The following is a 53,021-nucleotide window of genomic DNA, read 5'->3' on the forward strand; positions in this document are numbered from 1 at the left end:
GTGCACAATCTATAGTCTGAAGTGTATATTTAAAGATGTGTGCTGTTTGATTTTGTATGCATGTGCAGTCTGATCTTATTTGCAGTGGTTCCCTTCATGTGCAGGCCGTGCTTCTGGATTTTACTGGCACATACAATATATATGATGTGCGCTCCTATATACATTCAGATTAACCACGGGAGGAAACCCCTTTTATGAGAGCAGTGGAAACATGCTGTACATACTGTGTCCTGTGCTGAGAAGTACTCGTGCAATGAATCTATGAAGAGAAGAGAAGCTAACCTGTACACTTAGGTCCAAACACGTGTCTGGTGGGCAGCTCCTCTTACAGATCAAGGGTGTAGGCAGTCTGAGATGCCACAAATAGCCACATAGAGGGGGATTTTTTTTCTCTCTTATTACCGTCTTACACCTTTCACGTCTTGTACCATGCTCGCCTGCATCCTACGGTGCTTTAATTTTCACAGTTCAGTCTCAGAGCTTCAATGCATTCTGATAGCACATAACAAGGTTGACATGTCAACACAACCCTGGTCAGCAATCATTTTCCATAGAGATAATGAGGGCTTTTAACATTCCTGTTGCACCAACAAGATTGTGCAAATACACACACAAACGCAGGGTTCAGGGGATATGCAGAGGACATAATGACCTGTAGCAGCGCTGAGATGTGTTTGTGGTTGCAGTGGCTTGATAAGCAGGATGCCTACATGAAAATGAACGTGATAAGGCATCCAGCATTGTGTTCCTGCTTCCTAGCCATGATCCGCTTCGATTTGATGCTATCTTGCAACACTTTGGCAGCCGGCTAGCAGTCATGGTAACATGCTTGCCACAGAATTTAAAGATAGCATTTATAGAGCAGTCACCACCCAGATATATTGCAGCTCGTGGAGATGAGAAAAGAGCTGTTGGATTGTGCTGAAGGGAATGGGAATTTTGGAACCAAAACAGTTCACATTGTGGCCAGTCATTTTAAGCAATCATAGAGGATTGTGTGGACACCAAACATCCTTCTGAGACCACAGTGAAAAATGTTTGAGCCAGTTGTTGATCAGAAGTCGTCTCAGTCTGAACTGGGGCCCGCGGACTGATTCGAAAATCTGTAGGAGTGATTATGAGACAGGAAGGTGGGAGGCTTTGAAACTGAAACTAGCCCAAATGGAATCAGATGCATGTTCAGCCAACCGCCATCAGCCTACTGCTGGCTGCTTAAAAGCTTCTGACCTTTGAGAATTAGACGGATATGGAAATTGTTGCTTAACAGGTTTTGTACGCGGCCTGCATGAGTATGCACTTGAATACACACACAGGTTCTTGGCTGTGGTGACTATGCAAACACTCAATAAATTATCAGAAAAATATAGCTACATAAATGTGTTGCAATTCAAAGCACTAATCCAGTCTCAAGTGTAGTGCATGTTGGAAGTTTCACCTTATTATGTGCTTTCTAAAAGGCATGATCCACCAGAGAGAGCAGGTAGTAACTGAGCATTTTGACTCTCCTCCACTTCAGGCAGGCAGACCAGGAGGAATGAAGCGGCTGGCTGCCTCAGATGACTCATCCCCATTGATGAGCTTAACAGCCATCAATTCCACTCTAGGGAGCAGGGCCCAGCACTCTCCCCCACCCTCTGCACTTCTGCCTGGGCTAGGCTTCCTCTACACTCCCCCCCTCTCCCAGCAGAAGGCCTGGAGCTTAAATTAGAGCTCTGGCAGCGGGCCATGTGACAGAAGAGCAGTGAGCAGGCAGCAGCCATTCATTCCTGTGGAAGCCTGAGTCAGAATCATTGTAACACAGAGACAGGTCTGGGGGCCGGTTTAGAGTGGGCCTGTTAGTTTTTCCACAATGGAGTGGAGCTAGTCTTCCTCTGCAGAAATGTTCCATCACAGTTTGAGAAAATACTGTCAAAATGCAACTCAGCACAAAGTACAGATTAGATGATGGCTTTTCATATGAAATATGTTGCTGTTCCACATGATTTTAGGGCTTTGTCTTTGTCATCTATTTACATAGTGCTCCAATAGAGCAAAATGTATGCAATGTACAGTAAAATATGTCCCATATAGACATTCACATATATTTAAACAAACACACCTACATGTACACACATATAAATACTGTGTATATAAAGTACCTGCTGGGGAATACAGTGGTAAGCAGCCAACACGTGGACCTTATACACAGTGAGATCCAAATCTAGCCTGGGAGCTTTTGATCTTTACTGGTTAATCTTCCTACATTACCACCTGCTCCTCTTATATAATACCATTGAACGACCAAAATGTTCAGATAAATCTTTACATGAAGGTAGAAACCTGAGGGACTGAACCTCCGGGGCTGAGAAATGAAGCCAAAAACTGCAGTTCCATGAATGATTGAATTGAGGCTGGCTCCAAAAGGAAGTCAATCCCCATTCACTCATATTTTAAATTGCCTAACTTTTACAGCAGAAATAAACATGTTTACAACCTGATACAAAAACAATTTTGCTCTCTTTGCTTATATATATATATATGTATATGTATTTGTATATATCTCACCTGTTTAAGTTACGTTGGGATGATGGAAATCAAGTTATGCATAACTAAAGATGATACTGCTTTGAGTGACAGGTGGGTGTTTTCACAGGTGGTATGTTTCAGTAACCAGGCTTCATGCGGCCCTCCTCACCCTTCACTTCTTTGCCCATTTTTGGATTAGCTGTGGTTTAGGCAGAGGAAGGCTCTGCCAAGATGGCAATGGCTGCAGCCAGCTACATTGAGCTTCATTTTGGCTCTTCACATGGGTGACCAAAGAGTGATGACACAGAGACTATGTCCATATTTCATACAGTCAGTATGGTACACTAAAAGCTGACTTAAGTTGCACCTACAGTATATTTATAGGCCACAATAATGGAATATAATGGAAGATATAATAGTTACTCATTAGTTATTGGTAACGGGTCTACATATCCAGATGTGTGTGGCTATTGTTTATATTTTATTTGAATTTGCCCACATCTATGTTGTCTGTTTGCTGCATGTTGTGTCTTTGTCTACTCTTTTGGCTGCTATCCTCAATATGTCATCAGCCTCTTAACTTTACACAAATCATGCATCAGAAATATGTTTAAAGAAGCACTGAGAGTGTCAGGGGCCACACAGCGCAACGACACCACGTGCAGTATCTCTGATTGATACAAAGTGAACTGCTCATTACAGCGACATCTGTGGCCCATTGTTGTTTAATATTTGATATTTTCTTTCATTCCAATCCCTTTGTTTTCTGTGCCTCCAAAGTGTGATGTTATCACTGTCTGAGGAGATTGCTTTTCAGCTCGCTCCCTCATTTCTTTGGCAGTTATTACATCTGAAGTCAGAGAGGTCACCTCAACATATTGCACAGGTTGTAGAAAGCCATCTGTTAGATTTCATATAATGTAGCGGCCCGCTGGCACTCATGGCACATTTCAGAGCAATAATACACCATATCCAAACTACATCCCCAAAGTAATTTACACAGCAACATGTCTGACAGGCAGACAATATGTAGCTATAGCTGTGCCACATCTAATACAGAATTGCATCACAGTAGGACTCCTTTCAGAGAATGATATTAGATACCAAAGGTGCTTGTTCATGTCTGCAGGCTTTTGTGACTTTTACAGCGAAATAGATTCAAATGTGTGAATATCTCATTTGCCCTAATCACCATTCTTAGCATCATGATCATTATAATCGTCTTCTGTTGCTGCAGCAGTGTAGTTCACTGTTATCATTATGATCCTTATTAGCATTCTTTGTCATTGTAAATAACCCAAGAAGGGGATTGTTCTCACACTCTTGTGCGATTATATGAAAGCACAATGGTCTAAATTGGCTTAATAATTCTTTAAAATCAAATTTACTTTAGTTATAATTGACAATTTCTGAATGTGGCTCATCACAGCTGAATTAATTTAGAGAAAACAGTGGATCATCGACACAGTAAATGGTGATGTCAGTGGTCAGGGTGGAATGATGCTACAACATCTGTTTAGTCTGATGGAAAGCACTGTGAAGGAAATGTCTTTCTCTTCTTTCCTCGAGTACACACACAGGAACTTTGTCAAAGCAACCACATGACTCAATCCACTTGGGAACAATGGTTGGCCAAACGACACTATTTACTTTGTTTTTTTCTCCTTGTGTAATAAACTTCATTATATTACAACAAATATAAAAATATGCATTTTTACTGATTGTTTTTAATTATGTTACAACAGCCGTTCTCATTTGCAGGTCATTTCTCAGCAGGAAATGGGTAGAATTTTCCAAGGCTGCAATAATTACATCATGCTTGTGTTATTTGCATCCGTGTGTGTGTTTTTGTGTTGCGTGTGAGCTAGTGTGTGTAGGAGCAAAGAGAGGAAGAGTAATTAGATTTGAGAGAAAATGAAATCAAATGAAAATGGAAATGCATCTGTGTGAATCTGTGGGTAAACAACAAGGGAGGGAGGTTTTTGCATCCTGAATGCATTATCTTTCCTGAGTGTGTTTGTAGTGTGACCATGGACTGTATGAAAGAAGTGGATGTAGCCAGCATGATGTTGTCTACTGGTTTATGGACTAGTTTTAAGGACACGTTTGGCATTTTGACCATATTTGGACAAGAGGGTGGAGCTGCAGTTATCAGCTTACGCTAGTGCTAGCTAGCTAGCTTGGTGAGCAGGTGCATTCACAATTCACATTCACTGTTATGTTAATTGGGATGCCAATTTTAGCTTGCAAGAAAAAAGGCTTAAAATAAAATGCATTTACTTTAAAAACGCCTTAGAGTGTCTTTCAATACAACTAAACCCTGAACAAGACACTTTTAGACCAAAATGTTACAGTTAACTTTCATGAACTGAAAACACACTGTGAAAGGGTCAAACCTCTAAAACACAGAAACCCAAAAACAGGTTCACAGCTGTTTAACACTGTGGCATGGATATGCTTTGCTCCACCTTTACCCTGATTCTTTTTGTAACCGGCGTCTAATGCTTGCGATTAGAAATAATTCAGGTTTGAGGACATCCACATTGGTTTTACTTTCGGACCCGGAGGTTGCTCTTGAGCATGACAGCTTTGTTTATTGTTAACATAACATCATACTGATGACCCATGATGGGAACATTAGAGGATGACCTTTGAAAACAAAGGGATCTGGTGCAAAGTACAAGTAGAGAGAAAGAGTTTCTGTTTTGCTTTAATTTGCCTACACACACACACACACACACACACACACACGCACACACACACACACACACAAACACACGCACACACACCTATGAGGTCAGCATTAAAACATAGACTATTTGAGTCAGCACAAAGGGATCGCAAAGGTGCTACACTGAGAAAGTAGCAGCTGAGCTGTTCTCATCCTCCACCTTATCTCCTGATCTGTGCTCCACTTGCAGAGGTGTGTTGCTGAGGGGGCTGTCCTGCTCTGAGGAGGAAAAACATCAGAGATACAATCACTGAGATGATATCTCAAAAGTCTGCTACACATAATGCTCCTGCCTGCCACCTACACTCCCTTTATGATGTACCACATTAGAGACTTATCTCAAATCTGACTTAAAATGAGTTGCAGGGCCTATCTGGCAGAAAGGTTATGGTCATGGTTATCGGAGACATCAGAGAGCCGTTTGAGCACTGAGACATGGTAATCCTTCTCATTATCCATTTCTATGTAAGCCATCATTTTCAAAATATAGTAAAAACAGGAGGGTAAAAAAGTGTATAGATAGTATAGGGTGGATATAGTGCTGGCAGTGTGGTTGCACAGGGGCCAATAAGGCTGGGGAGCCCATAGAGAGCAGGTCCTCTGCTCTGTGTGCTGGGTGGAGAATAGGGATGACCACGAGTACCACCTTGGAATCATGCCTGTGATCAAATAAGAACTCATGTTAATTTTTTTTTTTTTTAAATATAAGATTTGCGGCTCCATTCCAACACTTTTTTGTTGGAATGGAGCCACTCTTTTTTTGGCCAACAATGGCTCTTTTGTTCGTAAAGGTTGCCTACCCCTGTTCCAGACATACCTTACAGACATGGCAAGCTAACATTGTTCTCCCAGTTAAAAGTCCTGGGTTGGTTTGCTTCATTACTGGACGAAAGAGACTGATGCATTTGTGGTTTGCAGAAATGTAAAATCTCAATATTGTTTGCTGTCGACTGGGCTTACTTTATGCCACTGAGCATAAGATGAGGGTGCATAAGTATTCATTTTTTCTGACCTCCACAAATGCTGTGGTGGTAGGCTGCAGTCATTTGAGCTATAATGGTATGCTAAATACACTGACCCATGCCTAGCACTCATTGCCACAGGCATGGGTTGTTTGACATGCCAGCCTCTGTTAGCCAGATATAGTAGAAACAGATCATTACTGTCACAGCTAATGCTGCTAATGTTGCTTACTGTGACAGTAATCACAGGTCCTTCACTCCTCCCTCTCTCTTTCTCCCTCCGTCCACCCTCCGTGTTTGTCTCCGTCAGGCTTGAGGCTATTTCGCCTAAAGAGAAAGCCTTTTGAGACGACAGTCAAATGTTAATAGCTGCCACTCTGTGAATACATGGCATATTCAAAGCAGCGCAGCAAACAGCACCGCACAGGAACCTCTGAAACTACAAGTGAAGGCAGGCATTCCCTTCGAGACTTTCATCATGTAACCATTCATATTTTTTAGACTAAATGATGCATGCTCTTATCTGATATCCGCTGCCCTCAATCTAGCGTGGCCTAGATTCTTATTTCACGACAACGACTTCCCCGTCCAGATTTCACAGCACAATTGGAGGCTGCTGCCTATTCTGATTTTCCTAAAGGCAATGTCAAAAGTAAATAGGGAGACAGCCTTGTTTGTTTGAACTGATTGTCATGCAGCAGTTATCCCCACTGTCTTCAACAAGGGGTTGTTTGACACCCACAGTAAAATGAGTGATTGCATAGAAGTAGGATTTCAAAGCAGCTCTATGTGTGTGTGTGTGTGTGTGTGTGTGTGTGTGTGTGTGTGTGTGCACCTGCCAGTGTCTGTAGGTACAAAACAGCGACTGGGGTTGTCACATGAGACACAGCAGCACTGCAGGCAGGAAGTTGAGCTGAAGTGATGAAGTACAGTAGCAAGTGATGTCCTCGCCAACACTTCATCAACGTCTACTTCCCCTGCCGTATCCCCACCTCTGTGTCTGCTGCTTCCACATGTTGTGTGGGACTCAAACAAGTCTCGATTGTTCTGCATGGTTATAGCATGAAAATCATTATGAAGTGGTTATTATTCCTCTAAAATTGAAAAGAGAAGCTGCAGCTTTGCTCAAATGGATTTCATTTGTATGGCACAAATGCTGTTTCAGAGGCTGTTCCACCCCATCAAGAAAAAAACATGGGAGAAACACTGTTGCATATGAAATGAAAAACAGGATAATGAAACAGTAATTCACTTTAGATGATGGAAATGGCAGTAAGCCGAACATAATCATGCTATGATGGAGTTCTGTGACTACATCATGATGCATGGTATAGAAAAAGGAAAGTGAATCGTGACTTCTTGCCATAATTTTCCTTTCTAAGCAGGCATGAAACGTACCTTTTGGCACAAAATTCGCTCATAAACCGAGCAGAGTGTTCTTTCCCAGGAGATTAGAGCATGGGGTCCCTTATGTGTATTTCAGTGTGTGTGTGTGTGTGTGTGTGTGTGTGTGTGTTTATGTTTGTGGTCCTGTACAATATCCCCTGGGGGATGGAGACAGGTTGCCATGGCAGCAGCTTGAACGTTGCGTGAATTGCAGTGATGTGTGTGTGTGTGTGAGCGTGTGTGAGCTTGTGTGTGCGTTCTCATGCAGAGGCCAGACAAGGACAGCGTGCTCTCGTCATTTTGGAGCTCATCATACAGGCTCTGAATCACTGAAACAAGGACCGGTTTTAAGTGACCTTCCAAAATATGAATATCCCTTCAATGTGATCAAAATGCCTTCACATTAGAGATAAGCTGCCTGTGTAATCACAAAACATTGACAATTGACATTTTGTCTATTTCAAAAGCAACTGAAAATACTGTATGAAAAATAAGCTTAGTTCTGATTGTCCATTCAGAAAAGAATGTCACTAAAGACCTTGCATACCATAGCTTACTTCATTATATTTGAGTCATATACTATGGTGCTCTGCAGGGGGTGGACCTGATTAAAGTGAGCCCTTCAATAAATACCACTTATGTGAAGTCATTTTTGAAACTGAAATGTGTTATTGTTTTGGGCTGTATGATATTTTAAATCATAACAAATGCCCCTTTCATTGCATTGCTCTGGTATTTGTCTACACATGCCTGTATTATTATGTCCACCCAGACATGGACAAAATAACAACATTCCGGACGGTATGATGCAGTCCAGTACAACAACAAGGCGTCTCTTTTTTAGGTCAGAAAATATCTTTTAGTATTCTGTTTTGTCTGTGACACAGGGACGACACATTTTTTCAAGTTCTGCTATCCTCAGTGTCAAAATAAATCTTCATGTTGTTCAGTTCACGTCCTTCTGTTTTTAATAACTATTTCATCATGCATTTACAAATAGAAAACCAGGAAACAGCCATCAGGGACTTGAGCCTGCAATTTTGATCTAACATTGGTAACGGTAGTGGATAGTTGTTGTCTTTAGCTTTTTTCTCCTGAATTTGTTTTTTTAACCACTCAAATCCAGGACCAGAGCTACCTAAAGGACCTAAAGGCCCCAATTGGTTTCTCCCATTCTGTGCATTGTGTATGTATGAATCAAAAACTAATATAATATAAACTAATAGGACTCCTTCAATGTCTCTGATTTCGGGCCTCACTGAATGTTGGTGTTGCCTTTGTTATTTCACCTCATACTGTGTTTAAGTGATGCATACAGTATGCTAAACAAAATTACAATAGCTTCTTTGCATATGACATCCAGATGGAGGGCAGGCAACTGGAGGCAGTTTGCAAGGCAGTGACTACCAACACTGCACAGGTGTCTGTGATTTGCATTGTGTACGGCTTTTCTAATCAATCAAATCAGGGAAAAACAAATTTTTTGAGGCCTGAAAATAGCAGTACATAAAAGAGAGCAGTAAAATGGACGGAGAAATGGTGGCAGATGTGGATCAGAAACCTCCATTTAAATCTGGATTAGTGAAATCAACTTACATTAAGTCGGTTTTGAGTTGGTATTGCCATACAATGACAATGTGCTGTGACATAAAAATCTCCATGTATTTTATTCAGGACCAGGTTTTTAACCTTAGTTAACTAGCATGCATCCATGTACTCTGCATATACGAGTTGAAAAAGCAATATAAAAATGCTACCTGCTGCTTGCAGGATCATCCAACCCTTTCCCATCATCACTTTCCATTTCCAGTTTCCACAGAATATGGATTTATCACTTCCTGCCCTCCATTTCAATGGTCATCGATTGCAAACACGTGGTTCACAAATGACCACAAACTACTCGCCACATTGTGAACCTCAAGCCTTTAGGTCCCAACAACTGCCTACTTGCCCCTTTATAATCCAGCCTTGCTCAACAAGATCCTCAGTATAAGCCTTTGGGCTTCCTGGCTCTCCACTCACATCTGCTCTTACTGTATGATTCTCTTCTTGTGCTTTAACCTGTTTTAAGTTCACACTTCTGCAATTCACATGAACTGCTCGTCTTTGGACTGTGAGGAAAACCACAGAAGAAAAACAACACAGCAGCCACCCTCTGAGGCAACAGTGATAACCACTGAGCCAGGTGTTCATTTGTAGTCTCTCCAGATGTGTTACAAGGTTGAATAATGTATGAAAAGACAGAAAATTGCACATGAACATTAGTGAAATCAATGATTCAGATAATCTAATTTTTCAACCATGAGGCATAATAACCTGCAATATTGTATACTGAATGCTCTCTCCTTACTGTGCTGTGCTCCTGTGGTATGACTCCCCTGCAGATCGTGACTGACTCATCAGTAGCAAATGCAGTATAATGTTGGTGTCTTTGCCTTGCGTCTCCAAAATGTCAAGTGTTCGGGAATTTTAATAAATCTGCCTGGTTTTTCCTGTGACGCCTTTGGCAGTTCCATGCAGGTGTCGCCGTGCCAGGAAATATTTCTACACATGGAAGACAATATCAGCTGTCAGATGGAGCAGAGAGAAAACACAAATCAAGACACCAGTGATGTTGTATTTGCTGGGATTTTCTTCCATTTTCCTGGCAGTTTTGACAAGTCATGCTTGATGCCTTAATGCGTCTGTCACTTTAAAATATACATACTGCATAGTGCAACAATGTCGTAATGTCTCTCAAACCGTCAGCACTTTAGCTTAAAGACATTCACATTCACATTATTGTCATCCGGACCTATAAAGTGGCACATAAATGAGAGATAGACAAGGCGGTGAAATGCATTTTCGCTTTGCAGCTGAGCCATTTGGAAGGCTTAAGCTGCTAAAGCTGTGTGATTTCACTTCTGCGGCTCTAATGTATGACTATTATTAACCTCTCCACTTATGAGTGAGTGAGTCACCCTGTCCAGTGACAGGGCTGCCACAAGTCCTCACTCAGCTGTCTGACTTCATGAAGGAGAGATCCAAGCCAGTGACGCCAATCCTGTCTCCCCCTCGAGCCAAGATCCTTCCTCTCCGCGTAGAGGAGGTCTCGTCTGCGTGACCTGCCACTCACAGCCACTCGCACTTCCTGCTGCCTCAGAGAGGAAAGCGGAGAAATGTCTCACAGAAGAAAAAAAACTCTTCAGGCGTTACATCCTGCATTCATCAGCACAGGACATTTTCATTTTGATTTGGCCTAATGTAGCAGTTCATAAACTGTTGGTCAGAAGCCAGGAGGTTGAGTAAAGGTCAACGGAAGTGTCAGTGTTTGTTTGATCTGCTGAATTGTCCCCTTGGGTTTACCCTCATGCTGACTGGACAACTTTTCAAGCAATGTGTTCATTAATTTGCACTCATGCATTTCCTGTACTGCCTTAAGTAGACAAAATGTGTGTGACGGTAAAGTTGTTAAGTGTCATAAAGGGGTCAAAGCCAAATCATACAGTATGAAACATTGCCTGTCCAAGTGGACTTCATTATATTGGAACAACGTGAGTGACACGCCAGTAGCTAACTGTTATGTCATGAGGACTGTTGTTGCAGGTAAGAGATTTCCAGGATGTCAGCAGGTACAAGCTGCCAAGCCTGTCAGTCACTCTATAGTAGGGAATGTGTAAAATAGTGAACCTGTCATTGGCAGACAGTTGGAGCGGTGGGGGTTGTTGTTTTCTCGCTAGTTTGGGGAGCAGGCGTTAGCCGATAAGTGAGTGTTAAAGCAGATGCCAGGGCAGAGAGCAGCAGAGTAGACAGTAAAGTTGGCTGTTGCTGGCCGAAGTAGCCTGTATTCTGTTTGCAAATAAACAGAGAGCGAAACTAGCTTGAGCTAACATTAGCCGCATGTGTGCAGCAGACCACACGCTGACACTGAAGTAGCACGGACACCCACAGCAGGTGGTTAGTTTATGGCTATTAGTCAGTTAAACCAAAGTCTGGTATCCACGTAGTTATAGCTTCACATTATGGGAAAGAAAATTGTCGATGTTGTGTTGCTAAGGTAACATTACTGCAACTGGCACATTGCCTGTGTTGGTTGGAATTAAAATACCAATGCAACATAATACGACGTCTCTCCACCGTCCTTCAGCATTCACTCTGATTGTTTAAGGCCAAGATACTTAACAGCTATTAGCCAAGCTGAAGGAACCACACTACAGTTGGAAGCCAAGGGCTAGATGGGTAACATTGTCGAGAGGTTACTTAAATGGGTTACTAAATGTGATAACTTTAACTTCCCTTGAGACTTGCATGTGACTTGCACACGTGTGAGTTACTCCCACCTCTGCTTTATAGTACACACCAGAGCTTTAAGTGTCCTCATTGTCTCAGATTCTGAGAAAAGATGATCACACTTCAATGTTGAATGCATGCATCATAATGAAAATGGATACTTCTGAACCTCTTAGAGTATAAAATAACACTATGCATTTTCACAATAACCAATGAGAGCAACATCGTATGAATGGGCAGATATGATTACAAATGAATATTGCATTACGTTTTATCATTGCAATTGTTGTGTGAAGAGCCGCTGAACCAAAGAGAGAATGGGAAGAAATGTGAGCATCATCATAGCATCAGTGAAATATTATCTACCCCACTCCTTCCTCTCTTCCCTCTCAGCAGCTCCATCTCTCACTCCCTTGGTTAAAAACAGGCCTGAGGTCCCAAAGCGCCATGGAGGGCAGAATGTGGCACATGTACCCATCCCCAAAATAACTTGAAATTGAGGGGTATTGCAGCTGTTGCCCTGCACCAACACGTTCACTATGGGTCATAAAAAGAATGTCATGGGAATTTGTATAATTCTCAACAGAAACTACAAAAATAAACCTAAAGAAACCATGAGAACAGGCTCTGCAGTCAAAACAAAACTGAGAAAACCTCTGATATTGATGTCAACGCTCTCATTATGACTGTTTGTCATGTTTGCTTTTATTGGTTTGACTTGCTGCCCTTTGCTCGCACATATTTCTGTACAATTATGTATTAAACATGTTGTTCCTCTGCAGGGCTCTCCAGCTGGCATTTACTGTCTGACACAAAGAATTTCCAAAAAAGATGTTGGGGAGGAACAACACATTTCTGTCACTTTCATCCCTCTTTTTCTCCTCACCACTCGTCACGTTCTCCTGCTGCCTGCTTTTCCAGCCTCCGTCCTCCTGCCTCGCTCTCCCTCACATCATCTCCTCTCACTCTTGCTGAATGATCTCATTCCTCCTATGCCTCTGCATCTATCTTCTCGCATATGATCGAATTTCTCAGTGGAAGTTGCCCGCAGGGTGTGGATGTGACAGTGCCGATTCTTGCTGGTGTCAACATGAGCTGGCTAGCTGCGTTGCTATGTGACAGTGTGAAATTGGCTATTTTCTGAATGTACAATGCAAGGAAAAGAACTCTCGTTTGAGTGGGTTTCATGATGTATTCGAAGAAATATCATTTGATTGCAGCCACTGTGAAAAACACATTCCTCTGGTGGATTTAGACCTTTAGGTCTTCCTGTTACTTCAGAATTACAGGGAAAGCTGACCTTAGATCATTTTCTACAGGGCAACACAGCCCTATTAGGAAGTTGGTGAGTAACATGGCTTCGGGGATTCAGAGATGCTCACCCGTCCTCATTGACCTCTGTAGTCTTCCAGGACACATCTTGCTTCAGTGGTACACACAGAGTCAGAAGCTTTCGCTGGAAGGCACTGCTGGGGCAGCCTGCCGTTACTCCTCGGCATGTAGGCGTGTCTGGAGAGCTGATGAGCCTCAATGGATTTTCTCGAGTGCTGCTCTCCACTGCGAATGAGTCACACAGTATATCAGGGAATGGGGGCAAAAGGAATCTTTGGGGATTATTATTCTGATTCATGCACAGCTGTGGTTTAGGCTTAACAGAATCCCTATTTGGGGGTAGAGTGATGGACAAATGCAGAAATGTAGTGTCATAAAGGAGAATGTACTGTGGTAACATATGCATACATCACTGTGTTTATTCAGGATGTAACCTGCAATATTTCCATCATTCAGCAGCATGTTGATATTGTTCTCAGCTGAATGGGTGAGACAAAAGCAAAGCTGTTGTTTGGTGAAGAATGTTCCAGCATTATAACAAAGAATAAAGTGGGTGGCTCACAGAGATTATATCACAGAAACATACATACACATAAGCTCGAGGACTGCGATATAAAAGCTTGTGGGTGCAGCCACATTCTGAAACTGTGAACCACCGTTTCTGAGATGAGAGGCCTCTGTGTGAAAAATGCATTTCCATGATGCGGGGGTTTATTCAGGCAGGCAGCGAGAAACACAAATTTAGAATAGTGCATGTTTGTGTATGCGTGTGTGTGCTGCTACTGCCTGCGAGCAGGGGAATAAAGGTTAAATTGAACACTTCTGTCAGTGTCTTGAGTCCAGCTGCAAGCATTCCTCTCACCGCCCCGGATTCCTACGTGGAATTGCACAATCCTGCTGTCACGCCCCCTGGTAATCTAGGAAGAACAATGAATAATGAACCTCTTCCATCCTTCGCCTTGTAATGTATTATGGGGACACAATTCTGCACAGGACAGGAATTTGTTGCAGGAGATGTCTCAAAAGCACACAGCCCTGTGCCAGATTTTAATGAAAACCTTTGGTCAGAGTTTTTTTTCCATGCTTGGCAAAAATGGAATACCATCCCATTTCATTGCAAAGGTATACATTGCTTTTACATTTTAAACATGCAAATAAGTACCTTTTTTTTTTTTCAAGGACAAAAATTTCACCTTGACTTTCTTTGCAAGGAGACCCATTTTCCTTGTTATCAATAACTATATCTTATTAATGTTATAATAATAATAATTATTATTATTATTAATGATAACAACAATAATAATAATAATAATATGCAGCTTTGTTGAATTCTCGATTGGTGAATTAAGGCATTCAAGGTTGTGATGTTATTTCTGAATAATGTACTACAAGTGGGTCCTTACTGCAAAAAAAATCCTGCAAATAGGTTTTGCATCACCTATTTTGCACTATTAACCCCTCACTGTACAGTATACCCTAGCCTACTTATAATTCATGTTTTTTGTTTGTGTTCATCATTGTAATGTAATGTGATAAGCTAATGGACAGTGAGTGGGTCATTATTGCAATATGGTCTTTCAAATAAACTCTGCATCACCCTGTCATGAGTTATTTTGAAAAAATTACCCACTTGCTATACATTATGCCTTTGCCTATTGACAGTGCATGTTTTTCTGTTTTTGTGTCCATTGTTGTAATGTAATGTGATGTTACTCGCATATCCTTGCAGATGAGAAAATGTGAGAATGTGAGTCACATTAGTCACATGCGTATTTGTTTTCTGCATTTATTTCATGTTTAAATAAGGTCTAACATGATGGCTGCATGCAGTGTTTTCCATTTAGATGACACTATAATGGTGTGGATGCAAATGCATAGAGCTGAATAACTGAGCTGGATGGTGTGCTATTAACTGAGCTGGATGGTGTGCTATTGTGAGAGCGGGATCCCCCCCTTGCTTTCCCTTGAATGACATTTCAGGAGGAAACACATTTGTAACACAGCACGTACAGTAGCTATACTCTCACTGCCTCTCCCCCCATCCAATTTACCAGCGTGCGATGCATTTAGATTCCTGGGGGTGTAGCCACACTACATGGCTCTCACATGACTGCACTGCATATTATAACTCAGCTCTGAAGCCAATGGGGTTCCGACGTGGTAGTGACGTCAGGGGGCGGGTCGGTGTGCTCGTGTATGTGTGTGTTTGAGTGTGCGCGTGTGCGTGCATGTGCAGCAGCCCCCTCCGCCAGGCAGCAGATCTCTCTCTGTACAGGCGCAGTGTGTGAAGTGTGTGCAGCTCGGCTGGCCTCCCTCCGCACTGAATGGACTAGATTCCCAGCCACGTAAGAAGCACAGCGGCACCACGGGAGAGAGGATGTCCTGCTGAATCAAGGGATAGGCCTGGGAAAGTCGGCCGGCCGTCCCTTCCTTCCTTCCAGCAGCTTACAGCAGCAGACATACAAGACAGACGACACTTTTCTTCCACTGGACTAGACCAAGAGACAGAGAGAGGACGTCGACTCCCGCACACAAAGAGCTACAGCAGTTTTTCCGGATGGGGTTTTCTCCTTCTGTGCTAGATGATGCATGGATATGATCCTGGGGAACAAGGCCGTGCACTGACCTGGTACTAGTTAGCCAAGGAAGCTAACTAGTTAGCTCTGCACCTGCTAGCCATCATTTGTCTGTCGTATTTCGGCTAAATTCAGCAGCTATATTTAGCTTGCAAAACTTGCTTTATATATATTTTGCTTGTGCATTTTTTTTCTGTGCCTCCAAGCTGCATACAACACATTGTTTCCGTTTTATGAAACGTGCCATACCATTAACCGGTAAGATAAGCTAGCAAACAAGCAGCGGGTTAACTTAGCACCCGTCATTCATTGTAAAGCTGACTTTTGGTAGCCTTTGTTGCAGTCTTGTCGTGCCTGATCGCACTGCTAACGTTTATGAAATTGCAGCCGGTTTGTACAAAGGGTTTTCAGTCGACTTGGGACAGCAGTGCTGTCATTTTAGCCTGGCCTTATCTCGTGAATGGAAAACAAAGGGGGGCAAATGAACAGTTGAACTCTGCAGAAGAAACACAGAGACCTTTTTTGTTGTATGAAAACCAAGGAGCCAGCTTTGCCTGTTGATAGTCTGCCAGCAGCAAGGCGCAGCTGATTCAATCCTTCATCTGTTTTTTTTTTACTTCATTCACGATTTACTAAAAGTATCCATTTGTGATATTGCACAAAGTGGTGCCCTAATCGAGGAGGAGAAGAACAAGGAGGAGGAAGGCCCCCCCGGTTTTGTGGAGTTATCACACTTATTCCTCATGAACATACAGAGGTCAAATCCAATTAACATTTCACGTTATGGGAGATCGCGACACAAATCGCACGATTTTGAAGAATTATCTTGCTTAAGGACTACAGAGTCTCACCAGAGTTTCAGTCCCAACCTCGGGTCCCCCAGCCCGCCGGAGACCCCGGACTCCTCGCACTGTATCTCCCGCATCGGGGACTACCTTTTGTTGGAGCCACTGGAGGGAGACCACGTTTTCAGAGCCGCCCACCTGCACAGCGGGGAAGAGCTCGTATGTAAGGTTAGTAAGCATATGCAATATGGTATCTCACCTTTATGCACCCCAGGTAGGTTATCTACCTTTCCAGCTTTACTTAAAAAAGGGGTTAGCAGTGTGAAAAGAACACTTTCAGTGCAAATATAAAGTGTTTCTCACCTTTGCATTCATGAATGATTTCATTTGTACATATTGCCACATATGTAATGCTTAGTTGGTATCTATGCTTTGGCTATTGCAGCAAATCCACACCCCTGAACTTTTTAATAATTGCTTGAATTGTAAATAGAGAGCTGGCAGAGCAGCCTAATGGAAAAAGTGAATGGGGCGAGCTGCGTGGTTTGGATTGCATGATGTAACGTTGACAAAGGAGTGAGTAACCACGCACACACTCTTCTCCGTGCTATTTTCGCTTTACCCGTGGCTTCTCTCTTTCATAGTGCAATGCTATAATCGTATTATTTCACCCTTGGTTTTATATTGCCGTGCATAGTCATATTGCACACATATTAGTGGGATTGTAATCTTTTGAGGACAGTTGTTGCTGAGGGAAAAGCACACAGGGCTGGGGAACTTTACAAGTTCAGCCAGCTGCTGTGACATTGACCTCTCTAACCATAAGAAATAAACCACTATTCCCTAAAGGTTGAGGTCAACCTTGTGGCCTTTCCTCACTACATTAATAGCCTGTATTGACTTTTGGTATATTACTGATTATAAGGGCAGTGGGGTTGTCCCTGAGGTACATTCCACCTTAAGCAGGCTTAAGTGGCTTGATGAATTGAGACATAGTTACATGCACCGTTGGACCCATAAGACACGACATATCCAATAACCCGTATCTTTTGACTCCAGATAATGTTTCGTCATGGCAATAACAAATTAATGGCCTTTGGCTCAGCCTGTGAGCTCACTGCCTTTTGACCTCATCTGCTTTGTGCCGCTTTCAATACAGTACCAATCAATCCCCACTTCCAAGATTGATCACTCCTTCCAAGCTGGAAGCCTGGGTCACAACTTAAGATCTTGAGAGCTGTGGGGTGTATTTGTATTGACTGCGAGCAGAGGAGCCCTCTCACCTGAACTGGTTGTGCTGAAAGTCAATGGGGGGTTACTATGGAAACAAAAGAGACACTGCAACCCCTGGCTGCAGCACAGAATCATTCACTAACATGATGCTTGCCTCTGTGCAACATTACTCCTCCTGCCGAAAGAGTAAACACAAGTTCGGTGTCACAAGAGTGTAGTGTTTATATTTTGCTTAATTAAAGAGCAATTTGAAACTCTCAGTTGGGTTTGTTTGTTTCCTGTGTTGGAAAGGGGAACATTGGACATCCTGACACAAAAACAACCACCTAGTGAGACAGTCATAAGTCACCCTAGATATAAAAAAATCCACTTGGCTAAAATGTAGGCTGTAAATATAAATGCTTTCCTGTCTTATGATTGCAGGTTTTTGACATTGGCCGGTACCAGGAGTCACTGGCGGCCTACTTTGCCCTGGGCCAGCACCAGCACATTAACCAAATCCTGGAGATCTTGCTCGGGGAGACTCGAGCCTACGTGTTCTTTGAGAGAAGCTATGGCGACATGCACTCTTTCGTCCGCACCTGCAAGAAGTTGCGGGAGGACGAAGCTGCTAGACTGTTCTATCAGATAGCCTCGGCTGTGGCACATTGCCACGACAACGGACTGGTCCTCCGTGACCTCAAACTGAGGAAGTTTGTCTTCAAGAATGAGGACAGGTGAGTTCTGCAAAAACAACATTCCCTTTTGTCGATCGACTGTCACTTTGGCATTTTTTTCCCCTCTCTGTTTTATCTGAACATGTTGTATGTGATGTAACTGCATAATGTAACCGTGTCAGTATTATCTGTGTTACGTCTCAGCTTACACTGAGGATAGTGTAAACTGAGACGATCCAAGACTGGCATGCCTCTCCCAGATGTTATGCAGAGTACAGGAAACATAAGCCCTTTGTGTCTCCGAGCTATTTTTGTAGCATTAGTAGTGGATAAAATACTTGAATACAGCTTTTATAGCGTATAGAATCACACTTTGGGTGGATCATTGCAGTGCAGTTATTCCAACAGTGAGCAAGAAGCTACCAGAACTAGCTTTTGCATGACAGACAATCAATTAAGCCAAGCTTTTGCCACTGCTGCACTTCTGTAGTGATCAGCAGGAGAAATCTGTAGAATCATACTTGCACAACAAAGGTCTACTGACCCCTAGTGGCAGAATTTGACAACTACATGCATTAAAATCCAGGCATCTGTTGCCACAGCAACCCAAGATCACCTTTTTATTAATGAAGATATTTTTTTTGAGATTTTAGTAGCTGCCAATTCAGACTGAAAACATTTTCTGACACATTTGTCAATGCAAATGCTTTCTTAGATAAACTTCCTTATAGCCAGTTGTGATCTAACACCCGTGGCAGAGGCACTGCCACTGACTGCACCTCGAAGCCCTCTATCTCAAAGTGTGACGTCATTCTTTGGCACTTACTGTGGAAAAAGGGAAGTTGAGCTGCCTCACATATAAAGTACGGGTCCAATGACCTTGAATACCACACCAGACTACTCATGAGCCGGGATGCCGAACCCCCCATCCCATTAAATGATTGATGTCGGGCGAATTCTAAGAGTGATACTGCAGGTTCAGATTTACTATACGGCCTGTCATGAATCCTCTTACACCTTTTCAGTCCTCCTGGCTCAGTGGACATGACTGCACAGATACAAGAAGACAAAGCTGTTTTATGACATAGACATAGACTCTGGCTTTGACCCAAGTGTGTGATAAAAGGCTAATGTGAATGCATAGAGGAGGAAAAGGAACAAGACCAGACATAAAATGATACCTGAGCTGGCTTCCTCAGTATGTGCCAGCTCCCTGACCCTGTTCTGTCACGCTGCTGTTAGCCTTTGACCAAATAGCAGCCTGTTTAAAGAGCATCGGTCAAAGGTTGTCCTCCAGTGGAATCCAACACAGCTACTTAAACAGGCCCCGTTGATGTGCTCCTCCTACATCAAGCTCATGAGACATTTTAGGATCAGCACACATGTAGCTTAAATAAAGACAATGAGCCTCTGTTAGAAAATAGGCTAAGTCTTCTTTTTTTTGTATTCCTAAGCCCTCTTAACTGTAATTGCAAGGTTGCGCATGTCCTCCAAATGAGCTGTTATCAAAGCAGTAATACGCTGTATTTAAAAAAAGCACATGGCTCTTTATCTCGCAGAGGAACAATAGGCATTTGGCTCAGGGAAACAAAAGAATTTTCCTGATTTGAAAACGCTCTATTAATGAAAGGAAATTACTATAACTGACAATGAACCAGTGCTAATGTATGCACATGCCACAGATGGCAAAGAATACATTCTTGAGTATGTCAAAGTGAGTGCTTCTTGGTTTCCTTTTTCCGAGTTGCTTCCAGCAGATACTATCACACACCCCGGCTCTTTGTGTGGTGCGTCGTGTCTCATGGACCTCACACGCAGATGGCAGCATTTGCACAGCCCCACAAGTGTCTCTTACCATGCACGTGGAAAATTTTCTTGCCTGAGCCTCTCAAGATTCTTTAGTGACAACGCTTCTGAACAACCAGCCATTATTATCAGCACTCAAGGGTATCGTGGCTGCTATTGTGGGGTTTAGAGAAGAGTGCAAATAGATGCTATTTTGAGGGAGAAGAGCAGGAGAGAAAAAATAATCTACATTGTCCAGTCCTTGACTCTCTGTGAACAGTTCAATGCATCCAACTAAAGACGATCAGTCAGCAGTAATTGTGTTCCTTTTGAATTGTGGAGATCTTTTGGAAAGCCTATTTGTACGTCAATGCTTTTTGGCCGGGCTTTTATCTAAGTGAAAGGAAATGTCAAACTTAAGCCTTGAGCATTATGTGCTCTACTTCCTCTGATATCCAAAAGCGATGGATCTAAAACACTTAAGATGCCCATCAGAGCAAATTACCCCACTTGAGTATCTTTTGTATTTCTTTTTTTTTTGTTCATTGTCATCCAAAATTTGACGCTATGATCAGAATTATTCAAATTAACAGATTATTCTGTGTCTCTGTAGTTCCAAAAGCAGTATGATCACTTTCAGTGTGTTTTTGTTTCCCTTGTGTGTCTCCAGAAGCCTCGTGAAGCTGGAGAGCCTTGAGGACACTTATATCCTAGACGGTCATGATGACTCCCTGTCAGACAAACATGGCTGCCCAGCCTATGTCAGTCCTGAGATCCTCAATGCCAATGGCAGCTATTCGGGGAAGGCAGCTGATGTCTGGAGCCTTGGCGTCATGCTTTATACCATCCTCGTGGGGCGCTACCCGTTCCACGACGTAGAGCCCGGCTCTCTGTTCAGCAAAATCCGCAGGGGCCACTTCAACATCCCCGAGACGCTCACACCCAAGGCCAAGTGCCTGATCCGCTCCATCCTCCGCCGGGAACCCGCAGAGCGCCTCACCTCTCGGGAGATTCTGGACCACCCCTGGTTCACCTCCTCTGGAGCACTAGGGGGCGCCGCAGTGCACGGCAGAGGAGAAAGAGAGCAGGAGCAGATGGTGCCTGAGGTGAACATGGAAGAGGAGCTGGAGCAGTTCTTCCGCTGAGCAAAAACACCAAGCACAAACGGACGACTCCGCCACGGTCGGCTCTGCCACGCTCACAGCAGAGCCAAAAAAACAGTAGTTTAGAGATTAATAGGTGATCATTTGTCACTCATAATAAAGGTGTTTCCATCTTGTTTCCTTTTCCACCATTTCATGGAAAACCTTGAGCCTGGCATGACAAATGGCATCTATACGTCACCTGGCGATGCACCTCCCGCTCGGGGAGGTTGCCGCCAGACATGCAAGTTGCAAACAATGTAGCAAATGTTTTCTTGTTTTTTTTTTTTTTTTTTTGGGATCTGTTTTTGGTTTAATGTGGTGCTCATAAAAGTAGACACATTCACCATTTTTGACACTATGGAAAGCATGAAGGGACATAAGAACACAGGAAACCAAGGAGAACAATTGAAAATGAACTGACAAAGTGTAACACCACACCTTTTCTTACAGATTTTCTTTAAAGATAGCTTTAGGTGGTACCAACTTAAACCACAGACCCAGGGTCAGGATCCACAGCCCCGAGTTCTGTTGTTAAAGAAATACAAGGTGATTGTCCCTGACCTGGGAGTATTGGTTAATAAAAGAAGCAGCTTTGGCTTTATCATCATCATCATTAACATAGTTGACATCTTTGTTTCATTGTTTTGTTTCGTCATCTCGGTGTAAATCAGTTTGACATTAATAATTCTGTCACTAAACTCCTCTACGGCCTTGTTTTCAGTAAATTGTATATTTCTGCCTCAGTCTCTTGAGCCTTTACCACACTTCATTCATTCATTCACCACCACACGTTTCTTTTTTTCGTAACATTTATTTGTTTTGAAGCTATTCCACTCTGTTGTTATTGCTGCTTTAATATCACTCCCTAAACCTCAATCTTAAACAGTTTTGTCTCGGTAAACCTCCAAACATGGCATCATGCACTTGATGTGTTGGGCGAATGGACGACTCCACCTCTTAAAAATTAGCTTCCTCTTATTTAAATTCATTCTTCAGTTGTAGGAACGAGAACGTAACATTTATTTAAATTGTAACAGCTATATATATATATATTATATATATAAATAAATATATATATTTAAAACTACATTGCAGGGTTTTTCTTTATTCAGAGATTCCTTTTTCATGTATAATGTAGGCAATATCTTGACACAGGACAGACACAAAGAAGAAAATGTCTGTCTGAAGTTTTTGGAATACACAATATCTTCTGTGCCAGTATTCCGGTGCCCCGACAACCCATGCCACCCGGTCTCCCTCATTTCTTTTTAAAAACTTGATACGAGATATTCAGTGATAGTATTGCTATGACATGTTCACTCCAGGACCTCATGTTAGTTTTCTACTGCCTGCGTAGGTTCTGTGAAACGGCCATGCTCGGAATGGGTACCAGTGGACATGTTTTGTCGTATCTCAATGTTACTTGAATTTGTGTTTTTATCTAGTCATTGGCATGTGCCCCATGAATGCTATAGCCTGCCTAGCAGGGGGGAGGGGCGGGGGGAGGAGGGTGCTTGTTTTTTAAGAAAAGTTAAAAAACATGAAAATTCTCAATTTGCTACTTTTCTGAGTTGCTTTTCAATAAAAAAAAAACCTATTGCTTTCATTGTTTTTGTAGACTGAGCTACCTTTTATTTAAGTTGGTGCTGATTTGGTGCTAATGTTTAGTCCTTTTTGTTTCATGGAGGGGGGTGGTGCATGGTGGGATATCTGCCTCAGATGTTCTGATTGTATCGTAACAGATTCTGGTGTTTTGTCCAAATTTATTCAGTAAATAAATTGTGAACTGCTATTTGACTTTGTTTTTCTTCTCCATACACTTCATCAGCACAGAGTGACAACGACTACATGCAGCATTACATGTCTGTGTGTGTTTGAGGGCTGCAGCTATGGATTATTTTAGTAATCAAGTATTTGGCCAATTAATCCACTGAGTAATCTGATGAGAAATGTTTTTCCTTATTAAAGATCAACAGTAAATATACAAAAAACAAAAGACGAGTCTCTTAAAATGTATAATTTTTTTCTTTTTAGAAATAAATTAATTTTTTTCTTGCTTAAATTGAATATATGTCAAAATGAAACCTATCTAGTACCTTTAAAAGCCATGTTACATTCTGGGCTTCGTATAAAATATTTTATGAAATGCAAAAACAAACATTGTTAGCAATACTTTCTATGTGTAATAATGTGAATTAAACTTTTGAGACTGGCTGTTATAATATTCTTACTTACCTTAACTTATTAATTAATTGATTCATTACTGATGCTTCCTATTATTGCACTTTGTTGCTGCTAAAATGCAAATTTCTCCACTGGCTCAAATAACTGATTATTTTATCTTAACATGGAAGAAAAAAAATAAATTTAAAGGTAAAACTCATGCTTAATTATTTTAATCAACTTAAACCTTCTCATCACTCTCCGCTCAGATATACAAAGGACACATAATGAAAAAATGTTTCATTAAATATTGCGTTACATCGTTCATGAATTTAAACTGTTCATTAAATGATGACATCTGAGTGGAATAATCCATATAATATATTCTGATGGTTCATCAAAGGGCTCTCTTTCTTTGATATTTGACTAGCAGACAAGAGATGCCTTTTCATCCCCAAGCCACATCTTAGTAATTCCAGCTTTTTAGTCATCCATACATTAAAAAACAATTATTTTCCACTTCCAGTACGCGCCCAGCCAGTGTGCCTTAACAAAATCGTTCCCAGTTCATCACCAGATTGCAATCACTGACAGAACTTGAATGGATTCCAAATGAGCGAGGAGAAAAAAGGCTTTTGCTCTGTCTGAACCGTTCTGTCAGCCCCACTTCATCTAAGTGATTGCACACATGAGGCGCTACGAAAAAGCTCTTTAGTTCAATAATTTTCCTGGTGGCACTCTCACGAGACGCACTCAACTACAGTCTTTTATTTTTCCGTTCATTATGACAACATTGCAGTTCTTCAAGTGGAGCTGACACCCCTGGTTCTGCTGACCTCAACGTGTCTTTGAGGAGGAAAATCACTTCAGATCCCATTTGGTCATACAGCTAAAGGAGGTGTGTGTATGTGGACCAACGTGTGTGTGCATGTGTGTCTCTGTGCGTGCGTGCCTGGAGCTCTTCCACCTGTCATGTTGATGCAGAGTAATCCTGATTAAGGTTATATCTATCAGACAAGGCAGGCAGCTGCTGTCAGAGCCCAAGTTGTCTATCTCCATGTTTAAAAAAAGGGATAAATCAACATCCTTTTTGCACACAATGACAATTTAAAGTCATGTGTCCCTGTTCAACACCTGCTGGTGTTACACTGTTTTGACAAACTATGTCTTTCTTGTTTTGGAGGACACATTCTTCTTCCAGCTGATTCCTCAGAACTGACAAAAGATAAGATGTTATTGAAACTTGGAAATTTCACAAGTGTGACTTTCTAAGTCAACTATATTCCAGGGAGCTACATAAAAAAAACCCAGTTTCCAATGTTGAAAATGTGTTTTTGGCTATTATATCCTTTCATAACACATCATTGCACAATGTATGAAACTCTTCAATGGCCCTCTTCCATCATAAGAAGACAGCAACATTGGCTGCAGTTTATTTTTAAATGTACATATACATTGTAATTACTCTCAGCTTAAACAATTTATGGTATCTTTCTCATGTAGTTATCATTTGTGACACTCTATACGGCTCTTTTATTGTTCCTGAAGTCTCTAAATCAAAAGCCTTCATGTTTAAAGCTCTCTGTCTTGGAATAACCTACCTGCATATATTCAATCAATATCAATTCTTCACTTGTTCAAAAATCTTATTATACGCTTAATGGTGTATGGCCATAAAAAAATATAATTTATGCTATTATTATATTTGCATTATGTATGTATGGCGTGGTTCTGTATGTGTTTGTATGTATATGTAAATATACATACAACTATATGATAATTAACCATATAACTGATAACAAACATACTATGCGTATATACTATATATATACATATATACTATATATGTATATATATATATATATATATATATATATATATATAATCATATATATAATAATTTTCCTGAAAATCTCAGTATGAGCCATTTCTATGCTCTTATTTGAGTTTGATCTCCAGATTTTGTTTGGCTTATTATTCAATATTTTATGTTTTATTTTGTTTTGTCCTGTCACCCTGTGTGTTAATTCTCTTGTGATTCTTGGTTTTGATTTATTTTATTATAATTTTTTTTAATTCATTATTTTTTGTGTATGTTTGCTTTGTTTTATGTTGTCATAACTGTGCTTGCATTGTATTGATGTGTAGAGGACCCCCTTGAAAACAAGTAGGTTCATCTCAAGGTGTTATTCCTAATAGAAAGCCAATAAAGAGATTTGGGGGAAAGAGAAGAATTTCAATGAATAGATGGATCCCTGTGGCATGAGCACACCAGGTTGCTGCCTAATAAAGCCAAGCCAGTGAGTGCTAGCCTGACCTCTAGTGGCCTATGTGGTGGAAGGTACCTCAATGTAAAAACATTCAGTCAAAGAGAATAGTCCTGCCATGAAAAATATATTAAAAAAAGTGAATCAACCCATTTAGTGCTATATTACCAAATATATTATTGGAATAATAATACTAATGCAAAGAAATGTCGACCACATTGTTATAAGGACTTATAAACTGTAACTAATGGCTTATTAAAGATTAATAGAGAATTTTGCAGATTATTTTTAGATTAGTTATGAGCCTTTAAAAAATAACCCTGGGGTTGCCAGGTTGTGCTTGGTGTTAATCCTCCTCCACATCACACTTTGGCTTTTAGGTCAATCGATTATTTGATCTCTGACCTCTGACCTCCAGGAAATGAGCATCTGGATCAAAATCCGTCAGCAACTGCAGACTTAATGCTTACTTAAAAAAAACATATTTATTACTTCGAGACATTTTTAATTACTTACCAACTGATTGCTTCATTAGACTTTATTAATGAATTAATATTTTTCACAACTTGGCAACCCAAAGATTGTTCTTATGACAGTGGCAGTCAAGCACCATTTCCATTAAACCGGGGGACTCACAAAAGACAGACAGTTTAAAATATACATGGCCAAACTTAAAAAATGCTGGATCCTACATTTCCCCCAATGTCACTGGCCTGGCCTGTCATTAAATTATACACCGAGTCCTAGGCAGTGAAGTTATTTCATGCTATAAAAAGGATATAAAGGAGTTTATTTTTCAAAAACTTTGGAAAGCTCCCTCTTGAACCACAGAGGACATTATATAACTGTTTTAACAGGCTGAGTAATACTCTGCATGACAAGTCAACAGAACTTGTAGTATAAAATTGGTGATATATTGACACAAATGCATGGTTCATTTGTTACAATTGTTCTTGCGTTTTCATGGTTTTTGGCTGTGATTGTAGGGTTGCACTTGAATTAGTTAAAAGCAGTTTCAATCTCTCTGCTGTGTAATTAGGACTCTGACTAGTTAGAGATTGCAGCTGGGTGTGGGTTTTGCAGCTTCTCAGTGTAAACAACACTCCCGAGGCAAACCTATTTCTATTTTTGACTGACCGAGTATATAAATTTAGAAAATTCTAGTTGCAAAAGTCATTACTGGTTGCAAAGATATAGATTTAAAGGCTGGTGCAAGCCAAGACCAGAATTGCAGACAGCCACATTTCCCCACACAGCTTGCTTGTATTGCCTTGTTGACATGAATGATTCATCCCATGTTTACACATTCAGCGCTGTGCATTTCCACAATCTGTCAAGCTGACGGTGAAAGCTGTTGACATTCACAAACTTTTTCAATACTTAGAAAACACACGGGTAACATCTCACACTCTGGTTCTGTTTGAGCTAAGTAATTGATGTGTGTTTGCAGCTTATTGTAGCACCAGGACAGCCTCAGCTATTTAGTTAAAGGGGGAACCATTCAAATCATGAGCTCATTTTTTCCTTCTGGCATTTTAATGTGTTTATCTAATGTCCTCCACTCTCAGTCATAAAGACAAACCAACATACAGCCTTGGAGTGCTCCATTAACACTAAATGGAAGATTAACTTTGGTGACAAGCATAATTTTTTTGCCTACTTGAGGCATGGTAGTGCCGCCGGTTCCAAAACATATGCAGTGACCCGCTGACCTGCTAAATCCTGCTGTCGAAGTAATCTTCTTTCGCAATCCAATCTCTATGGAGATTAATACGAGTATGAGATAACAGATTTAGGGAGGAAGTACTGTGGGCTATTTTCTCTGATGAATGGAAGATATTAATAATACTATCTCACTACTGTGGGAGATAGAAATAGTCTCAAAGCTCACAAATGGAAATGAAAGCAAAAATGTGGGATATTACATGTATTATTGTGTTATGTATTATTTCTTGACATTTGAGGATGCATTGCATAGATGTGTGTTGAATTTCTGATCACATTTATACATGTGATACTGTGCTTTATGATGCTCATAGACATTTCCACGTCTTTCTTGATAATAAAGCAGGTCTAGGTGCTATATAAATTCGGTGAAAGTATCAAAACAGTCAATCCACAGAGAAATGCAGCCTATATTCAGACACTGTGCCTTTAAACAGGCGGTCAGGGCTTCCATGAGCTTATGATGTCACAATTATACAATACATAAAAAGTGTCGCTGCAGTGCTGCTGTATTTTATTAATTTATCATGTTAATCTATATTATTATTATTATTTAGCTCTAGAGGTGGTTCAGTTCAATCCAAACTACTGATTTCAGAGCAGATGTTGACTATGGAGCCACATCATTCAACATAGACCTTTTCCTTCTGTCCAAATGAATACATGTTAAACTGAACAGCTGTGTTTACCAAAAAGAAAAGGAAAACCAAGGACACTTTCGGTTCATTTTCTACGAAGGCTTAATAAAATGAGCTTTCTGTGAGATAACAAGTAAAGAAGTTTTTCTGAGTCCAGTTTTAAAGCAGTCACTTCGCATTAAAAAGAAATTGTTTGGAAATTGGACTAACGTCTATATCGTTCTCTTTTTTTCTTACTTGCTTCTGTAATTTATTGACTTATAGCCTCAACTGATTGAACAATTGGTTCACCTGTCTACATTACTGACATACTTATAAAGAACACATTGTTTCTTTGGACTTGTGCTTCATTAGGTAATACAGAGTTGAATAAACCTTGTCAGAAAATCCCTAAGCCTCTCTTCAGCATTTAAAATAAACTGAGGCAGACGTGACACCTGCAGTTGATATTGTTATTCTCTTTTGTGTGCTTATATAATCATACAAGGTGGGAGATGTTAACTTAGAAATGATGGTAATAGAATAATTGTTGAAACCTACTCGCTGTGGTGGAAGAAGTATTCAGATCCTCTACTCAAGTAAAAGTACTAATATCAAACTGTAAAAATACTTTGTTATAAGTACTAGTCCTGCATTTAAACTGTTACTTAAAAAAAGAACGTAAATAAATAAGCGCTTTATAAATGCAATGTATTATTATTATTATTATTATTATTATTATTATTATTATTATTATTATTATAGTGCAGGACAAATAGACTTAAGAACTCCTTTGTCCCTCATGGCTCAGGCTGTACAACTCCTCCTATTGAACTGCTAATTTAAGTCTTCTTCTTATTTGGCCATTTATCCAGTGTGCAAAACACAATGCCATACATTAATCTATATTTATTTATCTTTATCTATCCTCCATACAGTTCTCCTCATTTATTTATCTGATCTTTTTTCACTTATTTACTTTAATAGTGTATTGTTTTGTTTACTGTCAATTGTTTATTTTAATTGCATTTGTATGCTATTGCTTCAATTTCCTTGAGGGAGTCATCCCAAAAGGATCAATGAAGTGCAGTCTAAGTCATTTGTTGTTGTTGTTGTTATTATTATTATTATTATTATTATTATTATTATTATTACTATTATTATTATTATTATTATTATTATTAATAATAATAATAATAATAATAATAATAATAAAATAATGAAAATGTCTCTGAAGTCTGAAAATTGAAAGTAGGGCCTACTCAATGCAGAAAAATCTAAGCTATAAAACTTTTTTTTTTAAATGTAGTGTCATATTTAATATGTGACATTTTCACGTTTGTTGTTATTTTCCCTTTCTTAACTTGTAATATTAATGTTATTTATTAAAAAGCGGCGTGCCTTTATTTTCCAAGCTAACGCGTCATCGGTCTCTGCTTCGATTCAAAATACATCAACAACCGCTTTATCCGCACAACAATGACTGCGTAAGTAACTGTGCATTGTGTGTTTTTCTTGCTTTTTAAAGCTTATAATTTGTGATTTAGTAAATGGTTTGAGCTGGTTTTGATGCCTATTAGCTTATACGCTTAGTTTGTTGCAGTTGAGGGTCCCTGAAAATTTAACAAGTTAGTTAACAAGACAGCAGAGGACTCAGTTACAGAAAAGTAATGTGTACGTTAGTGAATACACGGTTAAAATGTTTCGCTTACTAAAACTAATGAATATGAATATGAATATATATGTATGAAAAGTAATGGACATTGGCCTATAGTTGAAATACGTCACTAAAGTAATGTAAATGCTTAAAAGTTATGAGTATACAGTTAATCATTACTAACGTTTTTAAAAAATAAAAAAAATCTCCAGTTGTTTTTACAGTAAAAAACCGGCAGCTGTGGTTGCCTGAACTTTACCGTAATAAATACGGTGCAACTTTTTATAATATTACGGTAAAATTATATTAGTACTGTTGATTTCCCGTTTAAGATTGTCATTTTATTCCATATTTTACATAAAAAAATAAAAGTTTTCCCATCAAGACACGATGTTCTGCCATATAATTGACAAGAAAATACTTTATAAATGCCGCATAAATTAAAGATTTTACCATTAAATATTACAGTATATTTCTGTTAGAGATGTGGTGTTTAGTACATTTAACAGTGAGAAAAAGTGTTTTTTTTAACAAAAAATAAAAATTGTATATGTATATTACAGTATATGTTTGCTACAAACACAGTGCCAGTGTATATTACAGTGGAGTAATGTATTTAAATAAAATAGTGTTTTAGGTGATATATATATATATTTACGGTGTTTCATTGTTACTGAAACTAAATTAACCCATTTATCATTTACAATCTTTTACTGTCATAGCTTAGCAGTTTTTCACCGTAAAATGTTCAGACAGTATATCTAGCTATAATAGCTAACAGCCTAGCGTCCATGTCTAAGAGTTATCTAAAAGTAATGAATATGCAGTTGAAACAGTCAGCCAAAAGTATTGTGTAAATGCTTAAACAATTGCTAAAATAATACAATTAAATAAGTTAGCTAACCAAAACTGGCTAAAGGTTTAAATGTATTGTGTAAATACTTTAAAAAAAAGTTAATTAGTAGCCAGTAGTAGTTGACCTAACATATTTCAGATTTCTTATCACAATGAAAGACTCAAGTGATATTATTTTCCTTCCAACCACTGTGTCTTGATATAACTTCTTGTATACTTTTTGTGTCATAGTTCACTAAAATCCAAATGTCCTGTTTCAGTCCTATCAAGAGCACAAGTCCACTAATTCCTGAGACCCAAATATGCTATGGGCCCACTCCATCTATCAGTGAGGATCTGCCTGAGGAGGCGGACCTGATCCAAACCAGAACACTGATAGAGAGTCTGAAGTCATATGGAGTCTTTGAGGACGACCTGGAGCTGCAACACAGGTACCGTCCACCTTTTTCTATTTCTTTCTTTTCATGTTTCATGTTGTAAGAGAAAAAGACGTAAGTATTTTTAGTTATTCTCTTACTGCGAGATCAAAACAACATTTACAGTAAAGGAATTTAATGCAAGTGATTGACGCATGCTTTTCTTCAGAGAAATGATGATATCTGAACCTGCTCTTTATGTTTCATTTGCAGGGAGAAGGTGGTGAAACGCCTGGAGTCACTCTATAAGGAATGGCTCAAAGAAATCTGTGTACAAATGGTAAGACATCTGTCTCTATCTGTATTGTTGTTTCAAAACTAACTCCAAATATGATATTGCATTGATAATACCTTTTTATTAATACTCTTTTGTTTGGTTTAGAACCTTCCTAAATACGTGACAGAAATGGTCGGAGGAAAGATCTTAACATTCGGCTCTTACCACCTGGGAGTCCACGCAAAAGGTAAGTACCAGTTTCTTCTACTTGCATTTAACAGTGGTTCATGACTTTACTGTGTGATGAATTTGATAGCTAAGAATTTCACAAGAGAAACCTTTTATTCAAGAGGCATTCATCATTGTACATAGTGAAGATAATGGCTCGGAGCATAGTTACACATTCAAATATGGACTTTCCTCTCATGAATCTGTGCTGTTCTGACAGGTGCTGATATCGACGCCCTCTGTGTCGGACCCGGATTTCTGGAGAGGAAGACCTTCTTCACCTCCTTCTTTGAGAAACTCAAAGCTCAGAAGGAAGTCAAAGACATATGGGTCAGTTTTTTAATCTGATTTATAATGTACAAGTTAAAGGAGATTTTCATCCTGATTGCAAGTGGCTGAGAATATTGTTGTCTTTAGGCCATCGAAGAGACTTTCGTCCCGTTAATCACAATGATTTATGATGGAATTGAGGTAATTTGGCTGAACACTCTACTGTCTGCAGTATCCCTCGGTTCAAGGTTTGATTTCATGTGTCTTCATCATTGTTTTTACTGTTATTTCCTAGATTGACTTAGTGTTTGCCCAGTTGCAGTGTAAAAGCATCTCTGACAGCCTGGACCTTCTGAATAACAGCTGGTTGAGGGGCCTCGACAAACACTGCGTCAGAAGTCTCAATGGTGAGCATCAGATTAAAGAACACAACTGCTCAGAAATCCTGCAGTATTTCGCTCTGATAGCTGTACTCGTGTGATCTATGTGATTTGTGGTTTGGCCCTTGTTACTGTGAATGTTTTCTATATTAATCATGTTCTTATTCTGTTATTTGTAGGCTACAGAGTCACAGAGGAGATCCTCCGGGCTGTGCCAAACATCTACAACTTCAGGCTCGCCCTGAGAGCCATTAAGCTGTGGGCCAAACGTGAGTTGAACACACACTAACTATTTATAGCACGAGGCAGTAGCATTGTGAAATAAAAGAGAAGTATACAGTATAAAACGCACCTAAAACTCAGCTTGCAGTGCGTTTAAGCAAATTAAAGCAGGTAATTGTTAACATTATGTAACATTGTGCTCTGGGAGTCTTAATCTTTTCTCTCATCCTCTTATTTCTCTTTAGGCCGTAACATTTACTCCAACATGCTGGGCTTCCTGGGCGGCGTGTCCTGGGCCATTATGGTTGCTAGAGTTTGTCAGCTTTACCCAAACGCTACGGCGTCCACTCTGGTGATAAAATTCTTCCTCGCCTTCGATTTATGGTGAGTTCTAACACCGCTGATTTGAAAAAACATCATGTTACACTGTAAAAAAAAAAATCTGTTTAATTTACGGTATAATACCGGCAGCTGTGGTTGCCAGAACTTCACCGTAAAAAATACAGTGAGCGTATGTAAATGTAAACATCAGTAAAAACTGTAATTTATACTGAATAATCCCATTACTTTTAGGATAATTGTGTCATCATGGTATTTCTCCATTCATTTTACATGAAAATTTTTATATTTTTACAGCAAAACTGTGTGTTTCCTACAGTTTATGACAGTAGAATTTAAAGTTTTATGCTATTCTTTGATTTACAGTAATTAAAAGTATCTACTACGGTGATGTACAATGATTAATTTACGACCTATTTCTGATGCAATTTGACAGTGTCTTACTGTAATTTCTACAAACATTTTTTACAGTGTAGATTTATTGAATGGGTATGTGAATGCCTTGTAAAAGTTTGATAAGAGGATCAAATGATGTGAAAATGTTGTTTTGTGTGTCAGGGAGTCGCCAACCCCCATTAACTTAAAGAGACCAGAGACCTGTGACTTCAATCTGCCTGTGTGGCATCCCAGGGTAAGGCCTCTGCAGGTTTTTTGTCATGAATTCAGGCTACGTTTACACGAGGACGGTCTGAACAGAAGACGCAAAAGTGGCGTCGCGTCTTCACTTTTTATTCCTCGTTTAGACGAGCATTTTCGGGAGGAAATCTGTGTGCATACGGTGACGCAAAAGTGTGTGAAATTCGATTGTATGCAGCCAGGCGGCATCACTTAAAGCGATAAGAGCATCTTTGGGCATGCAGAAGTTTTCACGCCACACATTTTCATCAGCTTCTCCTTCCACAAAGTTCTCCACCAACACTAGATCTCCCAGGTCTCGTTCACAGCCGTCTGGCTCGCCTCCGATGAATTGCTGCATCCAAAATGTGATGGAGGTAATTCCAGATCCTTCTCTGTTCACTAATACTATCTCTACATATCCTGTACATTTGGTGGAAAGACTCCTGTAAGTTTATTAGAGCTGCCAGAGCAGCTTGAAGGTCCGACGCATGGAAATAATCCCACGTTTGTTTATTTCCCTGTACTGGAGCATGTATGTGACGTAAACACGTATGTGACGTAAACACGTATGTGACGTAAACACATACGTGACGTGAGCAGATCTGATCAGAGTTTTGTGTCTTGGCAGTGTAGACGGACACGCTACGGCGGAGCGTATTTAACTTTTCCACTTTGGAAGGTGGTTTCAGATTTTTGCGTTTTTAAGCCCCAAAAACGCCGTCACCGTCTAAACGAAAGGCACTTCCGATAAAATATTTTGTCGTTTTTACCCGCAAGCGTCCTCGTGTAAACGGGGCCTTAGACTTTAAATATAAAATCATGTCAGTTTATTCTCAGATATGTGCACAGGCACAGGTAATCTGAAAATAGTGAGTTCTTCTGCATATCCAGGTGAATCCAAGTGATCGCTGCCACCTGATGCCGATCATCACCCCGGCTTACCCGGAGCAGAACAGCGCTGCCAACTTGTCTGCCTCCACCTTCGCCATCATTAAGGAGGAGATCAAACGGGGTACGTAGTTACTCATTCAAACTTCGATTACTGTGTTTTAATTTTGGATTAAATTGCCACAATTTACCCACATTAAACCTCATGCCCTGGAGATTATTGCAAGGATTTGATTCCGTGAACACAGATGGGATTTTGTTTTACTCTTTTGACATTAACTTCTCTTCCTCGTTCACAGGCCGTGTCATCACTGAAGAAATACAGCAGAATAAAGCAGACTGGTCCAAACTTTTTGAAACAGCAAACTTTTTTAAGTACACGTATGTATTAACCTCCCAAAATATGAAAATGGACTGCTGTATACAAAATATTTGGCACATTTTATGTAGTAAAACAGTAGTGCAGGTCTTATTCAGAATTTTAATTTCAATCATAAATGTCTTTGATTGCCTTAATGCCTTAAGTCTTTTTTAATTGTTGAATAATTCCTCCAAAGAACACAGCTTTATATCTGTTATGCTATTTTGTATGTTGTTTATATCCCAGATAAATATATGGTTAGATGTAATTAAGTAAACCCTATTTTCTATCAAATTTAAAAGCAAAAAAGTCTTTTAATATTTTGCAGGATTTATTTACTTCACTTTGAATCTTATTCTGAATCATGCATTCTTTAACTAATGTATTTTCACACATATTTTATAATGCATTATTTTCTATTCAAGTTTTTTTGTTGTTGAAAGTAACCAATTATTCTTTGTTCATTACAAATGTAACTGATACAGTTTGCGTAAATTGACTTTTTGTACCTAATACAAAACGTTGATTGTTAATTGTGTAATGAATGTGCAAAATGGATGTTTACAGTTTGCTGTTATATTGCGCAACTAATTTACTCTTAATTTGAATTGTTGAATGCCATTTTCTTAATGACGTACAGGCTGAGTTCTGTTGTTTGTTATTAAATGAAAATGGAGACAGCATTTTGTAGCACTTCTTCTTAATTTAAGAAGTGAATCATCTGCTTGTCGCTGTGTGGATTTACAATTTTGTTGCATATTGGACTGAAATGTAATAACTGGATGCTGATTGTTTTATGGATGCACAGACCAGATTTGCTGTTATTAATTTTAAATATGGACTGAAGCTTGTTGAGTTGATTTAAGAAGCTGTTAATGTGTGCCGTCTGACTTCTTGTCTGATTTGTTTTTCCTGGAGTTATTTCTGTTGTATTCCTTGTGTTGTTCTGTTTGAATAAATCTGCCTTGCGTTCTGATCTCTCTTTTTATTTTATTTTTTATAAATTTGGACTGAAAATCTTCAAGATCTGTTATATCTTGGATTAAATAATTATCTAGTCGCAGAAAGGTCAGAACAGGCAGTATTTCTGAAATAGCTAATGATGTGGTTACCAGCTTGAGTAAGAAGTAAAACGTTTTATTGTTGAGTAACATTGACTAACATGAAGTATAAAAAACAGATTCATTACAGGAGAAAATGTCCTTTTAAAACTGACAACAAAGGCTTTGTCTTAAAAAAAAGTTTATAATGACCTGATGAAGGCTCGGCTTTGTTTAGTGATGTCACACATTGTGCTGTAGCTCAACCTGCTCTAAATATCAATGAGAAAGTCTTCCAGCTATGACTGTTAGTAAAACAGGAGATCAGCTGAATGTAATAAGCCTGTAAAAGGCTCACTGCTGTGATGTCTGTTGTCATCGTCTCTGTTGTGTTTTTAAGGCATTACATAGTGCTGCAAGCTTCTTCAGCTACAGAGAAGCAGCACCTGGAATGGTGAGTACACAGAAACAAAACAAGATGAAAGCCAAGTGTTTTATAATCATAATGTTTGGGTGAGAATGATTCTTATTCATGCTCAACAGTTAACCCATTGACGCCTAAAACTTCCTGTAAAACCTCTGGGCGATTTTAAAATAAGCCCCTAAAACCTGAAGCTTTTCTGGAAATTCATCAGAAGTGTCAACGCTTCTACTAAATAATAGATTTTTCAGCCTCTGTAGCAGATAGAAATGAAATTCAAAAAGTATTTGAGAGCTTATACAAATACTACAAAACTACGTAAACGCTTTCCAGGCTTCAATGGGTTAATATATTTTACTTCTGCTTTCTGAAAATCAGTTTGTTCCCTCTGTCAGGGTCGGCCTGGTGGAGTCTAAAATCCGCCTCCTGGTGGGAACTCTGGAGAGAAACGTCGAGATTTCACGAGCCCACGTTCACCTGCAGTCCTTCCCTGTACCCAGAAACGCTGAGTAAGCACATGTGACTTTATGCTTTATTTCAATTATGGCAGGGAACTCTCTTTTAAGCAAATAATGTTCGTGAACTCACTTTTTTTATTCTTATGCTACATATTTACTCTCTGTTTGCAGAAACATAATATTAAAACTATCATGTTATTGTAGTAAATATATGTGTTCCACTTTGTCAACTCGTGTGTGTATTTTCATGTGTGTATTTCTGTGTTTCAGAGAGGGAATCAACACAAGATGGCTGATTGGACTCATTTTTAATACGGACGGGTCCAGAGACCAGAATATAGACCTGACCCTCAACTTCCTGTCCTTCAGCGACACTAGTATGTTTGTTACAACCTTAGTTTGAGCTCTAGGGGTCACAGGAAGAAATATATTTGGTAAACACAAAACTATGCAGAAAAATGGCTGCAGGGACAGGCAAAAGGAATAAACAGAGATAAACCAACTAAGTAGCACAGAAAAAGGAAGCAGTTATATCTTCAGGGTCTCCAAGGCCAAAATAACAAACAAAAATCAACCACTATCTAGAAAATAAGACTCTAAACAAACAAGTTGACTCTAGCTGTAACACAAAAACACAGAGCTGTTAAAAGCAGCTACAACACAAACTATGTGCAGTCAACCAAAACAGGTCAGTGGTAAGAGAGAGGAAAGATCACTGGATCTGGAGGTTGCTAACAGCTCCCCTGACGAGCAGATCACACTCAGGTGTGAGTGAACCAGGTAGGCAGAGAGGGGCGTGGCAGGACCTGAAACACACAGAGAGAAAAACACACCTGTCTTCCAGAAAGAGGCTAGAGAAAGTCAATAGCCGTAACAATGTTTTTTTTCCACTTCTTTAAATTCTTAGATTCTTAGACTTTTGTTGTGTGAAATTCTAAATCTAGTTTATTTTGTTGCAGTGTACAGTCTGGCAGAGAGCTGTAAGGTGTATGAAGAGGGGATGACTTTGTCGGCCAGATGTGTGACCAGGGACAGTCTCAGTGTGATGATCCCTGATGGAGAACACAGACTGGTCTTCAGTCCAGAACCAGAGCCCACAGCGAGCTGTCTGATCCCTGCCACTGTAGCAGCTGGTCAAACAGCCACAAAGAGGAAAGGCTGCTCTGACTCTGAGACGCCGGCCAAGAAGATCAGAACCGACAAGGTAAACTATGCCATGCTTTATTCATGACAAAATGTCCACATTTTGGGGAAATATAGTTCTAACTCTAATACTTTATTGCAAGGCTTCTTACTTTCACAAACATAATGAGTCATTTCGATTTCTTTACAATATTGTACCTTGCATGTTTTTCCCCCCTTTTTTTCAAGGTATATATTCACAAAGTAAATAACAAAAACATAGGGTAAACAGGCAAACATATATACAAGGCAAACTGGTATTCCCCAAATGAGGATTTCTAAGAAAAGAAATAAACAACAAACTAATGACACAAAATAAAACAAAAAAACACAAAAAAAAATTGGAAGAGTTCTAACTCATTACAAAAAAGTGTGTTTCCCAAAACCATTGCTTGTACATGCCTGGTACTTTTGGCAAAATGTAAATGAAAAATAAATGCACCAACCAAGCCTAAAAAAAACAAAGAATATGTTTTTTGTTCTCTGCAGGAATCAGTGTGTGTGTCTAGCGTCTCACCTCTCCAGTCATCCACGTCCAGCAGACCTGCGTCCCCCTCCCTGAGCCCACGGGCCACCGAGAGACCTCATTCTGCTCAAACAGAAACTTCTTCCAAGAAGTTTGAATCTGATGAGGAGCCTCCTGAACCGAGCTGCTCTGACTCCTCTGCAGGAGTCTCCCTCAGTCAGAGTCCGTCTCAGAGTGTGAGCACCAAGAGAGCGCTCACTCCAGAGCCTGAGACTCCCAGCAAGAGAGTCAAAACTGAGCTGGTATGCAAAACTATCTTTGAATTGTTTTGTTCATCTGACAGACACTATTAAACTTTTAAACATGCATTGGTTCATTTTCATTTATCAAGTCTTGCCACCATACCTCAGCACTTTATTAAACTGCTCACATAGTAATTATCCAACACGCTCTAGTGATTAATGCTTAATGCTCAATGTTCCCCGGACTAATACCGAATTGCTATATTCACTCAAACTCAACACAGTTATAACTATGGGCTAGTTTAAAACTATGATAACCAATAACTCTGCCTTTCACTGTAACTGTTTAATGTTTTTGCATGTGTCTTGTCTGTGCTGTTTCGTGTTTTCTCTGTACTCTGTTTTGTGTTTTCTCTTTACTCTCGACATCATTGCAAATGAGGGGTTGCCCTCAATGATTGCTCGAGAAAATAAATAAAGGATAAATGAAATAAAGTCTTCAGAGATCTATTTGCTGCCTCTGTCCCACTGCTTACATTAAAATACTGATCTGAAGATATTCATATTGTGTGTCTGACCTCACTGTGTGTTCCTCTCAGGCTCCGCCCACTGTCGAGCTGTCCGACGTGTCTCTCTGTCCCACCAAACCTGCTGCGGTGGTGAAACGGGCCATCAAGATTCAGCTGATCAGGTAAAGCACAGAATGAAGATCAGAACGTTTATTTCCTTCATAGTCAGGCGGCTTAGCTAAATAAAGGGGACACGCTGGACAAAAGCACCACATTTTTTCCACATGCTCTCTATCACCAGGTCACCATCATAGGTTTCAATTTTTGGTAGGAGCCACTTCATCAAGATGGCTGATCCAAGATGGCACCCATATAAAGTCTATGAGAACCAATACATCTTCCAAGCCACTCAGAAGGTCAATCTTGGTGTCAAAATCTACATTTTCTGCGTCAAGGAATCATTTAAAGCTGTTGAGAATATCATTAGATGATTATTTGATCAAATAGATATGTTCATTTTCACCCAGACTGGTAGGCAACTCGCTTCAAGTGCTGCAGCAGAGAATCCTAAGCTGAAAATGTTTGGAATCTAATAATTATGTAAATACATGGCCAAAATGAACATATCTATTTGATCATCTAGTGATATTCTCAGTAGCTTTAAATTATTCTTTGACCCAGAAAATGTATATTTTGACACTAAGATTGACCTTCTAAGTGGCTTAGAAGATATACTGGTTCTCATAGATTTTATATGGCTGCCATCTCCGATCTGCAATCTTGATGAAGTGGCTCCTACCAAAAATTGAAACCTATAGTGATAGAGAGCATGTGGAAAAAATGTGGTGCTTTTGTCCGACGTGTCCCCTTTCTTCCCAAATCTGGTCCTAAGCCGCCGGACTATCAGCTCGCTCACTCCTGATGCATGTCAGGGTTCAGGGAGCATCTTTACCTTCTCTAATGTTTTATAATGGTCGAGTCTTCTATGGTAGCTGATTTCTTTTTACATACCATTTTATTATTTAAGGTGTTGCATGCTTCTCTGTAAACCTTTAATTCTTACAACCTGTTCCTTATTGTGTCTCTTCCAGCAGGCGAAATTAATTCTGACCAAAAAAAACCCTGCATCTTCACATCCTGCACAGACCTTACTGTTTTTCGTTTTTTCTGGGCTGAAGAGTCACAACCCAGAATGATTGTGTTTATCCTGCATTTTATCTGTAACTCTACTTTATGAAACTAACCTTATCTGTCCATTTCATTTGCAAAAAATATGTGAACAAAAATCTGTTCTACTGTTTTCCTTTGAGTGCTCAAAAACACTTTAGTGCACTTTAAAGCTAACACCATTATGTGGGCCTTTTGCATATAAATGAAGCCCATTTCTCAGAGTTGTTGTGTCTCCTGTGACTTTGCCTCGCTGGAGCACAAGCACAGCTTATTTGTACCCAATATGAGTAGTTTATTAACTTTATTTATTTAACAGTAGGAAGGGGTTTGGTGGAAGTGTTTGTGGTCAGTAAGAAGGGGAGACAAAAGTTCCACACTGCAGCTTTTAGAAATAAAGAACAAAAAAAATATATAGAAGTAGTTTTTTTAAATATGTTGTTAAAAATGGTGCTAAAATGTGTTGTACACTCTCTAAATAGACTGCAAACTGTGACTGTTCTGTCATTTTGTTGCAATATTAGAGCTGGTGGTTTTGATTTAAGGAGTGATATCAGATGATGTCTTACTCTGATGGAAAAATTGATTAAATTCATCCCACTTTAAGTAAAGCTTCATTAATATGATATTCATTACACAGGTTTTGCGGGTTGCAAGATTTACATTAAGATAAAACCAGATTTAGTCCACACATGCTCTGATTTGATAGTACCTCTGTAATGTCGGGGTAATTATGTTGTTTTTGTTTGCTATCACATAATTGCATATAATATTAATGAGTAACCTCATCAGATTTCATAACAGAAACAAAAACGATGATAAAAAGACAACAATAAAACTGCTGACAACAGCTGATCAAGGTAAGCAAATGCTTTTTCTTGTGCTAATCTTGGATGGAGACTTGATTAGTGCCTTGTAGCAGTTCAGATTCTGATCACAGTGTCACAGTGAACTTCGGTCTCAGTCTTGCAAATAAGTAAGTACCTACAGTAAGTACCTACAGTACTGTTGTACCTCGCCGAGAGCTGGTCCCCTCGGAATTATTTGCAGAGCCTGCAATGTATTCAGGAAGCTGAAAAATATCAATAGGTTAATTATTGAGCAGTGCCATAGAGTGATGCCTTTAAGAATGACAACAAGCAGAAACATAAAGCACTGTTTGAGAGTAAGAGAAAATAAATTACTAGTATGAGTGTGAAATTAAATATTGGCATAGTGATTTTAACAGTTCAAATAATTTGTAAAATGATTCAACAAAAGATTGTCACTGACCTATAAGAAAAAAAATATTATTCCTTCAAACAGTTTGACTTTATATTCAGATGTCAATGTTTCCTTCGTGAGACTTTAAATGGAGACCTTAATTTTGCTAAACAGGTGTAAATCCTTGCTCTTGTTTTCTTTTGTGTTCAAATGTGTAAACAGAATGCTGAACTGAACCCACTGAAGTACTCTCAATTTAAAATCAGCCTAAAGGATGTAACTGAGGCCTACAGACACCATAAGCACAACCACCTGTTCCTGCATGGCACCCTGCCACTGCTCTCTGTCTGCCTGCTGTGGAGGCTCACTACCCACTGATGAGGAATTAGAAAGTCATTAAAGGTCCCATATTGTAAAAAGTGTGATTTCCATGTCTGTTTAGATTATAAAGCAGGCCTTCCTGTTACAACATCTATAGATACTGTAAAAGCATCAATATGCTTAAGCCACAGAGAAATGCACACAGCCCACAATCAGAAACTGTGCCTTTAAGTGAGCCGGCATGACGTTTTTAAGGTTGTGATGTCATAATTCTACTGTAAATAAGTGGAAATTGCCACTACAGTGCAGTTACAGTCATTCCCCGGCTGCAATGTTGGTGCAGAGAACTGGAAACACTGACCAATCAGAGCAGACTTTTGTTAGAGTTTTTCAGAGACAGGAGCTAAAAAATATTTCAGACAGAGGGAAGCATGTAATCATGTTCTAATAGAAATCTAAAATACAAGTATGAATCTGAAAATAAAGAGTGAACAAACAGGCTCATTCTAAGGGAGCCCCCATATCCCCTAATGCCTACTTAAATGAGTGTTTACTAGACTACACCCAATCACCACCATAAGGGAATTAATTCAGTTGTGTCATTACATTTACCTGCAAACAGAGAGAGGAGGAATAGTGTTTTCACCTTATGTGATGTTTGATGTGCTTGTGATTATGTAATGGCCTCAGTATTCTGTCAGAGCAGGGACCCAGAGAATGACGTCTTACTCTATAGCACTTACTCCTCACTTACTCCTCAGTTCCTCAGCAAGACTGTAAGTATTCTGCAATTCAATTAACTCAGCCTGAGATCAGTTTTCGATTTTATGTAACTCAGGGGAACAACACTGCTGTCTCAGAGCGTTGAAAGTTTTTCCGTGTTCCACCAAGCTGCTCCAATTAAGGTTAATGGAATGGTTGTGTAACGATCCTGCTACAACAAGACCCTTTTCAAACACCGCTGCTATTGTGTCTGGGCTCTGGCAGCATACAGGCGTCCCCCGACGGAGCCAGTAGGCTATAAAGGTGCTTCAGTGAGCTGGTCCCCAGGCGAGGTGCCGTGCACATGGGTACCCTTGGGTGTTCTGGCAGCAGAGTTTTGTGGCAGGGCACCAAAGAAAACACACAGACAACAGATGGCCTCTGTTGTCTTCCACCCAGCCATAAGGCTTCTGTGGGCTGAAGAGCAACAGAGATGCAGAGAACCCTGAGACTCAATCAGATGGATGAGTCGTGCAGGAAGTAACCTTCTTATACTGCAAATGACCAACAAGCAACATATCAGCATACATTTCTATATTACAGTGTCTTTGTATTCAATTTTTTTTTTTTAACATATTTTTATTGCACATTTTGTTATTTAACGGTGAACAACATAGAACAAGAAGGCACATACAAGAAAAATAATAATAATGATGGCAATAATTATGATAAAAAAATAAAATAAATAAATAACTGGGAAAAGAAAGAGAGAGAGAAAAAAAAAGGGGGGGGGGGGGGCTTTATAACCACAAAATAAATAAATGAAAAAATAAGTAAATAAATATATACATACATATATCTATACACACACACAGATACATATACATGTCCGTAAAGCTCTACTTTGTATTCTATTTACTTTATTTTGTAAGTATATCTTCTATATATTCTCATGTATGGAGGCAGGTGTCACATTTTCCTTAATAATGGACATCTCATCTGTGTATTTAAGATAAAAACATATTCTAAAATCAGTTCTCATCCCATATACATCTCATCTCATGCAACCATTGTGAATGTAGAGTTAGTTAGTTCAGATATAGAAATATCAAGTTGTTCTTCATGAGTGGTTAGATCAAGAGATTAAAGATTATTATTTTCACCACCAGGTGGTGCTCAACAACAAAGTTTTTGACTGGAGGTTGTTAACAGACATGGACAGTTTTCATGATGAAGTCACTGAAGGACAACATTTACAATAGTTTAATTTAATATTCTGTACTGTACTGTGGTGAAAGGGGCTTATTTTCAAAAGACAGACACATCTAAACATGCATACAATACACTGTATATGACTTTTTGTATGGGAGTCAAATATTTAATTTACAAGGTCGGCCCATAAAGCTGGAATAATTTTGTTTTCAGACACAATGCTCTGTTTATTGTGGTTTCATTTTAATTTTGATATGTTTAGAAGAGACTGAATGATAAAGTTTTGAGAAGATATACACTTTATTGACAATGTCACAATCATTTCATGGAAAGAGGTAAAAAATAAATAATTTTATTCTTTATTCTCTCTAACTTTATGGATGACTGTGTAAATCCTGTCTGAATTGGCTCTTGATATGTGACATAATGTACATGCACTATTAACACATGGCTGCTAAGGGTTAAATTTCAGCTTTGTGACATTTGTAACAATAAAGCCTCTGAAAACTTGAAATCTGAATCTTTCTCTTGAAAATATTGAATATTAATGACTAATATAGCAATAGCTGAGCCTTAAGTAATAACATTTTATTTTATAATAATGATTTTTTGGTTAAATAAATGTCAGTGAAGTTATTATCTATTGCCAAATGAGGTAGCACAATGGTGCCCAGTGATTAAAGTCTTTGCATTAGCAAAATTACAGACCGGGTGTCTGAGGTGACATTCCCGGAAAAATAATGAGCAGCAATAGAGAGGGTAGGCGGAGCTGACACAACAGACTCGCTCTTCAACTCAATTCTGCATTAAGCAGTGTATTGTTTATTCCAGTTTTTGCTCACTTTGCCAGCAGATGGTTACCATAGCCTAACAAACAAAGAGAAGAGCAATGACTACAGGCGAGGAAACCATGGATTAATGGGCCTGTGCACCGTAGGCCCATTCAGTTGGTTTGTTCTTTAGGGGCCTAAAGTCTCAAGCCCCCGTGGTTGAATGTAATTTGATCAGATTTGACCAACAGTGACCTGGCAACATAAGCAACAACCAAACAACTGTCATCAATCCTGATTGGTGCACAGTGACATCACCTTTTTCCAGCTAAACAGTGCTTCACAGATACTAACACAAATACAAAAATCTCTCATTTCATTTTATATTATCCCCCTGACTCATAGTAAGAAGCTGATTGAGAAATAAAATAAAGTTGGAATAATTTTGTTTTCAGACACAATCCTCTGTTATTGTGGTTTTGCTTTCATTTCATGGAAAGAGGTAGAAAATATTTATTCCAACTTTAAGGCCGACCGTGTATATAGCTAGTAGCCATGGACTGATTCATGCTTGAGTAGCAACCATGATAATGTTAATTTGGTCATTAACTCTTAACAAGTCGTTTAGTATCATTTTAGACCAAAGGATGCATGAAACCACCCCTATGCTTTAAAAAATTGCACAGCGCAGTGAATAACATTACATTAAGCTGCAGGGAGCCAGGAAGTCATGAGTGTGTCTGGCCTCACAGGCAGTTGCAGAAAATAGGAAAGCATTGTCCCAATTAAGAATCTTTTTATGCAAGTTTGCCTTTATTTGACGCGTCACACTAAAATGTTTGTTTTTATCAAGCGTTGCCCCAATTATCTGGTCAGTAAACAGCATAATCAGAGCCTCAAGATGACAGAGCAAATTGGAGAGTGGTCTCGCATGCTGTCTTTGCTTTTCACACTCTTTTGTCAATACCCAATTATCCTCTCTGTTGCTTCTCCCACTGATAGCGCATGACTTAAAATAGCTTTTTGGGGGCATTGTTTTCTAATTGCAACAATCCAGATTGACTTGACACATTGATCAACCATTATGGCTTTAAACAGTGTACAAGCAAGGATGGGCTGAAGCAGAGGAGAGATCACAGGACTTTTTCTTTCAGGGTCACAAAAAGGTATTTCTTTAGCTTGTTCGTCACAAATGGTGAAAATAAAGCTACATTAAACGGTTTCAGTGGTGCTGACATTTGCGGCGGGTAGAAGCATTATAAGGACACCTGTATCGACTGCAGGCATCACATGAATCATTGGCTTTTTATTTGCCTGAGCATGAAACCTCTTACAGTAATTACTGGACATGCTGTCCTCTGGGTCTCCAGGCATGTATGAATCAGTTTTGCGGGGCTTAATGTTTGTTATAATTACCTGCATGTTTGTCAAGGACATTGTGTTTGTCTCACATGTCCTTATTATTTGCAGGTGCAGTTATTATGTCTATAAGATACAGAATATAATATTTGTTTCAGCTGTCACTGCAGGGTGGGTGTTTATGCCTACAACATTCTGTTATCACACAGAAATATGGTTTTCTCAGAGTGACAAATGAGGAAGACTAGAAATAACATGCTATTTTTGTCCCCGCAACCTTTAGTGGAACAACTCGCGCTGCTAAATATCAACTGAGAATCACGGAGCAGTTTCAGTCCTTGTGGGCTGACTTGTGGCCCCCAAAAGCTTTAAATCATCTGGCTCAATGAATCAGAGTCTTGACTGAGCCAAATTGCCTGACTGTGCCCTGTGGGAGAGATAATTGGGTGAAACAGGTTGTTTTGTGCCTTACAGAGGTACAAGAGAAGCAGGAGAAAGGAGAAAACAACATGGACTTCTCATTTTAGATAAAACCTCTGAAGCGTGCAGTGTCTAGTTTTTGTTCAGGCTGAGTTTACGCTTTTTTCAATAAGGCGGTCGAGAGACTGTAGCTTCCAGCATGCTGCAAACGGCTCAGGGCAATTTTCACAGATGAATAAAATCTTGTGTTTACATTAAAAATGCATAAAAGATACAAGCCTTGATCAGTCTAAGCCCATGTTGAGTTAAACAGCCAAATGTGTGATGTGATAAACTATGCATGGCCTGAGAAAATATTCAGATAAAATCTGAAGAAATCAATTTCACCCGTCAACTGCAAGATGTGATTTCTATTCATTAAATTTTTGGCCACTCGGGGGCAGCGAGAGCAAGTTGTGAATTCCACACTGACATAATATCACCTTTGAGTTGACATTGGTAGCAGCCTGTTTACTCATCCAGCAGATACTGATCAACATTAGCAATTATTTGAAGTCATGTTTCTGTTCATGTGAGAAAATGTAAGTTCAGGATACAGAATATTCTCCAACCGTCTATGTGTACACCTACATCTATTTTATAATTGAAAAAAAAAAATAATCACCTTTTACAATATGCTAAGCTAAAAAATTTTTAAAGTGGGGGCCACGGACTCTTGGGGGCCACCAGAGGTTGCCATGGGAGCCTCAGCAAATAAGAGGGAAGATGAGGGAAAGAAAATAAATAAATAATGTTAAAAATCTAATTTAAATTAATTTAAAAAAAATGAAAGACTTGAAATCAAATCACACAATCGGCAATAAAATTGGAATAATTTTGTTTTCAGACACAATCTTCTGTTAATTGCGGTTTGATTTTCATTGTGATGTTTGCAAGAGATTGATTAATAAAGTTTTGAGAAGATAAACACTTTATCAGTCAGGAATAAATCGTTTGATGGAAAGAGGTAAAAAATATTATATTCCAACTTCATGGAATAAAATAAAAGCAGTTTATTTCATCTCCTTTTTTTCTTTTTACATATGCTGTAGTATTTTGCTGTAGTATTTTCAAAGTATTTTAAAGACATGTTGCCAAAGGGAGGCTCCAGCATGAAGCTCATGCTATTTGGGAATATTATGGGGAAACTTTGGGAGCCCCTGAGCTAAAATATGCCATAAAGCTTCACAGATAGTGTCCCCTTTCACATTACACCTCGTCATTTGATTCATTGTGATGTTGAAAACACTGATCATAGCTGTTTTGAATTAATATGTTAATGGCAAGCATTTTATTTTTCCCATTTGGTCAGTTTACACACCATTTATTTATGTTAATGTCATTCTGGGAAAGCTTTTAGAAAATTGTGTCTGACTGTAATGATCTGCTATAAATGTGCATTGCTGTCTGAGTACCAAGCTGCCCACAATGGAGAAGTTATTCCTTTTTGAAAATCAAAAGCACAATGTAGCCTGTTAAGTGTTCATTTCCAGTATTTAAAACTCTCCATGCAAATTATTAAGCCAAGTAAGAAATGAAGATTTGTCCCTTGACCCTACTGATCATTCCGCTGTGTTTTTTAATTCCCACTCTGCAGTGAGCATTCGTACACCCACACAGCACACACACCGACAGATACAATGAACGCCAGACAACTCTGCAGAGTTGTGATGTAATTAGACTTGTTAATTGGAAGAGAGTATTTCGCCACCTGCGGCAGAAAGAGTGTGAGTTTGTGGTCATCTCTAACAGAAATAGTCCTGTTAATTGTTTTGGTTTCCAGGCATCCATGGTGGAGGAGGAATGGGACAATACAATTTCTAGTTGCTCTCAAGTGAAACCTCACACAGCAAAACCTGCTGGCATTAAGGGGCATTGTGATCAATTTGCACTGTTTATTGTCATAGGACTGGCAATTTAATTCACATTCCATCCATATAAAAAGCCACTTCAAGAATGGCAGCCATTCAACCACGTACTAACCACCTGCGTTCACTGACAAGCACAAAGATAAGGAACACCCTGTTAGACAGGAGAAATATTTTACATCAAAAAATCTGTCTCAAACAAAGACGAGGCAAGAAATACTTTGATAGCTTCAGAGGCTGAGCAGCATAAATGTCATTATGATTTAATGCAGGCCAAGTACCTCTACCCAAAGGCCCATTTGCATTTCTAAAAACTTGGCATTGCTGCTTAATTCTCTCCACAGAAGCAGAGTCATCCTGAATATAAATTTTGCTTGACTCGATGTGTTTTCTTGTTGCTCTGAACCCCTTTTGAAGTTGCCCTGAATGTGCCTTGTTGAAGATGCTAACATGCATTGATTTTCTAAGTCTGATCAGAGAATCATAGCAGCTAATTAAACATTTAAAAAAGCAAATTCTTTGGTGGTCAGACTATGATTTGCAAAGAAGAAGTGGTTCGGAGACTGGGCCGACCAGACGGATATGGATTTCATAATGGATAAACACAGACTCAGTGTCTGCTTCATATCCTTCTAATAGGATAAATGTGTTGACGCTCCCCTTTTCTGTAATTCTACTTAAAACAAGACATGAGTCTCCCACATTAGGGTGTGGTCAATTTTATCCTGCTGAAGACAAGAGGAAACTGTAATGTAGCTGCGAAAGCTTAGAAAAGTTGAACAATTTTATCCTCACTTTGATGTTTTTTTCATATTAAAGTAAGATGAACCTGTTTTTTTATCCATTTAACCATTATAACCTGCTTTAAAACAGGTTTATAAACCCAAATCTGGCAGAATTGGGTCAGCCCGTGGATTAGCATGTACTCCTATAAAGCAGAATATATTGTAGGTGCTAGATTTAAATTCTAATTCCTTATCAGTTGAATTTCATTACATTTCGCATACATATCGTATTACATTTGCATAGGACTTGTGTGGATAATGTAAGCATAACACACAGATGTTATTGTTTTTTAGACTCTTTTGGTAATCATTTTTTGTCTCTTTGTAGTCACTGTGTGTCTTTTTGTAGTTGCTGTGTGACTTTTTGTAGTCATTTTGTGTAACTTTTTTGTGGTTATTCATTCATTGAGTAATTTTTCAAGTCATTTTGAAACCCCTCCGTAGTTATTTTGTGTCTCTTTGCAGCTGTTGTGCATCTCTTTGTGTCTTTGAGGAGGTTCGATGTTTCTTCATGGTATTTTGAGTCTCTTCATGGTCAGTATGTGTCTCTCTGAGGGACATTTTTCAGGTGAAGGCCAGAGGAGCCACCACCAGATCTTGCAGATTCTTGCTGCATAACATCAGGAGAATCCGCCCGTTTCTCACCCAGAAGGCAGCTCAGGTCCTGGTCCAGGCACTGGTCATCTCACGTCTGGACTACTGCAACTCCCTCATGGCAGGCCTGACTACCAAAGCCATCCGACCTCTACAACTCATCCAGAATGCAGCTGCTCGATTGGTCTTCAATCTTCCCAAATTTTCACACCAACACCCCTCCTCCGCTCCCTCCACTGGCTACCAGTGGCTGCTCGGATACGTTTCAAGACTCTAGCTCTGGCGTACTCTGCTGCTAGCGGTTCAGGTCCTACTTACATCCAGGACCTTGTCAAACCCTACACCCCTGCTCGTCCTCTCCGCTCTGCATCGGCCAAACAGCTGGCCACTTCCACCCTGCGTGGGTCAACTTCCCTCAAAACCACTTCCAGACTTTTCTCTGTCCTGGCTCCCAAATGGTGGACCGAGCTCCCCACCAACATCAGGACCTCAGACAGCCTGTACATCTTCCGCCGCAGGCTGAAGACCTACCTCTTCCAACAATACCTCGGTTAAGTCATGGTCACCTAACATATATGTATTTTTTTTAAAATGCTCTTCTTCTTCTTCTTCTTTTCTCTTCTTTTCTTCTTTAACATATAGCACTCCTGTAGCGATGACAGTTAGCTCTTAAAGTTATGTACTTACTTGATTCCTGTGGTCTATGTCTAGTACCTTCAGGTTGAATGCACTTATTCGCAAATCGCTTTGGACAAAAGCGTCTGCTAAATGACATGTAATGTAATGTAAAAAGGAGCCCCTGACACTTGGGGCCCCCAGGCCTGTACTCCATTGGCCAGTTCAGTAATCCATCCATGATGATGCAAGTTCCAGTTGTTTTTGCTCCTGTCTCTTCACAGTCTCTTCACAGGTTATACAGTGAATAGCAATAGCCCCTAAAGCTCTTGGCTGTCAATATACCAGCTTGAGGTGCATTTATTGAACCCATTTCACTTTCTGTCAGGCATTCTTTCAGAGTCACTTAAAAATGCAAAGATTGCACAAAAACTTGTTTTGTTTGGACACACACACACACACACACACACACACACACACACGAAGAGAGTGACATATGCAGTACAAACTACTAGGATCATAGAAATGTTGCAGAGAAGACACTCTGTTTGACAATGATATACACTGACCATAAAAGAGCAGCAGTGGAGCTGCAGCCCTGGCACGGCTGGTGAAAGAAGGAGCACGGACAGGTGCAAAGTACAACTAGGCTGATATATCACCTCAAGTAAATAATAGATAGATAGAAGGGGATTGATGGTCTGTACAAGTGAATGAAGGTATCAGCCAAGAAGAGAAGGAGTTCCCACAGTCTTGCACACAGTCCCACGGCAGTTGTCTAACTCCTGTAAAACTTTTTTTCAAAAAACTTGCACTAGTCATAAAACTCCTGCATGGAACCCCAAACGCTCTATTGTTTTTCATTTTATGGTCTATTTTCATTCAGGTCCTCTGGATTATACAGAAAACAAATACACAAACACCAAGATGAGATGATGCAGTTAGTTTATTCCCACAACCCCCTGAGCCCAATTACTGTTGTTTACAGGCTCCACATTTTGTCACATACAGGCTACAGTAAAGGGCACGGGGAACACGCGGCCCTGCTGGATCCGCCGCACTTTAGGTGGGTAATTACAAAATAACCTGTGAAAGATAACAAAACAAGTTTCAACATGCCCAAAACAAACTGAGAATGATTGAAAATAGTATTTTTATTTAGACAAACCTTTGACATTTATTTGTCGAATGGGTTGCTGTTGTAAAATAATGTAATATGTATGTAGTACATATATATATGTAATATTAATATGGGAATTACTGGTAACCTTTTTCACAAGGTCTTCACATTTGTTTATTCCCTGTTATTTCTTTGTAAATACATGTAAAAAATAAAAAAAAATAAAAAAAATATATACATATATATATATATATATATATATATATATATACAGTACAGGCCAAAAGTTTGGACACACCTTCTCATTCAATGCATTTCCTTTATTTTCATGACATGTTTTCAGTTATTTCACACTTTTTTTGTTAAGTACATAATTCCATATGTGTTTATTCATAGTTTTGATGCCTTCAGTGAGAATCTACAATGTAAATAGTCATGAAAATAAAGAAAAACGCATTGAATGAGATGGGTGTGTCCAAACTTTTGGCCTGTACTGTATATATATATATATATATATATATATATATATATATATATATATATATATATATAACTTGAATGACTTGTCTATGGATCAGATTTAACTGATTTTGTCTTCTGTGTTTATGGTTTAAGAAAGGTTTAGCAGGTGAAAAACTTTTGGTCAGGATTATTTTTCATTGTGTTTGTTGTTGAAGAGGCTGAAGTGTCGCATTGGACTAAAAACATTCCTGTTTTTTCCTTTGTGAGTTTTGTCCATGAACTCTAAACACAAGGTATGTTCTGTATATTGTGTGTTAACAAGTCATGTAACATTACTCTAAGACACATTAATTAATTTAATACTATTTAGTGCACATCAGCCTCTTGTGGCCGAAATGAGTATTACAACAACAAACAAGCAAACAAACAAACAAACAAACACATGTTTGCTTCTATGCAGACAATTCTTTTTTCATCTGCAAAAACTTTTTATTTTTATTTAATTTATTTTATGTTTTTACAGATGAATAAAAGTAAGTTTTAAAAAATGTGAGAATTTTTTTCCCACTTAGAAAATCTGAGGAACAGAGAAACACTTATTTATTACTAACATATTATTTATTTGTATTTTTAAAAAACACAAAACGCAGTCAGACTTTAAAAAAATTGATCACAAGAATTTTTTGTCACTTGCCTCTCAGGGCTTTCATTTTTTTTTTTATTAAAAAATGTTTTTTTAGATTCTGATCCGTCTTAAAACGAAACCTCTCATATTGAACAACACTCTGAGGTTATCTCGCTGCCACTGCAGATACACTACAATTTTGTTAATTATCAAACAACAATAGCCCATTGTTTTCCCTGCTTCTTTCAGGTCTTGTATTGCATCTTTATCAATGCTGCCATTAACTGTGGAGTTGCACTGTGCGCCCTCCTCATCCCTCATCCTTTGCCTCCTCCTGATTTCCAGATCGTGCTATTGAATGTTTGCCTATAGTCAAACAGTCCCACAGAGCGTGCTCCATTATCGGACATGATACTCATTTCCTTTGGGGGAGTAATTCTATAAAGCCGAGATCACAGATAGGAGGCTTTATTTGCACAATATAAAAGTCCTTTTTAATTCAAACTAGTACCTGCTGGCTCAGATTAGGCTCGCTGTGCTCTACGACAAATCAGTACACACCGATGCACTCCATCTCACAGGCTGTCATGGCTGAGAGGCACAGGTGGAAGACTTCTGAAATTACTGCAAAATACAATTTGACCCCTGATAAGGCCCATATCTATTCTTCCAAGTGTGACATTATGATGAAACGCTGGATGTCTCAGGAGTGGGGAGCACTCAAGTATTTTACCCAAGCATTTTAGAGTGCATATATTTAACTTGAATGCGGCTGAAAATTGTATTTATCCTCTGCTACAGTTAAGAGGGAGCACATTAGTAACAGGTAAAGTCTCTGAGGTTAGACCACAGC

At 39.3% G+C, this 53,021-nt stretch overlaps 2 protein-coding genes across 4 annotated transcripts; both read left to right on the forward strand.

The window, feature by feature from the left end:
- Positions 1–15,448: 15,448 nt before the first annotated feature.
- On the forward strand, positions 15,449–23,157 carry trib2 (tribbles pseudokinase 2). Its single transcript, XM_059356533.1, has 3 exons — positions 15,449–16,774; positions 18,203–18,495; positions 20,891–23,157. The coding sequence occupies exons 1-3, from the start codon at positions 16,505–16,507 to the stop codon at positions 21,363–21,365; spliced, it is 1,038 nt and encodes a 345-aa protein (XP_059212516.1). The 5' UTR covers positions 15,449–16,504; the 3' UTR covers positions 21,366–23,157.
- Positions 23,158–29,588: 6,431 nt separating this feature from the next.
- LOC131991676 (poly(A) polymerase type 3-like) lies at positions 29,589–41,660 on the forward strand. Of its 3 annotated transcripts, none has more exons than XM_059357168.1 (19): positions 29,589–29,624; positions 30,910–31,080; positions 31,279–31,345; positions 31,448–31,529; positions 31,731–31,840; positions 31,928–31,981; positions 32,076–32,187; positions 32,340–32,429; positions 32,628–32,766; positions 33,280–33,352; positions 34,231–34,351; positions 34,527–34,608; positions 36,029–36,082; positions 36,445–36,558; positions 36,778–36,884; positions 37,467–37,711; positions 38,179–38,457; positions 38,997–39,088; positions 41,499–41,660. In XM_059357168.1, exons 1-19 carry the CDS (start codon positions 29,617–29,619, stop codon positions 41,509–41,511), a joined length of 2,013 nt encoding a protein of 670 aa, XP_059213151.1. In that variant the 5' UTR covers positions 29,589–29,616; the 3' UTR covers positions 41,512–41,660. The 3 variants fall into 3 exon arrangements, with proteins under 3 accessions (XP_059213151.1, XP_059213150.1, XP_059213152.1); XM_059357167.1 differs by lacking the exon at positions 41,499–41,660 and adding an exon at positions 39,998–40,293; XM_059357169.1 differs by lacking the exon at positions 41,499–41,660 and adding an exon at positions 39,998–40,293 and having other exon boundaries at positions 32,097–32,187.
- The last annotated feature ends 11,361 nt before the right edge of the window (positions 41,661–53,021 follow it).

This window comes from Centropristis striata, chromosome 18 (genome assembly GCF_030273125.1).
Source record: "Centropristis striata isolate RG_2023a ecotype Rhode Island chromosome 18, C.striata_1.0, whole genome shotgun sequence".
Taxonomy (NCBI): domain Eukaryota; kingdom Metazoa; phylum Chordata; class Actinopteri; order Perciformes; family Serranidae; genus Centropristis; species Centropristis striata.

Coding starts and splice junctions, on each gene's coding strand:
- LOC131991676 (XM_059357168.1), top strand. Junction 31,841..31,927: donor AGGAAGTCAAAGACATATGG/GTCAGTTTTTTA, acceptor TGTTGTCTTTAG/GCCATCGAAGAGACTTTCGT. Junction 33,353..34,230: donor TGCCTGTGTGGCATCCCAGG/GTAAGGCCTCTG, acceptor CTGCATATCCAG/GTGAATCCAAGTGATCGCTG.
- trib2 (XM_059356533.1), top strand. CDS start 16,505: ATGAACATACAGAGGTCAAATCCAATTAACATTTCACGTTATGGGAGA. Junction 16,775..18,202: donor GGGAAGAGCTCGTATGTAAG/GTTAGTAAGCAT, acceptor TTATGATTGCAG/GTTTTTGACATTGGCCGGTA. Junction 18,496..20,890: donor GTCTTCAAGAATGAGGACAG/GTGAGTTCTGCA, acceptor GTGTGTCTCCAG/AAGCCTCGTGAAGCTGGAGA.